At 46.3% G+C, this 71,699-nt stretch overlaps 2 protein-coding genes and 1 long non-coding RNA gene across 4 annotated transcripts; 2 read left to right on the forward strand and 1 right to left on the reverse strand.

Moving 5' to 3' along the window:
• Positions 1–2,423: 2,423 nt before the first annotated feature.
• LOC146187771 (uncharacterized) lies at positions 2,424–4,499 on the reverse strand. The gene is made up of 3 exons (XR_014707442.1): positions 4,355–4,499; positions 3,900–4,006; positions 2,424–2,834 (listed from the first exon to the last, which is right to left on the reverse strand). It is a non-coding gene; the product is annotated as an uncharacterized LOC146187771 (long non-coding RNA).
• Positions 4,500–9,972: 5,473 nt separating this feature from the next.
• Positions 9,973–44,233, forward strand: Fnta (farnesyl transferase alpha). Its single transcript, XM_084603529.1, has 3 exons — positions 9,973–10,504; positions 17,059–17,298; positions 43,628–44,233. Exons 1-3 carry the CDS (start codon positions 10,130–10,132, stop codon positions 44,000–44,002), a joined length of 990 nt encoding a protein of 329 aa, XP_084459655.1. The 5' UTR covers positions 9,973–10,129; the 3' UTR covers positions 44,003–44,233.
• Positions 44,234–59,777: 15,544 nt separating this feature from the next.
• On the forward strand, positions 59,778–65,452 carry LOC146187773 (uncharacterized). 2 transcript variants are annotated; one of them, XM_084603530.1, is made up of 3 exons: positions 59,778–60,332; positions 60,937–61,035; positions 63,595–65,452. In XM_084603530.1, the coding sequence occupies exons 1-3, from the start codon at positions 60,277–60,279 to the stop codon at positions 63,743–63,745; spliced, it is 306 nt and encodes a 101-aa protein (XP_084459656.1). In that variant the 5' UTR covers positions 59,778–60,276; the 3' UTR covers positions 63,746–65,452. The 2 variants fall into 2 exon arrangements, with proteins under 2 accessions (XP_084459656.1, XP_084459657.1); XM_084603531.1 differs by having other exon boundaries at positions 60,946–61,035.
• Positions 65,453–71,699: the final 6,247 nt, after the last annotated feature.

The raw sequence follows: 71,699 nt of genomic DNA on the forward strand, positions 1-71,699 counted from the left end.
ATACAACTGGAGGTGGAACATGTGAAATTTATTTCGAACATCAGAAGGTCGAGAAACGCACAGCAGCCTAGCTATTGAATTCCATAATGCCGCAGTGGAGCCCAAAACTGCCAAAATTAACATTTATGCATGCTGCAACATTGAAGTACTATAAAGTATGCATTGTGCATGAAATACATAACCTAATAATCGTCCACCTCTCCTTAATCAAAATATTGTGTCAAAGCCACCGCCAGTCCACAAGAAGTATAATTCACAAGCCGAAGATGTGCTCGCTCATCGGTTTTCTTTGCTTAAAACTTGCTTTCGGCATTTGCCATTTCGCCTTTTGGTCGGCGTTTCTTTTTGTATTTGTTTCTGTATTTGCTTTTTAATCAACATTTTGTCTTTGCACTGCGCTCGCTTCTGGACACAGGCTGATCGCAGTCACTGCTTCAAATTAAGCTCTTTCGTAGCTGCCCTCGCACGACACGAGCTGTGGATTTCGCAGAGAGTCAAACAATGTTTTTTGAGCCTTGCAAGCAACATAAAGTCCCATGATTAAGGTTGTCAAACCGTGCTAAATGAAAAAAAAAAAAAAAAAAAAAAAAAAGCATATTCTCTAGCTTTTTTTATTTAGCCTCTTCAATTTTATGACTCGCATTTTTGTGTGTGTGATAGCATGCCTAGCAGTACAAAAAGCTTATTTACAAAAATAAATAGTACAAGCAGCATCGGTGATAGGTGGCCTTTGCTAGACTTCCTTTGGATCACATTCATACAGTCCGATATTCATACCTCTTCATTCTTTTGTGCCGAAAGTAAAGTTTCTTCCCTGTTTAACAGCTCCAAAATTTGAATTAATTTTTTTTTCTCGTGAGCTGCTCCAAATATGAATTTTATTGCTCTAAAACGAAGATTTTGCTGCTCCAAAATTCGCTACAAATCTTATTTGAGCTCTTGCACCCCTGAGTACATCCTGTTAATTAACCACAGTGTGAGTAATCAGTAGTCTTTCTTGAATGGTTAGTAATTGGGCTGGCTCACTATTTCCTTATCTCAGCATCATTCCACAGTACAGCAATGTGGTGGGTTCGACTTCCACTTCCAATTTTCTCAAATGTGTACCAGCTATGGCCCAGCCTGGTGCTTGGCTTACCAGGGCTCATGGCTTAGGAAAGGAGGAAAAAGGAACTGCATGTGGGCTTCTGCTGCACGAAGCGGACTTAGGGTTGTCTAATGGTAAAACGAAGCGAGAATTTTGGTTCATGACCCTTTTCCTGAAGTGAACTAGAATACCTTTCCCAAGCATCTTATCCCAGAAGAGCCCAGAATCAGGCAGGGAGAAATCTTGTACCCACCAGCACCAGGATTGAAACCGGTACCTCCTGAATGTGAGGCAGATTCTGTCACAAGGCCATCATGTCTTGGTGGGGTAGTAGCCCTTGCTCGGGTTCTTGTTCTAATGGTGTTCAACGTGGCTTTGGAAGATCTTAAAAAAGCTTAATGATCGTTCATGAATTCAGAAAGGCCTTGGTCAAAGGTGCGCTGGTGTATGCAGTACATTTTCGTTTTTTTTTTTTTTTTTTTTTTACAGGTGTCATTCCGTGATGATTATGGTTAAAGGATAATACTAAGTTTGTTCTTGAAAGAACTGACCAAGCTAGAAAAAATTTCATTGTAAGAAGACATCAGTGTTCAGCATACTTACCAATGTTCTTAAAAAAAAAATAATAATATACACTGAGACGAGCTGTCTGAAAATTTTCAGGAACCTCATAACTGTGCTTTTTATTTCTTAAACTTAGCCATTGTCAAATATGTTAAACTAGCATGTAGAACAATGTTTCTTTAACACTGATAGTCTTTACCTAAACACACTCACACACACACACAAAAACTGGATTGGTGAAATTTTGTGTTTTGCTCTGCACAAATTTAGTTAGGCGGCAACAAATCTCATGGATATATATTTTATAGACAAACAATGCCATGAAAACTAAAAGAACAGTGGGCAATTAGATTATGTACTGACCAAAAATATTTTGTCATTTTTGTTTTCTTGGGGTATTGTACTAAACTTAAATCTAACATATTGGACCAGCCAAAGACACTGGAACACAAGAAAAAGAAATGCTGCGCATTCAGAAGGTACCAGGTTTGATTTCAGGTGCCGCCAGGTACTCAACAGTTTTCCAATTGGTACAGGATTTCCTCCGACCTGATGCTTGGCTCTTTTGGGGTGAAATGCTTTGGAAATGGGTCTCAGACCAAACAGTGTTGTCCCATGTACTTCTTTGTATTGAGTTCACATGTCCTTGGCTTCCCATGTCCATGTCCAGCAAGTTAGGTTTGCACCAACTGGTCTGCATGGCCACTATGTAAAAAAATATATATCAGGAAGCACTACAGATATGTCGCAATAATACTAGCTGTGCCCCCCCCCCCCCCCCCCCCCAACAGGGTAGGCACCTAAATTCACCCCTGCTACTGTGGTAAATATGCTCTCAATGACCTCATTGGATTTTCTCCCTGTCCATTGCCCGGACAGACTGTTTCCATATTGGGACATAGATACATGCTTTAGTGAAGGCCTCCAGAAATTTCAACAACCTTGTCTTTAAATGTGTGTCAACATCGCACAGTTCACGGCATTGCTTTTCGCCTCCATTGTAAAGGGACTGCCGCAACCAGGATTTCATCCCGTGTCCTTGGGTTTAACAATTGAGCACTCTAATCCTGTGCCACCGCAGTGGCTATTACCTATGTGGGGACGGAATCAAGATGATGAACAAAAGCTGCAAATCGCCTCCAAGGGATTCCTGTTTCAGCACACGCGCCAGACAGGGAAGGGCCTGGAAATCAGAAGATTGCAATAAATGCCGGCTCCTGGTAAAGGTAAGACATGAATGATCCCGCTGCAACACAGAAGGAAAGTATAATGCTAGTAGCTGTCGCATGGCACTCACATGGAAACATTTAATGTTCTATCAGTAAAATAAATTGGCCTCAACTAAAAAGAGCAAATAACATTTGCCCCTAGTGTCAGCAGTGCATTTGCTGTTTGCAAGATAACATATAGGAAAGCGTGAATATGATTTGGCAGTGTAAACCAAAGAAACACGCAGATGAAGAAATTATAAAACAAACTTATCATTTCCATGTGCATTCCTTTCGTCCTTGGCCTGTTCGCACAGCCAAACCACACTGCAGTGGTGTGCCAGCTAGCCCATCAAGACATGCTACTGGAAAGCTCTTCGAGCAATTATACAATTCTATTTCCTACCATGACAGGCCTACGTGGGCAATAGTATCTCCATATGGGACAGACTGGTTCAGCCTAGTCCCACCTTGTGCACCTGAATGCCCTCTCACTGTATTTGACAGCTACTGGAAAATATGCACCAGCATTCATTTTGTTAACGCGCTACAGCTGAAAGAAGCGATTTCACCAGCTCTAGTCAGGAATACAAAAAGGATCTATATAATAGCCACAGAAATAGCACTGTCACTGAGTAGATTTGCTGGTGAACATTGAAAAACGTATTTTTTTACCGTGCCCATGAACAGCAATTACCTTGTATGGTACACAAGACAATATACAGTCATAACTAGAAACAGAATTTGAATTCACCTGGAGTTGATGCAAAAATGTCAGCATTAATATTATCACGCTTAGCTAAAATGTTATACAACAATTGTAGTCGTATGACCGGGTTAGTCCTATCTAGTGGTTAGAACAATCCGGCAGATATGTACTGGCACCCCCACCCCCTTCCCCCTTTTCTACTGCTTTGGCTGTGACGGTGCTGACCGAAATGCATGCCCAGTGCCAGCTTCAGAAATAAGGTCACTTCGATGTCATATAGTAGCGCTCTTGTGGAGCAACCTGTTTTTGCCAGCACACACTTTGTACCCACCTTTCATGAGCCACAAGGCATTCATGGTGCAGGAGAGCCCATGAGCAGAAGCTGCGACGTAGCCAAGATCCCAAAAACGCTGTGCAGCAAGAGTATTTCGGCACACACTGAAACAAAAAATAGAAATGGTTGCTCTTGCTAAGACAGGGCTATTCGGGAGCAAAACGGAGGCGCACTCGAAAATGAGCCGCCGGCGACCGATCGAAGCACGGATATTGAAGGGACTGCTTCCTGGCGCACGCAAAAGAGCTTCGTAGATCCTCTACGAAGCCACCGACTCACAGCAAGATGCCGAAAAAAGAATTGAGATCACTTAGCAATAACGCATCGATGCAGCAAAACTTTCCAGACAAGCTGTAACGTAAGAAGAGCGGCGCCATGAGCTCTCCTAAGTTGGCGAGGAAAGTACGGGATGCCGCCGTAAGTGGTTTGCGCTGCATTTTCGCTGTACTTACGAAAGTCTGAAGAAACTTGCAAGGATGGGTGCCGCCCAGTCTATTTTGCAGAATACATTCCAGTCTGGTCAATCTGAAACAACGCGGCGCGAACAAGCCTCCCGCTTGCTTGTACCACTGCGCGCCAAAATTGAAAACGGGAAAAAAAAAAAAAAAAAAGAGCAACTGCGGCTGCGGAGGCGGCGATAAAAAAAAAACGTCTGGGTACGAGAGTACACGCAAGCAAAAAACAAAAATAAGCAATTTATTACGTCACATCCGCCAGATTATAAACAAATCCTCCTCGCCTACCTTCTTTCTTCTCGCGCATGCGCAGCTTACCAAGATCGCGCGGTGGCGACCGGCAGGTGTTGTGCCGTACTGCGAATCTGCGCCGCGCTGATCCGTTGGTGCCGTGACGAAGCTCGTGCACCACGTGCACTTTTTTTCGCTCGCGAGCCGGAATGCGCGCAAATTAGCTAGCATGTGTGCAAGTGTGCCTTTTTTATGGATATGTGATCGCGTCATGTCCAGAAAACGGGGTAAGCGTGATAGCACGTGTTTCTTGCCCGGGTGCAAGACCGGGTAGCGCTCGTGCAAGGTGAAATGTTCTCTCTTCAGGACACCGAAAGACGCAGGGAAGAGGCAACATCAAGCGCGGCTGCAAGGGCAATAACATTGTTTATTGTCTCAGCTAGGGCATAAAGGAATATGCAAAACGAAAATTAAACGGCGTAATAAATGAAAGAAAATAGACTGGCTGTGTTCTAATAAAATTCAAGAGAGAACGATGATAAGGCCCTTGCGTGCAAGCTATGTACGAAGATGGGTTGCTCGGTGAAAGGCCCACTGCCGTCAGGTGCCGATATTGTCGGCTTCAGTGGCGGGCAAACCCACAAGTGGTGAATATCTTCCTCATTATTTTGTGAGTTGCAGACAGGAAATCCTGGACGTTGATATAAATATCGGTATATATAAATATCGGATGATCCGGATCGGGGTTGCCCTCACATTACTGTAACACGAATAAGCTAGTGTCGACGCTTGTGAGCGACACTTCAAATCCTGCTTTATCGAGCGAAGTTTTAAGACAGGTAAAGGTAATTGAGATTCCACGGGATGTTACGCAACTCACGAAGGATGCCATCTCAACGCTGTTTCCTGACACTCCAAAATACTTGTTGAAACCCCTGCCTCTCAAGAGGAAGGAGCGCAACTTGTACGAGCAAAAACAGTCAGCAGGGAGACCTGCAGAGAAAGAAAAAAAGTGCACTGATCCTGAAGCATCAGTGGAGCCAGTTGAAGAATACAGCGGTGGTGGATCGTGTGACGTGAGCCTGCTCCAGGAATGCAGAAAGCTGCATGCCACCGCCACTGGGGACAAATGTCGATATTTCTGATGTTGAACAACGAACATTCGCATAGTGCCACTCAAGCGAGGACGAATCTCCGGAGGCAATTGGCATCGGCGAGTTCTGTTCCATCGCAGTGGTGAAGCTGCCATGAATGCTGCTGTGTGCATTCGAGGAAACAAAGTCAAGGAGATAGCTGTAAAGTCGACAGAAGAGGTAATTAATCTTATTCAGGACATTGCGAAACTCAGCTTGTGTCCTGGCAGCGGATTGAAGCTAGCTATTACCAAGACCTTTCCCACCTACAATGGGCGTTGCTTAATTTGCGACGAACTGTACCATTATTTCTGATGCAACATGCATATAGCCTGCAAGTACTTGCGAAAGTTAACTCAGAACACCCTGTCAAGAAGAAGAAAAAAATTAAGAAACAGACTTCTATGTCTCGAGCTGTTTGTCGTACGAAGGACAAGGTGGCAAAGCTGGTAAAAGCTCTCGGTGAAATGAAAAATGAAAATGAACACCTTCAAGGACAGAGTTTGAAAGAAGTGTTAGTGCCCTTCCTCTCAACTAACAGCTGGCTGTTAAAATATGTTTTAGAGGTTGCAAAACGGAAGTCAACAAAAGTGATGGCATATTCTGATGAGTGGTTACTAGGCTTCCTACGTACCAAAGAATGCCTATCAGCAGTTTGCCTGAAGCGCGGTGCGATTTGAAGGGCTCGGGTTCCCATCTTGCGTGCTTTAATTGTGCATGCATCGAAAGTTTCTAGTTCTACATACGTGTTATAACTTAGCTAAACGTCCGAAGAAGTTAAGATGAAACTATAGCATGAATGAAAACGCCGGCGACAGCGCTCTGTTGCTCGCACACATGGTCCTTGGAGCCTAGAATGTGCGTCTAGTATAGTTCTCCATGCAAGCGCAATTGTTTGCACAAAATCCTCAGAAGTCTTCATTACAATACGGCACGGCGGTAGCTTCAGCAGGATAATAGGGTATAAAAAGCAGCTTCGTTTCTACATCGGCTCAGGGGCATGCGCGCAAAACTTCGCTCACGAAAAAAAAAAAAAGTCGCATCCGTGGTTATGCCAACAATTCGGCTGCGAATTCAATATTACGACTAAACTGAAATCAAAGACTAAAGAGCGGCATCGCATGTACAAGGCACCTGACAATGAGCATGCAGCGAATGCATTTCGAAGCGCACGGGCGCGCGCGTCGTCTGCTCCGTCAACAGTGGCGCACTCCGGTTCACCGCAGCGCCATCGCGGCGATCATTCAGCGGCAGCCCCCGCCGCGGCCGGCGGACGACAGACTAGCAATATTTCTAGGGACCCTAGTGACGTGTGTGACGGCTGTGGCGAGGTAGAAACTCTCGAACATCTTCTACTGCGCTGCACCGCGCTAGCCGAACCACGACGTGAGTTGAGCGCAGGGGGTAATCCCGGACAGCGTAGCTGTGCTCCTGTGGCCGCCGGGCTGTGCGCGCGCCCGCGAGCGAGCTCACGTGAGCTTGTGTGAGTACATCGAACAGGCGGGCTTGATGACCCGCCTATTTCACCTCGCCAGATAGTGCGCGCTGGGACTGAACGCTCCACGTGTGCTATTTCCCACAATAACGGCTGATCGCCCACGACAGCCGTCAGTGTTTTGTACAGTGTGCAAGTGCGTGCGTAGTGAACAGTTGCCTGGACGTGGAGCTATTGCGGAGGCCCGCCCGACGTGCCGAGTACTCAGTGACCTAAGACGTTTGCGGGTGGGCCTCATGCAAACTACTGTATACTGTACCATAGTGTATATATTTCTTTTATTTTTACCTACTCTTTTCTTTCTCCCTATCACTCACCTCTTTGATTTCCTCTACCTTCTCCTCGCTATCCCTTTATTTCCACCGCCCCAGTTCAGGTGCTTCAGATATAAGATAGCAGATACCGGGGCTGGCAAACATCTTTTCTTTCCTTTTGTACATACAATAAATAACCACTACAACAACAACATCACATTGGTTAATCGAGCGTAAGTGTTCACCAAACCACCATCAGTAACTTTGCTTCCACTCCAAAATCATTCGTATTTGTCATCCAGGCAACAAGGATAGCTCCGGTTGAAATCAATTTTCACGGCTACGTCATTTTGACGTAACCGCTAAAAGTGCTTGCCTCAACTGATGATTTCGCGCCACAAGCAAGGTCAATGTACAACTGGTCGCGCAACTTGGAAGAAAACGCGTGCAGCTGCCTGCTGCCAGCGGCATCAACTCGATGATGAGGGCAATGAGGGCTCCTGCGAACTGTGAGGCAAATTACTAGCGCACAGAAAATAAGATCTGCCAGAACTCCAAAGAATTAGAAAGTAAACATAATATTCGCGCTCAGGAATGAATGCAGTTTTTGTTTCTTGCGTAAAAAAATACGTGTCACATTTTTAATAATTTTGTAACTTGTTTCTAACGGCCTCTCTCTCTCGGCCACTTATTATCCGCTGCGTAGTTGCCCAAAGCTCAGATATGGCGATATGGCTCAGACCAAAGCTTTTTTATCCGCGGAATGGTTGCGTCATCGGCCCCGGTTCAACGTTCATCGTTGCGTGCTGCGTACAGAGTGGGTTATCTGTAACAAACAGTCAGTATGTCATTCTGCTGGTTGTGGTAGAGCTTTACAGCAACGCGAAGACTGTCTGTGCTCGATGAGAAACTGATTGCTGCTGCATGTGCGCATTTCCGGACGATGGGATAATGCTGCATCACAGCTCGGCGGCTCGGCTCGGCCTCCCAGCCACGTCGCAAAAGTGGTGGCTTGTTTTACGGATACACGTCTGCATGAGCGGCGTATCGCTGTATGTTTTAATTGAGCGGTGAAGGTGAGATTTTATTGCCCCCAAGACGCGTGTCGCATTGCTCAAAGCCTTCCGTTCCGCACCCTTTGCTGCGTGTTTTGCTTACTGCGTCGTATTACCGCACCAACGTTCGCTGAACGTGCTTTAGCTGTTATCACAGTGATGTTCCTATTGTCAATGGGATCTTTCTCATGAACATGTTAAATGCTTAAGTTGTAAATTTGTAACCTCACATTGACTCCTTTCAGTGGCAAATGAAGTGCGAGTAAAATATGGGAATCGTGAACAGGGCGAGATTTATTGGAGCGAAGCTATATCGTAGATATTTTCACTTTTCAGACGCATTAACTTCTAAATACTAGCAATCCCAATTTGAATTGCTTACCTAAGCTCTTACAGGTTGGCGTTCTAGCGCTATCGTTAGTTATTCCGTTTGTTTTTGTTCTTTGACGCTGATATGTACTTTGTTAGCAAGATCTTTTACCCTTTTATCTCACCGCGTCTCGTTTGGAGACCTACGCTCAGGTCATTTTGTTATCACGAGGATTTCATGAAGACCGTGACGAATGAGCGGTGGTCGCTTTCCTACACTTAAAGATTTCATTGTCGTGAAGCGTCTATGTAAGTAATCGTGAATTAATAAAGCCTGGCTTTCTATGCAGCAGAGCTTCACTCATTTATGCCCTTAGTGAAATGCCTCAAGCCATGTGATTCTATCCATGTGCTTGCCGAATTCACTTGAAGGCCCTTGTTCACAAACGTGCCCGAAGAAATAAGCCCCAGAATTCGTTTACATGACGCGCGACGAAAGACTAGGCTAACGACGACGGAGGCAGAACGACGCTATGATAAGATGGTTAAAGATGCCGTAACATTTCAGTTAACGTAAAACTTGACAGTAGAAATCCATGTCAAGTAAAGTTGGCTGAACAGTTACGGTGTCCATTTTTCTGCCTTATCCGAGTATCGTTCTGCCTCCGTCGTTGTTGGCCTTGTTTTTCGTTAAGTAAAAGGACAATCAAATTCCCCGCCATGAGTACGTCACTGTGACGTCACAAGCAACGTCACGTGTTTGTTGTGCCTCACAGTTCGCAGGGGGCGCCGGGAAACTAAAGCCTCGCTCAGAGTCGACACGCAGGCTTCTATGGGAGTTACGCTACCATTTGTTCTTCTACCATGAGTGCGCGACCAACGCCATGACCAACGCGCCAACGCCGCCGATACCTACATAAGTCAAATTATTAAGAAAATGAACAATAACTTATTTTAAGCAACAATTTTAAGTTATAAATTAGTATTATAAATGTTTCACTTGCTGTTGCGCACATTTTTTTCTTTTGCTTAGTTTATGATGACGTAAGGTGACGTATTTTGTGCGTGGCAGCAGCGGTTTACTGTGCCACGATGCGTGTCACTAGTCTCCGCCTTTTATGTTTTGTTTGTAAAACATCTGCCGCTTCTCGTCGTCGTTTCTAGCGATCTATCTGCCTATCGCTGGAAACGGCGACGAGAAGTTGCAGACATTTTACAAACAAAACATACAAGTTTTACGTCACGTCCGGCAAGTTATTCCTCCTCACTTCTTTCATTTAGCGCATGCATGGCGCATGCGCAGAAGCGACGGAGCAAACAGCATGGCGGACGACGACAGCTGCGGCGAAGAGAAGTGGGTGTTCTACAGGGACCGGCCCGAGTGGAGAGACGTGGTGCCGGTTCCCCAGGACGACGGCGAGCACCCGGTGGTGCGCATCGCCTACTCAGAGCAGTTCCGCGATGTTTTCGACTATTTCCGCGCGGTGCTCAAGCGCGACGAGCGCAGCGAACGAGCGCTGGAGCTCGTCACCGACGCCGCCTCGGTGAACCCCTCGAACTACACGGTGTGGCACTACCGGCGCCTGCTGCTCAAGGAGCTGGGCACGGACCTGCGCCACGAGCTGGACTACATCCAGAGGGTGATCGAGGACAACCCCAAGAACTACCAGGTGCGATGCTTTCTCTGAGCGACCGAAGCTCCGCACTTCCCCTCTTTCACGCGTCTTTTAATCCGATTCGCCCTTTCAAGTGCATATACCTTGACACAGTATTGTAGAAACAAGTTGCGCACAGAAGGACACACACAGGAAAAATAAACACAAGTAGGCAGAAAGAGCGCAAACTATCAACTGGTTTATTACTCGTTTAGGTTTGGTTTGGTTTGTGGGGTTTAACGTCTCAAAGCAACTCAGGCTATGAGAGACGCCGTAGTGGAGGACTCCGGAAATTTCGACCACCTGGGGTTCTTTAACGTGCACTGACATCGCACAACACACGGGCGCCTTGCTTTTCGCCTCCATCGAAAAGCGGCCGCCGAGGCCGGGATTCGATCCCGCGTCTTTGGGAACAGCAGTCGAGCGCCGTAACCACTGCGCCACCCCGGCGGGGTATTACTCGTTTAACCCTGCATTTATAGGCAGTGTACACGCATGCCTACAAAAAGATAGGTGCGGAAAGAATGAGAGGGCAAATCACAACCTGTGCGACAATCACCCAAAGCCGCTAAAAAAATTCCTTTACAAATTGTACAGGGAAACAGAAGTGTCACTAACACAATTATCGCCTTTTTTCTTGATATGATACGCCTCTAGAATTTCACTGGCCACTTTATCATTGCTCCTGCCTAGAATTCTAATGCTTGTAAACACTGGTTCACAACCGACGCATGCAGTGCAATGAGCAGGCAAATTTGCTCCTTCCCTATTTCTAATTGAACGCTGGTGCTCCCCTGCGGTGCTCCCTTCAGTGGCTCAGGGGTCATGGCGTTTACTGGGATCAGTGCTTAGAAATTTTGATAATGCCCGTGTGCTGGGTAATGTTAGTGTTTGTAATACCTCGAGTCATCTTTTTCCTCCTGTGCATTGAGGACCCCACATGGCATTGAGGAGCTTGTGCCAATACATCATCCCCAATGTGACTACACCCTCTAGCATATCCTATCAATTAGCCCTTTCTAGTTTCATCCGCACTTGCCTTCTTTTTGCGATCCGCTGTTGTATAGCTTTTAGCTGTCAAATCTAGAACAATTGCAATTTATTTATTTACAATGTACCCTGCAGCGCCAAGGCATTAGAGCAGGTGGTGGCTTCACAGATAACATCAGGTTATGCAAAACAAAAAGTGCAAACAGATCTTGTGAACTGTTTAGGAACAAGTAGAGTGGAATTAGATCTCATTCAGATCTCTCGTTTGTTTGGTCTTGCTTGATGGTGTTTTCCACGTGGCTGATGAAGGAAAAGATTTCTCTTGAATTTGCCTGGTCAAGAGTTTCTTATCTTTGTAACATCATGTCACATATTTTTTGTATAAGAATCCGCTTTCTTCTTAATAAAAACTTAGTTGCGAGTCAGCGCTCATCTGTTGTGCTTCTCTTCTTGTGTGCTTCGTGTCTTCACGCTGTTCCACCCACTTACCAACTCGCCCAACTGTCCAGCCTACTTCCATGTAACACTAAGACCTCAGCAGCAACGACTTCACTTATGCATTACAGTTGCAATAGGCATTATAATAAATGGATGATCAAAATTACCTCCACGTCTCAGTGCCAGCTCAGGCACTGGTACTTTGCTGCGATATTTTACAGGTGCGAGCACTCATAGGTCAAGTCATTGTAGACTTGTGGCGGAAAAGTGCGGCAATCAGGTCTACCTGCGGTGGCACTTGACAAGCACTAGACAGCGTTGGATGGCAGCCATTGGTAGATGTGCGAATGTGTTAATTTTCCTTATCATTGCTTACAGTGAAGTATGTGGCTAGGTAAATTCATTGAAATACACGAGCAACACCCAAAGCTTACCAGAATCCCAGTCGTCGTGTGCACATTTCTTTCGGTAGCCCTCAGATCTAATTGCTGTTCACAGGTCATAAGTGTATTCTTGCAGTAAGCAAAGAAATGCGAGTCCATAAAATTATATTCAGTGCTATTTCACTCTATTAAGAATCATGTTATCTCAGCACGCCAAAAAGCCATTGAAGTAGGATGTTTTTATAGCCGATGAAGCACCGTGAATAATTATTGAAGCAAGGCACGCTGTCAGTCGTAGACATCATCAGCACCGAGAGCCGAAATGAACTTGGCGTCCTTTATGACTGATCGCAAAAGTGCAGGAGCACTAGTACTTTATTGTGGTCAACGTTCAGCGCAGCGAAGTCAGTGCTAAATAGACCTAGTTGGACAGTAGAGAGTGATTCATGCAAATTCAGCATAAACACTGCAAAAGTGCATTTTCAGCATGATTAAAACACGAAACAAGAAGCTGTGTTGCATATAAACACGTTTTACTTATCAACATGCAGGAACATTCTTATAGAAGAAAATGGACAAGGAAATGAGGAACAGGAGGAGGAGGTTTGCAAAAAAACTTCACCAGTTGTGAGTAGCAAGCAGAAGAGAATAAAAAAGTGTAGAAATAGCGAACGGAATAAATTAAAGATTTGGAACTCTGGGGCAAGAAATCTGGGAAAATTACCAGAACTATGCATACCGCACGACTCCCTAAGCACCACATTTAAGTTTCTAATAACGCTAGCATTGATAACAGCTCTCTTCCTATCAGGGAGGAGGCTGTACAGCGAGTCGGTAAGCTCAACATTGGCCCTCGGAGCTTTTCACCTCGCTTGCAAGTTTTCTGCTGACAATCAATGTAATTTTGAGACGCCAATGCAACTTTCACATTTCCCCACAGGTGTTCAATGATATTTAGGTCTGGGGATTGTGGAGGCCAGTTACAAATTAGCCCATGCTCTTGCAGTTATGGGGGTAACCCTCTTAAGGGGGGACATGGCTCTTAAAGTTGCTTTTCCAATTTTTGACCAAATTTGATAAAACCTGGTATTCTGATTCAGTTTCTTGCACTGATTTCAAATATGTAACTATTTTTTCAATTGGCCAATTAGTTCAAGATATTGTTACGGGGGTAGTTCAGCTTGAGGTTTCAGAGAGCGGAGACGGGAGACAAGGCTTTCACACAACAGGCCTTTCCTGCAGCACCAGCCGACACTGCTCGAACGTCGTCTTCGCCAAAACTACCCAGATTCTTCTTTTTCCTTCTACCAGAGCTGCTAACAAATAAATATGTGCTCTTGAACGCAACATCTTGCTGGTTTTCTTTGGACACATTGTTGAAAGCTGTAACCAAGTAGCCCAACTCCATGCATTGACATGGCGCCCACATTGCTCAGTCTATAAGTATTCATGATAATGTTACACTGCCGCTATTCATCCTGAAAAAAAAAAAGTCCGATGGCAGCCTATTTTACAGAGACTTGCAACAATAGTCATATACTGCATATTTTCTTGATACACTTTTTTTTGTTTGCCCACTCCTGCCATAGCCTCATTGAGGCTGCAGTATGTACAAATAAATAAAATAAATAAATAAATTGACGGGCCGGCAGACTCTCACTTTTGTTCCCATCTGGTAGAGAACGTGGACTCGTCAGTAAAGACCACAAATTTCCAATTGTCCGCTGTCCAGTCAGCATAGTCAGGCTGCCGAGGGGCGTCTTGAATCCTACGTTCATATCTATATGCCTGAATTATTCTGTTAACAGTAGAAAGGGGCCCATTTGTTAGTACCGAAATTTGTCGTTGAGAATATTCCTGTTGACACAATTCCACAATGAGCGGCCTTTCTTTGTCCGGCAACATTGGTGGCTTAGTCTAAAGCCCCAGAAGCAATGAAATCAAACAGCCGCACCTAAGGTGAACCGTGTCTCAGTGCTGACGAGGCAGCGTTTCCTCTCCGAACCGCTTGGAAGCGATCAAGCAGCTTCGAATTGCCAAATAACTTGGCACAAATAGCACTGGCTTAATTTTCTGTACTAGAATACACTTACTTATGACCTATGAACAGCAAGTGGATCCGAGGGTCATCGAAAGAAATGCGCACATGACGACTGGGGTTCTAGTAAGCTTTGGCCGTTGTTCACACATTTCAATGAATTTACATAGCCGCATACTTGGTTGTGTGCAGTGATGAGAAAAACTATATTATTTGCATATCTACCAATGACTGCCATACGAAGCAGTCTGGCGCTCGTCAAATGCCACCGCAGGTTGACCTGATTACCACACTCTTCTGCCACAGGCCTACAATGGCGGTTAAGCTATGAGTGCTTGCACCTGTAAAATATCGCAGCAAAGTAGCAGCGCCTGAGCTGGCACAGCTTTGACTGAAACCTGAAGGTAATTTTGATCATTTATTTATTATGATGCCTATTGCAACTGTAAGTCGTTGCTGCTGCGATCGTAGTTTTTCAAAAAGAACAGCACCGCCACTTGAGACAAACAGCACTACAGGGACTGCCCTTTAAATAATGATCCGAAATTCCCCGATAAGAAGCTATGCACACCTCTTTTTAACAACACTAATATAAACTAAAGGCTAACCAGGGAGTTAAGCATATCACATTCATAGAAAAGGGGATAGTTGCATGCCATCAGTGCTTGTGCATGATAGTGGAATTGTATATCTGGATTCACATGATTAGACTGCTGCTTGTTTGGGTGTGCAAGCGTCCTTGAGAAAAAAAACTGTATTTCTCAAATAAACTTCAGTTGTTGGTCAGCGCTTGTCCATTATTCTTTTCCTCTGTTTGCCTCAAGTAGCGGCGCTGTTTTTTGAATTTGCAATGCACCAACTAGCTCAGATTTCCGTTCTTCTTGAGTTTTTCAGTAGCTCTGTGTTGCATCGGTGGCTTGATAAAGCTCACTTCACGGCAAAGCAGGCGTGATTGGCTGCTGCCAGCGCGCTGTAGAAGACGACACGGAAGCCCCACCTCTGCGCTCACGGCGCCTGTGCGATAGTTTGCAAGGAGCCCGCGAGAGGGGCTCCGCGAATTTAAATTTAAATACCTATACCTAAAAAGGATTGACTCACAATGGAGGAAAAGAACTAGGAAACTAACCAGTAACTATACTGGTCACAAGGACGAAGAAATAAAAAGCGTTAAGCAACAGGTGAAAAACACAGAAGGTAAAAATCAGATAAATTCGATGGAAAAGAAACAGTGTGGCGAGCTATACCGAGAGTGCAAAAGGCAGATCAGGAAGGAAGCTTTCTTTGGTAACTCAAGATGCAGTCCCCTACTTTTTGAAGCAAGATCTAGGTGCCTTAGAACACGCAGCTACAAAAAGAAATTTAACCATGAAGATGACACATGTGCAGTACGTGGTAACTCCACTGAAACAGTTGACCATATTATACTCGAATGTAATGGTATCCATCCGAAAATCGATGCAGGCGCAGTCACTCTTCCCGAAGCTCTGGGGTTTAGAGATACTAGTGGCCGGGTGAATAAACCTGTGGTGGAAGCTAACAAAAAACCACTGGAAGATTGGTAGCTTAAAAGCAGAAAAGTGACATAATGTTAGTAATGCAGAAACAGAAATTCAATAAATAGAATGATGGTATAGTTAACCAATCTGAAACAATAATTAAGATATAGGGGGAAAAATGAGCATAATAGCAACTGCTACCACCCCGTTCCAAAGGGGATGCTCCTATATTCCATTCCATCCATCCATCGAGGCTCATTTTTAGACTCACTGTAGTGCTTTGCCTGTGAGGGTCCACTGGGCATCCAAGTGCAGCCTACCCGATCTTCATGTTTTCCCATACAGCCCTGCAGAGCACCCGCATGGTGGTGAATTAGCAGGTGCGCCCATTCCTGTTTGCTGCACCTTCTCCGTCTGGATCCCCGAGGCAACGCTGGCTAGCCTCCGTTTAGGACGGAGGCCACCTCTATTGTGACAGCCGCTGCTACTCAATCCTTTGGATGCCTTCATCAAACTCGACTGAGGGAAACAGAAAAACACGGTTTCACGATTGTGCTGCACGATTTCTGCTAGCACATTTTTTTTCCTTCTCTGGATGCATGCTGAGGAAATTCGAGTCAAGTATCAGCTTTTCGTGGCAAATTGGTCAATTTGGTCATGATTGAAAGAATGTTACTGCACCATAACAGGTGCTAACCAAAGCTTTTGGATCATACCAGTTGCGAAACTCCGCTTCAAAAAGTGACCGAATTTTGAGTGCATTTTTCGGGTGTCTATTAATTGTCGCATCATCTGGAAGCGCTAATACAAGCTTTTTGCTATTGCCGCCATTGCCTTTTAGAAATCAATTTTTTCTCTCCTCTTTTCCATCATGATTAACTATATGGCTGTTATCCTAATACTTTTTGCCACTGCAAGTCTTCAACTAATTTTATTTTCCATAATGGTTGTGCATTTATCAACAATCAGAAAGTTTGGAATTTGGACGCAGTTTCCTTTATTGGCCGCGGGTGCCGCGACTATTTGTAACACCCAAATTTTGACCAATCAAAACTGCTGTTTTTCTGATACATGGGCCCTATGGGAAGTTTCGTAACTGGTGGTATTGAGGAGCTGTGGTGCTAACAGCATAGGGGCATGCGTATGTCCTGTTCTGTACATGGTCTTTCTGTGTAGTGTTCTTTCTGGCCTACTTGTGTTGGAAAGCACAGTGTGTGGGGGCAGGTGTGGCACCATCGGCGGGTGGTGGTCGAGTGGCTCCAGGATGGCTCTGGGGAGAAGGCGTTCACCGAGTTGATCCTGGCCATGGACGCCAAGAACTACCATGCCTGGCAGCACCGGCAGTGGGCCCTGGCCGAGTTCGGCCTCTGGGACGGGGAGCTGGACTTCACCCAACGCCTGCTGACCGAGGACGTGCGCAACAACTCTGCCTGGAACCAGCGCTTCTTCGTCATCTCTCGCACAGTAAGTACACCTACAGCACCAGGGGAGAAAAGCAGACAGAAGCGCAGCAGCTCCCAGTCACAGATAGTAAAGCTGTGATCCTCTAACCATACCTTGCAAGCATCTAGGCATGTAAGTGGTAATGTTACGAATAGAGAAGGAAGAATTTTGTTGTAGATATTATGGCTACAGTGTTCTGTTTGGGGTTGATTGTCCACGAAGCACTATCTGCAGCAAATGTTTGTTTCTTGGGAAAAACATTTACTGCCGACCTGCGTCAAGATGTTATGGTGATACAATGAAGCAGGGGCTGAGCATTTGCCTTGCATACAATGCCCAGTGCATCCAGAAGGAAACCATTGGTTTCTACCTGCCTTTGCCTCTAACTTGCAGCACGTGAACCACCCTGGTACTCGTGCGTGGCACAGCATCTGGTCGCATCTCATTTCCTTTGGCCATGCGTCGATGCCGACATCCGTCGCTAGGCCTTCCTTCCGTGCCAGCGCATCAAATTCCATCGCACCTGCCTCTTCTTTTTGGCCTCTCAGTGCGAGGGTATCCCACATAGACTTTTGTGGCCCCTCCCGTCACCATATGTGGCCTTTCACCTGCTCACATCTGGGGATCACTGGGGAAACAGCTGTAGTGGCCAGCTGGGTGCCTTGCTTCAGCTCGGTTGTCGCCATCGACTGCAGCCACCAGTTTCAGTTGGTGCCCCTGTTCGCTGCCCATATCACAATACTGGTATCCACACGACTACCTACTGCCTTTTCTTTTTTTATTAATACTGTAAGCCTTCTCCAGGCTCATACAGGGGGGGTCAAGTCAATCGTACATAGCAACAGTACAAACAAAAAGGAACACAATGGAGCTGAAAATTCCCGACAGTCAAATAACATCATTTTCATTGGCGAAAAAGCGTTCAGTTTTTTTTGGAAAACGACATCAGGGTTAGTAATGTTAACAATTTCACTTGTTAGCGCATTCCACATTTCAAACCTTGGCAGAACAACTTCATCGATAATTGAAGGCTGCCCTTACCACTTATCAGCCAAGGGAACGCTGGTATGGCCACTTTCTTCCGCTCAGCACTGAAGGCTCACCTTGACAGCTCTTCTGTGGTCTACAATGTTTTCCTGCAACTTCCTAGAGAAATATACTCACCCTCTTTTCATCCTTGCACTTCTGGGACCTACGCAACACTTTTCAGCGCATTACTCCTGTCATTCCTGCTGACTGCCAGCCAGGATGTGGGTGGCTCCTGCCACTGTTTTCCACCCCCCAACGCTGGCCTACGATGGACCATTCTGCATGCTCATTCGTGATGTGACAGACTCTTACCCACCTGTGTTGCCACTCTTGCTCCCGTGGTCCTTCCGCTGACTCTCGCTTCAGCCCAGCTAACCTTCTGTGCATCACAACTTGTCTCCAGGGTGGCTCCACTGCATGGGGGGGAGCCCTGTAGCGCCCCTTGTGTCACACTCTCGTGGCGCTAGTCGTCGAGGAACAAGTTGGTACTAAGCCTAATAGAATGCTCAATTCAAAGCCGACTGCTGTTAGAAATAGTTAAACACGGATATATGCAACCCGGATAATTTGAATTTTGGTTATATCGAACTCACGGAATATCCCCTTCAAAATCCCATGTAGAAGTATAGGAAAGATGCGTCGTATATCAAGCTCAGTTTCACCGGTCGTTCAATATATCGAACTCCACACCACAGACTGTACGGTGCGCCTTCCCCAAAGACGATTGCATCACCCTCGGCTGTTTGCCGCGTGATGTTTTCAAGTCATGTGCAAAAGGAATGAGAACAGATCGGCACCACGCCCTTTCCCTAAAGGCGTGCGCGTTTGCGGTGATCGTTTGGCGCGCGCCAGCACGTGACATTTGCAAACCATGTGCGTGAAGGAACGAGAGGGAACTGGACTGACAGCGGCTGCTACGGAGAAGACGCAGCCAATGCAGTCGTGGTGTTCGAGAGAGGGAAACAACGCAGTAGAGAAAAGCACAAGTGTGTGCCCATTCTTTCTTTTTCTCTTTCTTCTCTTTTTTCCAGTCTTCATTTGCAGTAGCAAGCACTACGCATGTGCTGACAAGCCAGCTCAGCCCGTGGCAGACAGAATGTCGGACACTTTCTCCAGTGTGTCTTGTGACATGCGATGCGCATATTGTGTTGTCATGCTGAATGTACGGCGTAGCGTGGTCATTGTTTATAGATCCTCGTTGATCGTGGCAGCTGCGGAAGTTAAGAAGCGGCAGATTTGATTGCTCTTTTTTTTTTTTCTCTTCTTTTTTTTTTTCTTTTTTTGCAAGAGTCGTCTATCCTTGTCGTCGTGCTGAACGTGTGGCCTAGGGTAAGCTAGGCAGCTGCGGATGTTACGAAGCAGCAGATATTTTTTTTTTTCAAAAGTCGTCCATCTTTTCCTGTATGAATCAACAAAAGCACGCGGTCAGCTGCGATCATGACACCGACTTTAGCTTTGTTCGCTTCAAATGGCATTTGCAGCTATCACGCTTTCCAATGATTTTGTGGCAGTGGACTGCACCTCCCCTAAACGCGGCGGGTTAAATCGAACCAGGCTTGTGGAATCAAGCCATCACGGGCACTTTACCAAGTTCGCTCCCTGCCACCACAGTATCAATCAAAAGTATAGTCAAAAAATAAACATGTGACGTTATCGCTGCACACTACCTTGTCGCGCTGCCAATAAATGCCAAAACAAGGACGCGCCATCTGCTAATGCTTTCTTTCTTCCTTTTTTTTTTTTTGAAATTCTCAGCGGTGACAATGGAAGATGGGTTCATTATGCGAGTGGGTTGATTACGCAACAAATACGGTATCACTTTTCACGAAATCATCACGAAGCGCCGGTACAACCCCGGTACGCCGAGCAATGCTGCAAGCCATCGGCTGCAGCCTTCTAAAATTTTAGTGAATGAATATTCTCATTAAGCATAATTTTGGCTACAGTGAGCTGTCATGCTGTCCGTGCATTAGAACTGTTTGAACGCTACGGGTGCAAAAGAACAGCCGAAACGAGGTGAACAGCAGGATTGTCTCTTACGTCAGAAAACTGTGCAATGACACCACAAATACTTGACTATGGTTTTTTCAGTGAACCTACGTCACATTCAATGTGCTAAAGATAGGTCCCGAATGCAAGAGCGAACATTTCCACAAACTTTAAAAAGTAATTAAAATATTTTCTATGCTTCCCTTGAGTCTAACACTTGACTGTGATGGTCCTCAAACACAAGGAAAGCATGTGACAAGCGTTGCACAACCTTGTAATATGGTGTCTCTACCTCTTTAATAAACACCTTTCGTCTCCTTAGATAGTTTACTGGTATCGTCGGTGACTTACCTCCTATTTCTGTCGTGCACTCTGTAATGGTATCTCTGAAGGTATCATTGTTCGTTTCTACGCTAGGGTTAAAGCTTAGTTCTATCCTCGGTTACAGCTGAATGTCTATTCTGTCGCGAGGTCCTGAATTCTTTTAATTTCCCCCTCACTGCTAATTGATTGATGTACTACTTCTACTAATCTGTTGCGTTCCCTTTTCAAAGCTAGACTAATTCGAGACCTTACCATCCTGGGATGACTTTATAGCACCTTTCCGATTGCCTCTACATTCTGCATAATGCCAGGGTTAGAACACAGTATGAAGTCAATTTCATTTTTGGTTTCCCGTGAGGACTTTTCCGCGCCCACTTCCGGTTCTTCGGTTTGCTGAAGAAGGTATTCATGATTTTTACGTTATTGCGCTCTGCAAACTCAACTAGTAACTCCCCCCTGCTATTCCTAGAACCAATGCCATAGCCACCCTCTGCCTGGTCTCCTGCCTGCTTTTTCTTTACCTTGGCATTGGAGTTGCCCATTAGTACAGTATACTGCGTCTTTACTTTTCGCATTGCCGGTTCTACATCTTTGTAAAAGCTTTCGACTATCTGGTCATTATGACTACATGTAGGTACATATGCCCATGCAACCTTCAGTTTATACCTCTTGTTAAGCTTAATCAAGATGCCGGCTGCCCACTCATTAATGCTATATAATTTATCTACATTACCAGCTACATGCTTATTGACAAAGAACCCGTAATCCTAATTCTGATCCCTCCAGTAAACCTCGATAACATTACATATGCCCGCCCTTCAGTATAGTGTCATGGAGGAACGAAGACGAAGTAGTGGAAGGACAGAGGTATGCGTGGTGAAATAAGTGGAAGTGCTGTGCTCAACAGGACCAAGATCTATCTGCCTTCCAACTTCTGGCACGACCCCGTCCTGTGGGAAGGCTTACAGGACATCAGAACTCCATCAGTGGCAAAAAAAAAAAAAGAAAAGGAACAAGGAAAAAAAAAGAAACATTAGGCACAACACACTATAAAAATGCACTGATAGCATCAGTACATATTATAGGTTCTCTAACGCTTGAACACAAACTCTCAGTGTTTTGCGGGAGGGTCAAAGAAAATACATGGTCCGGTAGTTCGTTGAAGATAGCTGGAACATAATGGTGCCTTGTATATGCATCATTTGCATATATCCCTCATTCGGCCTCTTCACCTCACTAAGTCCTATCACATCCCATTTGAGGCCCTGTAACTCCTCTAACAGTACTGCTAAACTACCCGCACTAGCTAGGCTTTTAACGTTGAACATTGCCAGCGTCATTTTCCAATGGCGGCCTGTCCGAATCAAGAGGTTCTTAGCACCCTCCGCTGTGTTACAAATCTGGCCACGGCAGTGGTGAGTTGCTTTGCAGCCAGTGGGGACTGAGGGCCAGGTTTTTATAGGACTAGTCATGGGAGGTTGTGGCCAATTACTGCACCGTGCATACAGACGGCATAGTAGGCATAGAGTGGTCTGTTCAAACTGCATTCTGCTATATAAAGCAGTCTGCGGTGGCATATGTTTTAGTAGCTGCGGTATTCCAAACAGAAACGGGAATATGCGATTTCTGAGCGTTTGCATTAACTTTTATTGACGGCAGCGACCTGTTTTGCTTTGACACGGCGCTAACGACAGTACCACTTCGTTTGAGACATTGCATGTCAAAGGATCTCAAGCGCCGAAGACCGCAATGGATGATGTCCTTATCCAAGCATGACATGCTCGATACGGATAAGTATATTTTTTTTAATGATGTCCTTATATAACCAAGCATGACATGCTCAATACGGACAAGTATATTTTTTTTAATGAAGCGTGGGGTTATAGACTGTTCATATTTATTTTGCAAGAGGCTTATAGGTAAGCAAAAGCTCACAGGAACTGCGAAACAAACAAACACTCCTGTACACGCCGCATGCACGCGCGTAAATCACTGCGGGCTGGCACGCGACGCGAAAACGCGACCACACTGAGTAGGTTTCGCCACTGAGCCGCAAGGTGGCGACTCTGCTCGATCTCGAGGCCAATAGGACCAGGTGAACATGAAGACACCCACAAAAAATTGATCGAAAAACTGACAATCACAAAAAAAAAAAACAGACAGACTAAAAAGAAAAATACTTCAAGCATCTTAGCAACAAATATAGTGGTTTTCAACTCATCAGGCATGCACATCGTTTTGCGGTTCTAAATTCATGCACAAAATTGAACTACGCCGTTCTAAAAAAGAGAACTCACTCTGATACAGCACTTTGGACAGTTCGCTAACGCAATCTAGACCTTTACTTTTTATGAAGAAGGCTTCCTTCAGCTTGCGAGCTACATTGTCTCGACTTCTATCCAGTGCCATAGTTTCTTTTAGGCGAGGCATGCATTCACACTTTTTGCAGTGAATTGACAGATTGGATCCAGTGCCTTTCTCAAGCGATCGCTCGTGCTCTCTCAAACGCTCCTTCAAACATCTTCCAGTCTGGCCGACGTATACTTTACCGCATGTGATCAGGATCTGATATACGCCTTCCATGCACCCGACATGCGGTTCTGAATGGCGCGTTCCACACATTTCCTTTCCTGGTTTCTGGTTATTTATCCGGGGGCACAAGGAAGCCAGTTTGCAAGGGGCAGAAATACTACGGGAACTTTGAACTTATTTTCGACCTTCTTCAAGTTCTGCGCCATGCGCTGACAATAGGGCACAACTACAGTTTTAACCCTCCCAGAATCCACTTGAGTGCCTCTACCTCTTGTACCTTTTATTTTTTGAATCAAGGACTCAACTACTGCAGACATAGATATAGAAATACTGCGATGTTCAGCCTCGAAGCTGCGAATGCGGCCCAGGAACTTCTCTCATTGAATAGGTGTGTTGCGGGGAAGGCGTCACCCAAAGATCGCAAGAGATTCCTGCTGTCAAGAACAGTTCCGAAGAGAGCCCCAGGCGGCCAGTCTAAGATCAACGCCGTCGTCACTTTTTTCAAGGAAAGCGGTCTGTGGCTAATGAAAGTTGATAAGGAAGGGGGCTTCGTGGTGGTCCTGCTAGGAATCTACAAAGAAAATTCCTGCCGTGCTGTAGAAAAGAATTTCGCTCCAACAAATCTCAAGCCAGCTAAAGTCAAGTCTCAGGCAGTCTCCCTCTGTACAAACCTAGAACCGGAAAAGATAGCGAATGCTATAAGCAAGTGCAAGGAAAGGACACTAAGCATGTTTTTCACAGCCAAGATTCGCAAAGAAGAAGTTCCGTTTCGTTGCATTGCTAGTGAGCACGAGTCTTGGCAACGACATACTATAAGCCAGTTTCTGAACTCGCTTGAAGTAGAGGATCCATTTGCTACAACAAACTCCACTGATGTAATGGGTCTCTTACAGTCCTGTGGAACTGTAGGCACGTTTTTTTTTTTCAGTAGATGTTAAAGATCTTTTTTATTCTATTCCACACAAAGAGCTGTTTTCTAGCGGTTAAGTCCTGTATTGAAAAGAAAGGTGTTGTACATATCCACAATGCAGTGGGCATGTCAATAGATGGGTTCTTTACCTTGTTGGAATTCTATCTTAGCGCCACGATGGTTTAATTTGAGGATCACGTTTGCATACAGAAAAAGGACATTTGCTAAAGTTCTTGTGTTGCTCCTGTTTTAAAGGGACACTAAAGAGAAAAATGAAGTGGGCTTGCATCGATAGAATGCCAGTTTCTGATTACAAGAAAGCCACTCTTACTGAAAACAGAGCTATTATAAGGTAGTGAAGAGGAAGAACAGGAATACAGGTATCGCCACCGCAGCCGAAATGGCCGAGACTCGCAACTACAAATCACGTGACGCGCAAGGGATCCCAGAGGCGAGTTACGTTGCCCGTTTGAATGCGGTTGTCTGTTTTGTCTCGAATATGATAACATGCTTTTATCACACGTAAACAATGATGAAAAGACGACGTAAATGTTGCAAGGCAAATAAAAAAATATACTTGGCGGCGCCACAGGTGTCCACTTCAGTTTCGGTTATGTTCCGGCTCAGGCACTTCGTGCATGCTCGGATAGTTTAGTTTTGGATCTGTGGTGCCTGAAATGCAAGCTTGGAGCGGCAGATGCACCTACCCTAAGTGCGTATCGAATGAAGATCATGACCCGGCACGCACCTGCGAAGTATTCTCCGCTCCTCGCGCGCCAGCAATCACGGAGTCTCCTCTTCCGTCATAGTGTCCGTCATCCAAACCTACTACGTAGTAGGAGAAAACAGTTTGAATTCGACCGGCGGGAACAATAAAAACCTCAACTTCTTATTGCAATACTTCAGCAATAATTCGATTTTTCGCTGCCCGATATGCGGCGACAGTGTCACCAAATGCCGCTTATTAGATTTTGATAGCATATTTGGGTGTGTTTAGTGTCCCTTTAAGTAACATTTTTCTCTCCGCCATTAACACAGTTCTTGACAGTAACTTTTGACTAAGGGAAGATTATAATGGTGTCCAGGTATGTAGGTGATATTCTAATAGTGTTAAACAGACGGGACCCATTGACTTACCAAGGCACTATAAATGAAATTCTAGATGTATTTAGAGAGTGTAGCCATGGCTTGGAGTGCACTTTTGAACGGCCAGAAAGCAATAAGCTGCAGTTTTTGGATCTAGAACTCTCCTTTGCACAAGGAGGAGTTGGCTGGATGTACCACCCCCGAGCACAAAAATCGCTTTTATATTATGAGTCGGCCCCCTTCGAGACAGTGAAAAGATCCATAGCCACATCAGTCTTGAAATCCTCTTTAAAGAAATCGTGTGAGCATTGCATGCTAATTAGCTTTGAACTCCAGATTTAAAGGCTACATAAGGCAGCCTTCCCACAGACCGTTATATCTGCAGTAGTTGTGTCCTTGATTAAAAAAAAAATAAAAGTCACAAGAGGTAGAGGCACTCAAGTGGATTCTGGGAGGGTTAAACCTGTAGTTGTGCCCTATTGTCATCACATGACGCACAACTTGAAGAAGGTCGCAAATAAATTCAAATTTTCGGTAGTATTTTCTGCAACTTGCAAGCTGGCTTCCTTGGGTCCCCGGGCTAATAACCAGAAACCAGGAAACGAATGCGTAGAACGTGCCATGCCCAACTGTACGTCGGGTGCAAGGAATGTGTTGTCTCTATCAGATCCTGATCACATGCAGAAAAGTATACATCGGCCAGACTGGAAGATGTTTGAAGGAGCGTTTGAGAGAGCACGAGCGATCGCTTGAGAAGGGCACTGAATCCAATCTGTCGATTCACTACAAGAAGTGTGAATGCATGCCTCGACTAAAAGAGACTACTGTACTGGACAGGAGTCGAGACAATGTAGCTCGTGAGTTAAAAAAAGCCTTCTTCATAAAAAGGGAAGGTCTAGATTGCGTTAGTGAACCGTCCAAAGTGCTATATCAGAGTTCTCTTTTCTACAAGGGCGCAGTTGAATTTTGTGCATGAATTTAGATCTGCAAAAAGATGCGCATATCTAAGGAATTGAAAAACCACTATCTCTTTTTTGCTAAGATGCTTGAAGTATTTTTCTTTTTAGTCAAAGCAGAAAGCTGGGCTAGTTGGTGTGTCATCATAAATAAAAAGACTAGCGCAAGTAACATAGACTCCTGTCTACTCCTATGTCTGTGTCTGTTATTTGCGCTAGTCTTTTTATTTATGATTTTCTTTTTAGTCATTTGTCTTATAGGTTTCTTTTTGTGATTGTTAGTTTTTTGATAATTTTTTTGTGATTGTCTTCATGTTCGTCTGGTCCTATACACCACGTGCCATAGATCAGTTTCTTTTCCGAACCATTGTTTTTAGCCTACTCATCCAATCATTATTATTTTTTTTTTAATCAGTTTTATGGCTGTTTTCTTTTATCGGTTTTATGGCTGTTTTCTTTTATCGGTTTTATGGTCTTTTCACGTTGTGACGTTTGCTGCCAACATATATTATGTGTTTCCGTTCTATAAAGGCTTAATTGTCAGTGAGCACTTGCCCCCTTTCTTGTGAATGCCTTGTTAGCGCGTCGTCCATTTTTGAAGGCATTATTGTCTCCATCGCTCAGCACCGATGTAAAACTGTAAAAGGAGTAATATCCAGAATAGACTTGACAGCTCTGACCGAAGATGAAGTAGCAGAAGGATTAGCAGACCAAAATGTCATAAGTGTTCACCAAAAAAAAAAGATCTCAAAGGATGAAAAGGAGACAAAGAGAACAGCAGCCCCCTTTCAGAATGAGTTGAAGTGGGATATATTAAAATAAACGTCCGACTGTGCATACCAAATTCGAGGAGATGCTAAGCACAGCGCAAGTACGAAGAAAGCAGCGGCAGATTCGGTGCTTGAATATTTTACTGCTAGCACGAACTTGTGACCCATCGATACTCCATCGCGGTCATCTGACGTCGACAGTGCGTACAAGGTCAATGAACTGGTGACAGGTGCGGAAATTTTGTGGATGCTCATCCCACTGCTCCTGAAGGTCTTCGTCCGAAACAGGCGAGGTGTTGAAGCGCATATTTTCCTAATAGTGAGATTGCTCAAGGCTTTTCATGCAGTGAAAAGAAATGTGCATATGTGACTTGTCACGGCCTCCGACCCTATTTTCTTTCATCGCTGCAGTGAGATATAGACCAGTGCGAAAGCTGCGTCATACTTTTTGATGATCCTGTGTAAGAGTCCCTGCAAGAAAAACAAATCAGCATCATCATCATCATCCTGACTATACCCACTGAAGGGCGAAGGCCTCACGCATATTCCTCCAATTAACCCGGTCCTGTGCGAGCTGCATCCACTTGACCCCTGCGAAGTTCTTAACCTCATCCGCCCACCTAATTTTCTGCTGCCCCATGCTACGCTTTCCTTCCCTTGGAATCCAGTTTGTCGCCCTAAGTGACCATCGGTTATCCTTTCTTCGCACTATATGTCCTGCCCATGTCCATTTCTTCTTCTTAATTTCTACTAGAATGTCGGTAACTTGAGTTATTTCTCTGACCCACTCTGCACGCTTCCTATCTCTTAATGTTACCCCTACCATTTTTTGTTCCATAGCCCTCTGGGTTGTCCTCAACTTAAGTAGAACTCTCTTGGCTAGCCTCCCTGTTTCAGCCCCATAGGTGAGTACAGGCAAGATGCAACTGTTGTATACTTTCCTCTTGAGCAATACCGGTAAGCTGCTAGTCATAATCTGCGAGTGCTTGCCAAATGCGCTCCATCCCCTCTTTCATGGATGGATGGATGGGTGGGCTCATAATATTTTGGGACTTGTGAAAAAAAGTGGTCACGGGATACTACACATCTGCGTTCACGGGGCAGACGACGTCTGAAACTGTTGAGTGCATTGGAACTTTTGCTACTGGCGAGGATGCTTTTTCAAATCTCAGTGGATGGAGCCAGTGTGAACATGAAGTTCTTGAATATCCTCCAATGCCACCTACAGGAAAACTACCATGTCCAGTGCCTCGACTTAGGGCTCTTGTGGCTTCCACACAATACACATTGCCTACAAAGCAGCCATTGCAGCAGGTACCGTATTTACTCGCATAATGCTTGCACTTTTTTTTTGCGAAAAATTGATGCCAAGTTTGATACTAAGTTGGGGGTGCGATAATTTTGCGGGAAAAATTTCGAGCAAATGTTTTAAATAGGTGCGAATCGGGTTTCTTAGGTCAACTATTGTAAATATAACCATAACATTACTTTCAAGCGGAACTTACCCTTGTTTTAAAAGTACAGGGTCGCCAAAAGCACAAATTGCTGAAGCACTTTATTTATCGCACGCAGCCTCATCATCTCTCCCCGCGTTCCGTGGTATAATGCTCACAGCTGACCATACAGTTCTACTCTCGATCAGAGACTTGGTCCGAGTCCGTATCGACACTGCAATCGCTGTCTCTAGTAGCGCATTGCGCAGAACTTGTCGACGCCGAAGTGTCTGCTAGCAGCGCGGTTGCTATGCTGTAGCCCGTACTTGAAAGCTTTCAGCTTAAAAGCAGCTGCATAGCTTGCGTACCGCCCCACCGCGATGCGGCACCAAGAACACGGTAGACGGAACAAAGCAAGTAACACGGATGGAATGAAGGAACAATGACAACGAGACGCGGAGACACCTCGCAAAATATTGACGATGAGCATCGTGGAGGTAAAAAAAAAAAATAAAATAAAAAGGCAAGCATAACCGATGATGATGATCTACCCAAGCACGCTATCGCCGCCTTGTAGCGCGTGCACACAACGAGGCCAGCTAAGTTCAGTAGCGCTCCAAAGATGGCGCTTGTTACTACTAGCAGAATGGGGTTTAGAGATACCAGTGGCCGGGTGAATAAGCCGGCAGTGGAAACTAGCAAAAGACGACTGGAAGATTGGTGGCTTAAAAGCAGAGAAGGGACATAATGTTAGTAATGTAGAAACAAAAATTTAATAAATAGAATGATGGTTTAGTTAACCAATCTAAATCAATAATTAAGATATAGGGAGGAAAATGAGCATGATAGCTACTGCTACCAGCCCGTTTCAAAGGGGACGATCCTATATTCCATCCATCCATCCATCCATCCATCCAGACGACTCTCGCGGTGGTAATATTGGTGGTGCGTCGATTATGCGAGGAAAAAAAATTACGATTCCTGGCGCCCAATATTGGGGGTGCGAGCATTATGCGAGTAAATACAGTAATTGGGGACTTGACACCTTTTTGTCTAGTCTATGTGCACTGTTTGAGGATGCCCCAGCTAGGAGACAAGATGTTCAACCGTCACTGGTTAGGCAAAGTTTCCCCTAAAAATGTTGCGCATAGCTTGGCTGAGAATGTGTCTGTTATTGAAAGAGCTCTGTAACTTTGGAATGATCTGCAAGGAAGAAGCAAGTGAGCCTGGCAAAGTGTGTGTCTTTTCAGAAAATTGTTCAATTCAGCCGGGATGCATTAGTAGTGCAAAGCTGGACTTTTTCATAGTGTCCCTGCTATACTAAAGCATTTCTTGAAAGATTGAGTACCAAACAGACAAGCCCATGTCGCTTCTTCTGTCAAGAGACTTAGAAACGATCATCAGGAAGTTGACGGCAAAGTTTATCAAATGTTCGACGTTCTCTTCAGCTACAGGGATTACTGGCTTGCTGCAAATTGATGTACTGGACCTCAGTTGCACAGTCAAACGAATTGTGAAGAAGTGCAAAGCAAGTGCAAAAGATATATTTTAGTGTAGGGTGGAGTGCAAGCACTTCCTAGTCGCAGTAACGAAGAAAGTCCTTGAGGTAGGTTCCAAGCGGATCGAGGGCTTTCCTCTTGACCCTCAGCAAATGTGCCGAGCCAGTACTTGCAGAGTACACTGAGCTGTTGCAAGAACATAAACATCAACTGCGACTTTTCAAGGAAGTCACCAGTCTAGACACATTTTTTTAGTGAGCTCTCGCAGTTCGGTGCTTATGCAGAACTTTGGAAGGTTGTAAAAAATTATTGCTTGTGGTCAGGCAACAGTCGAGAGAGGCTTCAGCATCAATCGACAGATCTGTGTAGAAAGCTTGGAAGGTTTGTCTTACATCTTGCAATGAATTGTGTGCGATGCAGTAGGAAAAGCTGGCGGTATTTTTAACATTGACATTATAAAGGGTGTGTGGAAGGCCGTATTAGCTGCAAGACATCGTTATAGTGCTTACCGTATTTTCTGGTGTATCAGACGCACCCCCCATATGTGTAGGCTTTCAATGAAAAAGTTGGTATATAAGACGCACCTTAATTTACCTATTTAGGGCAACGGGACTAGACTGTACATGCTTGCGCGACCATCGCTAAATGCTCTGTGCCTGTGCGAGCACTCCTTACACGGCGCGAAAAGATAGAAAAAAAGTCAATACTCACGCACCCCCCCCCCCCCTCCCCCCCCCCAAAAAAAATGCATCGGTACAGCAGCAACATTTTATTTTCATTCAAAGCCTTCAAAGGCTTCGTCTTCAGAGGCGCTATCAAAAACTTCGCCGATTTCTGGCAGCAGCATTGCAGGGGCATCTTCCTCGGAATCGATGCTCTTATAGTCGTCTTCCTCAGGTGCCGATGAAGCTAGCAGGCCAGCCTTTCGGAAGCCTGCAGTTACTGTTTCCATTGTAACTGTACTCCAGGCCTCCTGGACCCACTTCGCTAAATGAAGCGCGCCTCGTGCGTCCAGTTGCGGTGTAACTATGCTCACCCTCGGTCATCCACGCTTCCCAAATGCGCCTCAAAACAGCTTTAAAGCTGCGGTTCACAGCAATATCCAGAGGCTGCAGAATCTTGGTCATGCCGCCAGGTATTATTGTTGGGTGCAGTTCTTCGCCTTGATCCGTTTTAGGGTTAGATCTGTCAAGTGCGCCCGCATGCTGTCCATGACCAGAAAGCCCTTTCGGGCGTGAAAAAATCCATCCGTGCACTTAGAAAAGCACTTCTCAAGCCAGACTTCCATTATCTCTTCATCAATCCGGCCCTTCTCATTAGTTACGACAAGAACGCCAGACGGAAAACTTTCTTTTGGCATTGTTTTTCTTTTGAAAATGATCATTGGCGGCAGCTTTGTACCATCGACAGAGCACGCAAGTACAACAGTTAAGTGCGACTTTTCGTGCCCAGTGGTTCTGATTGTCACTGTCCTATCGCCTTTCTGTGTGACACTCTTTGACTAGGAATGTCGAACATTAAAGGCACTTCATCCATGTTAACAATGTTAACAGTGATGTTATTGTTGTCAACTTCATTCTTCACGAATTCTTGAAACTTCTCCACTTTTTCTGTGAAGTCGTCTGTCAGCTGTTGGCACATCGTCATTCGCGCTCTGACTGACAACGCTTTGCGGCGCATAAACCTGTAGCACCATGAAGGCCCACTAACAAAGCCAGTGGCACCCATTTCATTGGCCAGTGCGTGGGCTTTTAAGCGCAACTGCACGGTCGACAATGCCCTACTTTCAGCTCGTTGTTCAAGAGCCCACTTTAGGAGCCGGTCCTCAAGTTCAGGCCATCACGCCTTCTTTCCACGGTCTGCCCCTTTTCCCGCTTTTCATCGCCTGTAGCTTCCTAGACGACTGCCGCCACGTGCGAATCATTTTCTTGGGGACTTCGAAACGACGTCCTGCAGCCCGGTTCCAGTGTTCGAGAGCGTACGCGACAGCGCATAACGTAAACTTCGCTGCGTAGCTCTTGCGCAACTTCGGTGGCATGCTGTAGCGGAGACAGGTGCAGTACACGCAGGAAGTCGAAAACACACACGCAGTAACAAAGTTGCAAATGGCGACTGTGGAAATGGAAATGTGGCTGATGTGGCTATGGAAAAGTGAGTCGGCTTGTTCTGGCTTGTCTTGGCAGTGTGAGTGGACGAGAAGTACGGATGTTGACATCTTCTGGCATTTAAAACGGAAAAAAAAAGCGCATATAAGACGCACTAGCAAAATGTTTTTTAAACAGTTTCGTCTTATACACCGGAAAATACGGTACTTGGAAGCCCAGAAGAGGCAGGAATAAGAAAGTGTTAAAGCAGTCGAAAAAGCGCTGTGCTGAGGACCAGCTTGACAGCCTGAACAAACAAAGGAAGATCCTCGAAGCAGCAATGAGTGACGACTGCATCAGCAGATGAGTGTAAAGCTTCAGGAAGTCCCTTGAACTTTTCTTGGCATGTCTTGGCCATCGAGTGAAATAAATAAGATGTTGTGTCTGAAAATTAATTGGGCTGCATTGTAGGTCCTTGAAAAACCTCCAGAAGGGCCTTCAAAGTTCTTGAATATTGTTACTTAGCTGTATTCGCTGTCCGTGATGAGGATGAAGTGCAACAGACTCCGAGAAGACGACGACGCTGAGTGTTGTGAAATCGGTGCCCTCATCAGCGTTAGTTGTGCGGACAGCTTTGGGACTGTAAATCTTCCACGTAACACCTCTTGATGGAGGTGAATCTATTCGATCCCCTGTCACAAGCTGGATCTCCGCAGCGGCCGCCACATCGGAACCACCACAATGACTACAGACTCCTCTACCTCTACAGCCGCCGCACCTGCTGTTGTAATGGCCCACCCCCGTGACCCCGGAACCTGCTGCGGGACCGACGACATCGATGTAGACGACTGGCTAGCCCTATACGAGCGCGTGAGCAAGCACCACAGGTGGGATGCCACTCTCATGCTCGCGAATGTAATATTTTACTTGGCTGGGACCGCGCGGGTGCGGTTTGAAACCCACGAAGACGAGCTAACATCTTGGGATATTTGCAAACAGAAGCTGCACGACCTATTCGGAAAGCCTATTGGCCGCCACATTGCCGCCAAAAAAGCGCTCGCCTCTCGCACCCAAACATCTACGGAGTCTTACCTCACTTACATCCAAGATGTCCTGTCTCTATGCCGCAAAGTCAACCAAGGCATGCCTGAGGAGGATAAAGTCGGCCATATAGTAAAAGGCATTGCCGACGATGCCTTCAACCTCCTGTTGTGCAGGGATTGCTCCACCGTGGACTCTGCTGCAGGTGTGCCGACGTTTCGAGCAGGCGAAACAGAGGCACATATCTCACCGTTTCAACCGGCTGCCGAACACAGCTGCTAGCTCCTCTTGTATCGATATCCCGACTCCTTGACCGCCTGCTAACGACAGCACTTTGACACGCATTGTCCGCCAAGAGCTTGAGGCAATGACTCCCGCGGCCTCGCTGTCGCATACACCCGACAACACCCTGGCTACTATATCACTTATTAAGGCTGTTGTTCGCCAAGAGGTTGCGAATATGGCCTCCCTTCTACCAGCACCACCGACACCATGGATTCAGGACCTGCCCCTCCAGTAATTGCTGCCGCCTCAACCAACGCCGGTTTCTCGCCCCGATATCGTTACCACAACCCAAATGAATGGCATACCCACGACAATCGCCCCATCTGTTTTACTTGTTCTCGCTTTGGCCACATTTCCCGCCACTGCCGTAGTCGCTGATACACGCCATCTCGTCAGTACACCTACGTCGACCGCCGCGGAGACTATGCCCCTCGCTATTCCCCACCTCGCCCCGACCAGATCCGTGCTGACCCCGTTCCACTGTCCATGCTGCCAACCGTTCACCATCCCCGCAAGCACAATGTTCGCGTTCTCTTCCACGCCGCAGTTCGCCACCGTCCTATTCTGGCCGCGTACCGGAAAACTAGCCAATGCAGCTCCCGGAGGTGACGCTGCATTTATGACCCGGACCGAAAAACTTCTGTTGACCCCTGCCCTACAAAATAACCGTATCGACGTCCTTGTGGATGGAGTTCCCGTTTCTGCTCTAATTGATAAAAGCGCCCAACTGTCCGTTCTCAGCTCCTCATTTCGCCGTCGCCTCAAGAAAGTCCTTACGCCAGCCATCTCGTCCACAGTTCGCGTCGCCAATGGCAGCCCTGCTGCCGTGGTTGACATGTGTACGGCGCGAGTTACAATTGCTGACCGTCATGCCCCAGTGTTGTTCACCGTCCTACAAGAATGCCCCCACGACGTTATCCTTGACATTGACTTCTTAACAGCCCACTCTGCCCTTATTGACTGCTCTAGCGGCCTACTTCGCTTGGACCTTCCGCTCTGCTCTGAAGACCCCTCCTACCCTGCCTTCGATCAGCACAGTTTAGCCGCCTTCCTCCTGAAACTGCCGTTTACATTCCTATGTCGCCATTTCCACCCGTCCCAGATGGCGATTATCTCGCTTGTCCCATTACTGATGTCATGCTGCAGCGGCACATCACCCTTCCTCATCTAATTGTGCACATCTCCCAGAACCGCACCACTCTCCCTGTCCTTAAAGGGGGCATGGAACGGCTAGAAAGGTCACTGACAAACGTTTTCAATGTGTAGAATAAATGCTTCCGAGCAATCTTCCAAAGTAAAACTCTTCGGAAAAAATCCAGCGATTTATTATTCATTTTTAAAAACAGCGTTTTTTGAAATTCGCGGGCTGCGCCATTTCCGCGTGGCGGCGAGATTCAGGACTATTCTGTCGTGATTACCTACGTCACAAGTCACAGAGTGACAGGCCACGACAGGCTGCCATTGGCTGCAGCCGCGACGGCCACTACGTCACGGACACACTTTCGGTAGCTGCGAAAGTCGTCTGCTCGAGTGCTGCAATGACATGTGCAATGCATGCGTGAATCCAAGCTTGGCGCTTCGGTTAACCGAAAAGGTGGTGGCGTCCTCCGACTGAAAGTGCGTGCGCTGCAGGAGTGCGAAACGAACCCCAGCTGGTCCGATTTAACACCTTACCGAATTAATAGGCAGCATCAAGCTTCATGTACCGACCGATGGCGCAGCAGCGTACTGTAGTCCCGTGTCCCGTCTCGTCTTTGCCGCATCGACCATTTGTGCGGCATGTTGATAATTGAATGGAACGAGCGTCAAAAAAAAAAGGTCTACCCTCAGCTTCATCGCAAAAGTACACAAATTCGCACTGCGTAAGCAGCGCAAGTGCAGCACCCGATGCCGCCAGGTGTGGGTGCTGCGGCCGACGGCACTTCGGTCGTGCGCTGCTCCCTGCTCGTCGCTAGGCCTTGTTTCTTTTGCATCGCAGCCACGGCGGACGGCGTTTTGGAATCGCCCGCTTCGCTGCATCTCTAGCGTAGCCGCTCGCATGCTCATGTGCGTGATTCTTGCGTGTTGCTGCGAAAATCAGTGACAACCTGCGCTGTCGAACTGAATATGCCGAGCTGCTTGCTGTTTTGTGCCGTCGATTCTGGCTCGGACGATGCGTATACATGAGATAAACACGCATGCACGCTACGCATTGGCACTTCCTAAACGATGTGCGAAAGGACGTCCAAAAAAAAAGAAAAAACAACACGCTATTATTTTTGTTAATCTCAAGTTTAAGATTCGCGGATGAATAATTCGTGCTCACCTAGTCATCCGATATCCAAACTCTGTAGCGATCATCAGTCCGTGCTCTCGTCGGTGATACGTACGCGTATACATTCCATTCGTTATGCACAAGAAATGCCTCTCGCCGACCATAATGAAAGCAGCTCCGGACTAAAAGCGACGACGACATATGTTTGCACGCGGGCAACTCGCACCCTCGATCGTCTGCTAGCATCCATGCAGAGTCGATGCTATCGCGTCAACTCCGCGAGTGGTCACCGGCCGCCGTTGGTCAAACCGCAGAAGACAGTATCGAAGAGACTGACCCAGGCAGCACGAGAGAAGAAAGCGGTCTTGTAGAAAGCCGTGCTCGGCAAGAGTGCACGCTAATTTGCGCTGGATGGGACAGGGATATGAAGGAAAGTGCTCCCTCGGCGGCGGCCGCCGGTATGTGTGGACAGCTTCCCACCTGCAGGTATGCGCTCGCGAACGACCCGAGTCGTTTGGGCTGCTGTCGCACACAATTCAGAGAGGTCAAGAAACTGAAGAAACCGGCGGTCAAGGAAGACAGCAGACAAGGTTGAAAGCCATGCAAACGCAGACGGGACAGGAAAGGCAGAGACCATGGGCGAAGCTCGGGGAAAGCAGGTGCGATGACCGGAAGTCTGAGAACCGAGCGTCACCCGATGACGCTTCGTGGGCAGGGCTAGCGGGGCGGAGTTCCCGAGCTGTTTTCTTCGTTTTTTTCTGGTGTCTTCGAGTGTTGAGTTGAGGGAAGCGAGGAGGAGCGCCATTTTTAATAGCCGATATTTCTGCTGGTAATGAAGCTAGCTAAAAAATTCTTGCGGTGAATTGACCTGTGAGGGAGTAAATATCTCTCGACCGATTTGCTTTACCCCATTGTAGGCATTGCATGACCCCTTTAACTTCAGCTTTTCAACTCAAGTTCTGCCCGAGGGAATTTCATTAGCTGCGCTGTCCCCGATTACCGATTGTGCCATTTCAGCTCTGTCTGCAGATCATACAACTGCCGTCCCTGCCAACAACCCCTCGTCGTCCACATCGCGCCCTGATCCGCTTAACAGCATGATTGCAGCTGATCTGCAACCTGAATTCGCCGCTGAGTTACACAAGCTTTTGTTTACCTACAGTGACCTTTTCGACTTCGGTACCCGCCCATTGGGTCAAACGACAGTTGTCACCCACCGCATTGACACCGGTGACGCCAGTTTTATTCACAGGCGGCCCTATCGTGTTTCGCTTGCCGAGCGACGCGTCATTCTAAAGGAGGTCGAAAAGATAGCGAACGACATAATCAAGCCTTCAAGTAGCCCCTGGGCATCCCCTGTCGTGTTGGTCAAGAAGAAGGATAACAGTTGGAGATTCTGCGTTGACTACCGTCATTTGAATAAGATAACCAAAAAAGATGTATATCCTCTTCCGCGTCTCGACGACGCGCTTGGTAGTTTGCATGGAGCCAGCTACTTTTCATCCATCGACCTTCGTTCCGGCTACTGGCAGATTTCTGTCGACGAGAGAGACGCGTGAAAAAACAGCGTTCATCACCCCTGACGGCCTTTATCAATTCAAAGTCATGCCTTTTGGCCTATGTAACGCCCCTGCAACTTTCGAACGGATGATGGACTCATTGCTGTGCAGCTTCAAGTGGACGACTTGTCCTTGTTACTTAGACGACGTCATTGTTTTCTCGTCCACTTTTGACCGCCACCTCTCTCGCCTTTCTACCATTCTCGAGCTATTCCGCCGCGCCGGCCTTCAACTGAACTCAAAGAAACGCAGTTTCGGCCATCGGGAAATCAAAGTGCTTGGTCACTTGGTTAATGCTTCCGGTGTTCAGCCTGACCCTGACAAGATACGTGCCATCAGAGATTTTCCCACTCCGCGTTCATCCAGCGATGTCCAAAGTTTTATTGGCCTATGTTCCTATTTCCGACGATTCGTCCCGAACTTCGCAGTCCTTGCTCGTCCGCTCACCCAACTCCTCAAGAAAGACTTCATTCTATTGGGAGCCTGAACAAGTTGCAGCTTTTTCAGAGCTTATTGCTGCTCTAACTACTCCACCAGTCTTGGCCCACTTCAACCCTTCCGCCAATACTGAACTCCGTACCGACGCAAGTGGCCATGGAATAGGAGCTATACTCGCTCAGCGACAACACGGTCGTACAAGGGTGATTGCGTATGCCAGCTGCCTCCTCTCAACACCCGAACAAAATTATTCTATTACAGAGCGAGAGTGCCTGGCGCTTGTCTGGGCTATTACGAAATTCCGCCCTTATTTGTTTGGCCACCATTTTACTGTGATAACAGACCATCATGCCTTGTGCTGGCTTTCCTCTCTCAAAGATCCTACTGGCCGTTTGGGGCGCTGGGCGCTACGATTACAAGAATACACCTTTTCCGTCGTCTACAAGTCCGGCCGGCTTCACCAAGATGCAGACTGTCACGTCATCCCGTCGACTCCCCTAGTCCTACACACTCTGACGATGCTGCATGTGTCTTGTCTGTCTCCGCCTTTGCTAACATTGCCAAGGAACAGCACTTAGATCTTTGTCTGCATTCCATTATCCTCCGTCTTACCTCCGACCGCCCTGACCCATCTCTCACCTTATTTGTGCTCCACGAGAACACCCTATACTGACGTAATATGCGACCAGATGGCACAGACCTATTGCTCGTCGTTCTCCAACACCTGCGTTCCACCATCCTTAAACAGTTCCATGATGCGCCCACGGCTGGCCACATGGGTGTCTCTCGCACATACGACAGCCTGCGCTGACGTTTCTACTGGCCGGAGCTCTACCGCTCTGTCCAGCAGTATATTGCCGCATGTGAACTGTGTCAGCGTCGGAAGAAGCCCACAATTTTGCCTTCAGGTCATATGCAGCCGATACCCATACCAACTGACCCGTTTTCCCGTATAGGCGTTGACCTCCTTGGCACCTTTCCAGTTTCCACCACGGGGAACAAATGGATCGCCGTCGCCACCGATTACGCTACTTGGTACGCTATTACCCGAGCCATCCCGACCAGCTGCGCCACAGACGTCGCTGACTTCCTTCTAGAAAACGTAATTCTTCATCATGGTGCTCCTCGTGAACTACTAACGGAGCGTGGCCGCTGTTTCCTGTCGCGAGTGGTTGACGAAATTTTCCGTTCGTGCTCTGTCCGCCACAAATTCACCACCGCATATCACCCCCAGACCAACGGCCTCACGGAACGTCTAAACCGTACCCTCACAGACATGCTGGCCATGTATGTGTCTGACGACCATCGAGATTGGGACGTTCATCTCCCCTTTGTCATATTCGCCTACAATTCATCTGTCCATTCTACCGCTGGATACTCCGCATTTTATTTATTATTTGGCCGACACCCGTTACTACCCTTCGACACTTCTCTACCCGCGGCAGACGCCACCAGTACTTACACCAGTGATGCCGTCACCTGCGCTCATGATGCCCGCCGGATAGCTCATGCCAGGCTCCTTGCATCCCAAGATCCGGTACGACAGCCGCCACCGTGATGTCCACTACACTCCTGGGTCTCTCGTTTTGCTGTGGCTCCCGTGCCGTCGAGTGGGCTTGTGTGAAAAACTTTTGCCCCGTTACACTGGTCTTACTGTGTTTTGCGCCCCATGACCGACGTCACCTACGAAGTTGAATCTGTGGCTCCGAAGTCCCCATCCACAGCTTTAACCTCCGAAATAGTGCATGTGTCCCGTATAAAGCCCTATTATCAACATTCTATCGCTAACATAGACCGCACCGGTACTGTGCTTTTCCCCGCGGGGGGGGGGGGGGTTAGTGTTACATAGCTGTATTCGCTGTCCGTGATAAGGATGAAGTGCAACAGACTCCGAGAAGACGACGACGCTGAGTGTTGTGAAATCGGTGCCCTCATCAACGGTAGTTGTGCGGACAGCTTTGGGACTGTAAATCTTCCACGTAACAATATCTTTGAATTTTTTTCTTTGTAGCCTGTACGAACCCTGCACAAGCAATTTTCATTGATGTTGTATTTCTGGATTTTAAAAAAGCCTTTGATTCTGTACCTCATGTGCTATTATTACATAAGTTATGTTGTCTTGGTCTGCATCCCAATGTCATCGACTAGCTTCATTCATATCTCCAGAACCGCATGCAGCGTGTCGTAATTAATGGTTGTCACTCCGATTCCGTAAATGTCTCCTCAGGTGTGCCCCAGGGGTCTGTCCGTGGACCCCTTCTTTTTCTCATTTTTATTAATGATATTGTTCTTGACCTCACCTGCCAAGTTCAGCTATATGCTGACGACTGTGTGCTTTGCCATGTTGTGGAAAGTTCTTCTGACGCATTAAAACTTCAGCGAGACTTAAATTTTATCCAGTACTGGTGCTCAAAATGGCAAATGTCTTTGAACATTTCAAAATGCAAACTTGTCTCGTTCACTCGTAACCTCTACAGACCTGTTACTCAATAAATAATGTTCCCCTGCAAAAAGTTTCTGAATATAAGTAGTATCTCGGCGTATATTTCACATCTAACCTTACGTGGACGAGACAAGTTGAGCATACTACATCGACAGCCTGCAGAATGTTTAATTTTTTAAAGCGTAATTTCAACAAAGCGCAGTCAAATGTCAAGCCGCTCCTGTATTTCACTTGCATAAGGCTAATTCTTGAATATGCATGCCCTGTATGGGATCCCTAGTTTATTTACTTATCTGACATGCTCGAACGCGTCCAAAATAATGCTGCCAGATTTGTGTCTAACAATTATAACTTTTCATCTAGTGTCATGTCTGTTAAACATCATCTTGGTTGGGAATCATTAGCTCACCGCAGAAAACATTTCAGACTGCAGATCATGTATCGCATTTATTTTGAAAAGCTCAGCATTGATAAAGATCGGTACCTACTTCAACCTCACTTTTTATCTAGACTTGATCACCAGTGGAAAATCCGAGAAATAAAATGCCGGACAGATGTGTATAAAACCTCGTTCTTTCCACTGACGATCAATGAGTGGAACAGACTGCCAGCTGGCATCACTGAGTGTTGCACTGAAAATTTATTTCGGGTTTTTTTATCGGATGTGTGACATGGCGCCCAGTTCTCTTGCGTGTGTTTCCTTCATCACTTTGTTTTTGAGTGTTTTCATCACTTTGTACGTCGTGCAGTTGCCCCCTTTAGATGCATGTTTCTCATTCTACATTATCACTTGTGTCGTGTTATTTTCTTCATTTTTATGTATTTTATTGTACCACTGGCTTTCCCAGCAAGATTATTTGTCATCTCCCCCCCTGCAATAATGCCTTCGGGTGCTGCAGGAACCTATAATAAATAAATAAATAAAATAAACCACAGTCAGTGAAGCCACTGATATTTGATTCGAAGATATATGCCGTTAACTTCATATTCTGGACACTTTGCCTGATATTGTGCAAAACATCAGCCTCCTGCCCCAACCTTATCATTTATTTCCCAACTATATTATTTATTTATTTATTTCAGAATCCTGTCAATTCCGATTGGGATTATTACAAGAGTGGGAACATGGTAGTCTTTAGGAACAGGTAGGAACAGATTACAATGCAGGCAGGATAATATACAGAAACCAAACATACATAAAACACAGGCGGTTTCACTCTAACACAATTAAACAAAAGAGCGTACAATACAGGAGTACTGCACACTAAATAAATATACAGTAATTGTACACAATTTTATACAGGCAGTTCTAAAACTTATACTTATGCTGGCTGCGTAGCTGAACTGGTAAAAAGTAGTTAGGCTTCCTCTGTGTGCACCAGTGTTTATAGCAGAATGTTGTGCTGTTCCAATAGCTGTAGAAAAAATAATAAATGAAAGGATTGAAAACAGTGTTATCTATACGGATTCACTGAGCATACTCATAGTTCAAATTTCAAAAATGGTTTCATGCCATTATTTGGTAACTTAGTACACAATATAGAAAAAGCCACAACATATATTATTCTGTAAGGGCCCAAGTCGCATAGGCATTGACGGCATTGAGAGAGCAGACACGTGCACTACCCAAGCTTGCACCAAAATGATTGAGAAAGTAAACATGTCACATAAAGACTGCATGATGTCAATACAGAAGGGTAAATGGTGGTATGGTATATGAGATGGAATAACCATGAAAATAATGAATTACATTTCATAAAAGCTATAGGAAGAGAATGAGAATTGAACGCACATGAGCAACGTTTTATGCGAGTGACAGTATGCTGACTTTGCATTGAGACACACACGATTGTTTACTGATCAAACGTAAACTCTCATATGAAGAATGCAAGAGATGCTGAAAATCTACCACATTACATTACACATTAATTACATGCCCAAAACTCAAGATGCTGCGGAGAAAGCATTTTACTGATTTTTTCCAATCATGCCATCCCTTTCCACCCCAAATTACTTTTACGAGGAAGGGCAATCATAGACCTAACGTATGTTTTTAGTTTCCTAAAGGAAGGAAAGTTTTCGAACAATGTATATAGATCTTCTATTTTCTCTTTTGCATCAGTTGCTTGTGTGCCATAAAATACAACACAACACACATTCTGGCACAGTTATGTCTTGTACTCACCTATGGGCCTGAAATGTGGAGTCTAACCAAGAGGGTTCTACTTAAGTTGAGGACAACACAGAGGGCTATGGAACGAAAAATGGTAGTGGTGATATTAAGAGATAGGAAGTGTGCAGAGCGGGTCAGAGAAATAACTCAAGTTACTGACACTCTAGTGGAAATCAAGAAGAAGAAATGGGCATGGGCATCACATGCAGTGCGGAGAGAGGATAACCGATGGTCGCTTAGGGTAACAAACTGGAGTCCAAGGGGAGGAAAGTGTAGCATGGGGCGGCAGAAAGTTAGGTGGGCGGATGAGGTTAAGAAGTTTGCTGGGGTCAAGTGGATGCAGCTCGCACAGGACCGGGTTAATTGGGGGAATATGGAAGAGGTCTTTGCCTTGCAGTGAGTATAGTCAGACTGATGATGATGATGTCATCCACACAAGCCACATGGAAAAAAAGGCTTTCAAACAGAATGGCAGCTGACATTCCGTGGTATTTATTTATTGCATTTCATGTAGCTAAGCACTGGAAGACAGTACACGTCTTTCTGCATAATGCATAATGCTTCAGGGAATTAATAGTCCTTTCTTCCAGCAAGTAGGCAGTATGGTACTGCCAGACAAATTATGTTATAAAATGCTAGCCCATCTTTGCAAACCTATAGGTGTGCCACCCTTGAAATATTTGAGAAAAACATGGGCATTAGGGGAAATACCATAGGCATTCTTGAAACCTGGAAAGCCACTAATTTGTACGAACAAAGAGGACACTCCCCGACACCGCAGCATGCTGCGGGCAAAAAATAGGCTTGGTATGCAATACATGGAAGCAAATGTTCTCAAAGCAGTTTTCCGATTTCACAGGGTGCCTATGTGGCCTGGTGCAGAACAATGGTGAACCTCATAGAACTCATTGCAAAAGTTTGTAAGGTCATTTTAAAGGGCGAGTATATATAAAACACCGCAAAACACGTGTGGTTATGAGTTGGGACCATGGCTTGCAGGGGTATGGCATGCATACATACCCATAAAGATTGCAGCGCCTGTTTGCTGTGCATGGTGCATTGCTAAAGGTCCTTAAAGGAGAAGGTGTAGTCCTCACAGAAAGTTCCTAGGAACAAGTGTAGCCAGCTTTATGCCTTCCTTGGTCCCTTGGAGATGGCTGCGTGTGCTGATCATTCTTGCTGATCATGTAAGCCATTGTGAATTTTTCTTTCAGTCCTTCAAAGTTGATTAGTAATGGCAGTCTGTTTATCCATTGGATTCCGCTCTGTCAGAGTTCTGAGAACGTCTTCACAGAGCAGACGGGTGGATGAGCTTAAGGGGTTTGGGAGGATTTGGCTAGATTGAAGAAATATAGTTTGGGTCATTCGGGGCATGGTTACTGGCCAAAAGGGTTGCATTCACAATGGAAAGACTACAACACTGGAGTTGTACAGGCGTTGGTTATAGTTACTGCGGGATTGGGTTTAGTGCTGGTCACCATAGAGATTATTGTCCTGCTGTGGACATAGCTGGTGTGATGATGATGATCGTATATCTCTCTCCAGGTGGGCTTCACGGAGGACATGGTGCAGCGAGAGTGTGCCTACACCATGGAGTGCATCCGCCGTGCCCCACACAACGAGAGCCCCTGGAACTACCTGCGTGGTGTGATTGACGCAGCAGGCGGTGGTGAACGGCCTGAGGTTCGGGACTTCTGCGAGGCCCTGTATGCGGAGAACTGCCGTGTGGCCTACCTGCTGGCTTTCCTGGTCGACTCGCTGGCTGAACAGCTCGGGGCCGAGCCCAAGCTACTGGAGCGTGCAGTGGAGCTGTGCCAGACGCTGGCACGAGAGCAGGATGTGATCCGGCATGAGTACTGGAACTTTGTGGCACGCAGCTTGGAGGCAGAGCATGGGAGCAAGGAGAGCCCCACTGCATGAGCTGTACATTTCTTGTGCTGCATGTGAACATGGAGAGATCTAAAAAGGAAACCATCTTTGTGAATGTTGTGCTACCTTGGGAATCTATTAATACAGGAGCCCATCACAAAGCAGAGGGTGCGACTGCAGTGTACACTGATTTAAGATGCTAACATTAGGCATGTGCAGGTGTGACCAAATAAAAAAATTGCAAGGCTTCAATGCTGCTGAACCAAATATTGAACGAAAGCATTAGCTGCGTGTGGCCGAGCGTTCTTCTTCTTCTCTTTTTCTTCTTCCTCAGCCCACATATAAAGCTCCGCTTTAACCATGAACGTGCCTTAGTGGCCTATAAGGGTAACGTGAGTGCCAGGGTCCTAGCAGGCCGATTCTGACATAACCGTCCCATGTGAAACGAGAGACCGAAGTTGGCAGCTCATGCCAGCCCGTGTGTTACGTGGGGTGTGACGTCACATCATCACATGGGTAAGACGTAACTGTAGCCGGGTCACGCGAAGGCTTGAAAGTGCAAGTAGTATTGCTTTCGCAATAAAAAGACAAACTTGGATTACGACATCGGAACAGTCAAGGACATTTTGCACTCAAAAGGTTCTGGGGACATCCTGTTTGGCATGAGGACATTTGTGTCTTTTGCTAATGTGGTTGAAGGCTCTATGTTTGGTCAAACACTGGCCACACTTTGCATATTGTGATGCGATGATGTGATGCCGTGATGTGACGTTAGTAAAATGCTGTCTCTGTACTTTGGGTGGTCTGGGACTACGGTGCCACTGATTCACTCTAGTTTTTTAATTGCACTCATAGCACGTTGCATTGGACTTATCGATAGAGATAGCTCTTCATCAGCCCTGCATTTGGGGGGGGGGGGGGGCATGCAAGGCATACTTTCATCTCCTCGTTTCCTTGTCAGCCTACCCGGTATATAGCCATCACAATAAAAATAAAGGGAACATGCACCAACTTTGACTTTTTTCATCATGAACTTGAACCAACTGTGCCAACTATCGGTAATGTGTCCAACCTTGGCCACCACACCCAGACACGTTGGAAGCTTTATAGGACCATAAAGGCATCAACGAAGAGACTTTACTAATCACTGAACTGCATCAAGAGGTCTACAACCTGTGCCAGTCAAAATTGGCATGACTGAACTGTGGGCGATCTACAGTGACGTGATTACGGTTAGTTAAACTCCAACCAATGGGCGCTGAAGTGTATTAAAATGAAGGGCCCATTGTGACATACGTAAGAAGAAAGCCAAGCCAGTGAAACCAAGGAAAGCAAGTGGAACGCTTGTTTTTTCATTTCTGTTGTTCTTGAGTAATCAATCTTTTTAAGGCTGGAAACTATAAACAACCACGTGCCACTCGTGAGACTCGAACCTCTAAATTTTGCACAAGTTCTACCAACTGAGCTGCCTCATCCAGTCTTCCACTTCCACCTTCATGGGTTGTGTGTGATCTAACTTTGAGCATACACTTGCACGTCCACTTACACTGGCTAGCACTCGGACGAGAGCATATAATCGGCATAGGCCAAGTATAAGTCTAATTGCGGACTTCACATTGACCATCGGCCCTGTTAGGATATTAATACTTGTGCATGCAGTGCACATATCCTTTTGATAATACCCATTGATGTACGAGCAGCATAAGAAGCTGATTGGCTCATTCAAGTCAAGGGTCACAGGGGTTCAGTGTCATTGTCGCACTCTGCGGGTACTCGTGTCGTGCATGGCAGTGAGTGTGTATGTCGTATGACTGAATATGATGTGATGCCTGGTTATGTGACCGATTGGTTTGGTGGGGATTACTAGGTCTCGAAACCATCTATACTAGTGGAGAGCTTTTCGTGGCTGTGCTGCAAAAACTACAGAGCTGAAAATCATCCCTTGCGGCACAGCAGAATATACAGGGTCTTGAATATTTGAGGCCCGAGTTTAAAAAAAATCCTATGCAAAATCTACTGCACTATTCGAGCTGAAATAACGTTCACGAAGTAGAAAAATATGGTCTACGTTATTTAATAAGTGATTCAACATCGATACTTGCCTAGATTTTCTGTAATCGAGGAAAAACTGCTCTCAGCGGCGTGGACAATGTTCGCAGAAGAGAGAGAACTGTAATACAAATCGAAACCCAAACTTCCTCTTTTGCACCCAGGCACAAATTCCTCCTCTACTCCCAAGTACATCACACTCACTTACCTCTTCTTTCCCAAGCAGATATGTCTAGCCAGCAAGGTATGTCTGGCCAGCTTAGCAACCTCCTCGCATCCTAAATTCAGAGAATGTTACATTTGTGTTGTATAGAAGTTTTATATGTATTGTTTAAATGTTTGCTGTAGCGTAATATGGTAACCTCTAAATGTAACATCGCTAGAGCATTAGAACAGAAGGACATTACTAACGTCAAAATGTAACATTGTAACAAATGTAACAAAACTGTAACATTGCTCTAACGTTTCAGTGCTGCCTTGGTTCATCAAACACTAGGTGGAATCCCTAGTATGGGATTATGGAAAAACTGAACTGCTCCAAAAGGATGGGACAAGCGAAGACGAATGCAGACTAACAACTGGTTTATTGCACCGACCAACAACTGGTTTATTGCATCAGCTGGAAGGGAACGGGCCCTGCTGGTTTCAGGTCACTCAAGAATTCCAGATCCTAGCCGAGGCAAGCGCCGAGTTCCTCTGGAACATGCGGTGACAGCCTTCCCAAGGTGCCAGAAAAGAAGGTTGGTACTGCCCCGGTTGTTTTCCTTGGAGGAGCGGCTGTTCCACACAATGTTGACAGAGTACTCAACAGAGGCCCGAAGTTCAGCCTGGAAGTGCCCTTGAGAAAGCACGAGGCTTTGGCTGCTACCCATAGAATTGCTGATCAAGTGGAATGTGAAGAGAAAGAATGTTGCCATTTAAAAGGTGTTGAAGCTGTCTGTAGAACTTTAAAAGACCAGAAGAATGGAGTTTCAATGGTGAGAAGAGTTGCAAGATATTTTAAAAACTCATCAGCATCATCAGCCTGACTATACCCTCTGCAGGGCGAAGGCCTCTCCCATATTTCTCCACTTAACCCGGTTCTGTGCTAGCTGCATCCACTTGACCCCTGCAAACTTCTTAATCTCATCCGCCCACCTAACTTTCTGCCGCCCCCTGTTATGCTTTCCTTCCCTTGGAATCCAGTTTGTTAACCTAAGCGACCATCGGTTATCCTCTCTTCGCACATGTCCTGCCCATGTCCATTTCTTCTTAATGTCCACTAGAATGTCGGTAACTTGAGTTATTTCTCTGACCCACTCTGCACGCTTCCTATCTCTTAATGTTACCCCTACCATTTTTCGTTCCATAGCTCTCTGGGTTGTCCTTAACTTAAGTAGAACTCTCTTGGTTAGCCTCCACGTTTCAGCGCCATAGGTAAGTACAGGTAAGATGCAACTGTTATATACTTTCCTCTTTAGCGATACCGGTAAGCTGCTAGTCAATCTGCGAGTGCTTGCCAAATGCGCTCCATCTCAATCTTATTCTTATTTCCTTTTCATGGTCCGGATCTGCGGTTACTACCTGTCCTAAGTAGACATATTCGCCTACTACTTCCAGTACCTCGCTACCTAATGTAAACTGCTGTTCCTTCCCGAGGCTGTTGAACATTACCTTAGTCTTCTGCATATTGATTTTCAAGCCTACCTTTCTACTTTTCCTGTCTAGGTCATCATTATTTGCAGTTCATCCCCCGAGTTGCTTAGCAAGGCAATGTCATCAGCAAATCGCAGATTACTGAGGTATTCTCCATCTACCCTTATCCCTAACTGCTCCCATTCCAAGTCTCTGAATACTTCCTCTAAGCAAGCTGTGAATAGTACTGGGGAGATTGTGTCTCCTTGCCTAAAACCTTTCTTTATGGGGATTTTGTTATACTCTTTATGCAGAACTTTGGTTGCTGTGCAGGCACTATATATATCTTCCAGCACTTTCACGTACGGCTCGTCTACCCCGTGATTTCACAATGCCTGCATCACCGCCGAGCTTTCAACTGAGTCAAATGCTTTTTCGTAATCAATGAATACTATGTATGAGGGATGGTTATATTCCGAGCATTTTTCTATCACATGATGTTTCTATCACCCATAGATATGATCGGTAGTAGAGTACCGTTTCCGAAAACCTGCTTGGTCCTTTGCTTGATTGCAGTCTAAGGTTGTCCTGATTCTATTAGCGATTACCTTAGTAAATACCTTGTATTCGTAACAGACAGTAAGCTGATTGGTCTGTAATTTTTAAGGTCCTTAGGGTCCACTTTCTTATGAATGAAGATAATGTTTGCATTCTTCCATGGTTCCGGTACCGTGGATGGCACCAGGCACTGCGTATACAGGGTGGCCAGTTTTTCTAGCACGATATCCCCCTGTCCTTTAGCATATCTGTAGTTATCTGATCCTCTCCAACTGATTTTCCCCTTTTCATAGTTTCTAATGCTTTCTGCATCGGAATGCATCGGTCAGTAATGATGGTCAACGGTACACCGTGTCTAAGCATAATGTCGTTAATAAAGACGCTTGAGCAACTTCGCCGGCAGTACCTTGGGGCAAGGGCCTTCGTTTCAGCGTAGCGTGTCAGGTAGTCTGTGGCGACTACGATCCATTTGTGTCCGTTCGAGGATAAAGGAAATGAACTTAAAAGGTCCATACCCACTTGCTCGAATGGTGTGAGGGGTGGCTCAATAGATTGAAGCCCGGGTTTTTTTCGCCGCTGGCGTTGTCGACAATTCTGGACATAACGTTTAACGCTCGGAGTAAAATGTGGCCAGTGTGAAGAGGAAGAAGTACACGAGGAACATTCTAGGCAGAGGCATCGTGATCGCTGCGCGTGTTGGACCTGACGGTGTTCGCTGTTGCTGTGCTCGCCGCTGATCTGCCCAGTCCTGCATGCTGATCGAGTCCTGCTGATCTGATCAATAAACCCCCATTTTACATTTGGTGGAGGTGCGGGGTACGATCTATCCTCTCGCCCTGGAACTCCGCAGCCGCACATTACCACCTCCTGCGATGCCTGAGGACGTTAACCACCAAGCCGTACAAGTTGGCTCGGCCATTATCTGCCCCGGCTCCCTCCGCCAGCGAGACCCCGCCATCTTCAGCGGCACTGACGACCATGACGTCGAGGCCTGGCTCACATCCTATGAGCGAGTGAGCGCTTATAACAAATTGGACGCGGAAAAGAAGTTAAGCAACGTGATATTCTATCTTACCAGCGTAGCAAATCTGTGGTTTGAAGTTTGAAGTTTGAAGTTTATTGTATTTCAAAGGTTAACAAAACATGAATACAGAAGGAGGTCCCAAAGTCAAGGACTGCGGAACGGGACCTCCTATGATGATTATTGAAAAGAAATACATATTGAGCAGTTGCAGAAATTATACAATATTTCGCATCAGTGGGTTGGGGCGAATGAAACATGAATTAGTACAGACGTTATTGATGTAATAACAAAGAATAAACACCTAATCACATAAAGAAAACATAGGAAACAATTCATAAAAAAGATATAAAGGATAACACATGAACAGATTACCTTGAAAATTACAATAAGTGGGATAACAAAAACTGACGAAGAGCGGATTTAAAGGCAAAAATAGTTAATGATTGTTTGATAGTTGTAGGTAATGAATTCCAAAGAGTGGTAGCAGAGAATCGGACTGATTGTTTCCCATAATTAGTGTTTGGTTTAGGCAGCAAGAAGTTGTTGTTGATGGCGAAACGTGTGTCCGTACGACGCGGAATTTGATCATTGGTGGTTAGTGAGAATGGAAGTAGCTCTCTAACAGATTTGTACATTAGGATACATAAACTGTAGTCTATTATTTTCTTCACAGAAAGAATATTGTGTGATTGGAGCAAACGAAGGGCGGTGACTGCAAGTAATAATGCGTATAGCTTGATTTTGGATAATTTGCAGGGAAGATAAGTGCCAAGATGAAATGCAGTACTGAATGTGAGTGTGGATGAACGAGTAATATAGAGAAATGAGCGTGGGAATATCAAAATACGGCCGAACTTTAATTAGCACTCTAATGCCATAAGCCATTTTACAAGAAATAGATGTGATGTGAGTCCGAAATTTTAGATGTTTATCAAGTTCCACACCTAAAAATGACACATGATCAGAAGCAAAGATAGAGTTAGAGCCGATGTTAACAAACGGGGTTTCGCAGGTAATTTTATGAGATGAGCTGAAAACTATAAAACTAGATTTGGATGCATTAATGGACAGCATATTATCCCGGCACCAGCTTAATACAGTGTCTGCATCAGCATTCAGTTTTTCAACCACAGTGTTTATGTGTGAACCCGATGTTAAGATGGTGGTGTCATCTGCATAAAGAAAACAGTTAGAATTATTAAGGCGCACAGGGAGGTCATTAATGTACAATAAAAATAAGAGAGGACCAAGAAGTGAACCTTGCGGAACTCCAATGTTTGTGGTCTTGTATTTTGAATATGTCTCTGATATGAATACCGCTTGTTTTCTTTCGAATAAATAGCTTTTGATTAGAGTAAGGGCAGGCCCAGTTATTCCGATAGCGTCAAGCTTATTGAATAAAATAGTATGGTTAAGGGAATCAAATGCTTTGGAGAGATCGATGAATAATGCACCAGCGATGTTACCCGCATCAATGACGGATTTAATTTGATCAGTGAGAGCGATCACAGCTAATTCAGTAGAGAATCCTAATCTAAAACCAAATTGGTTAGGCGAGAGAATGTCAAATTTAGATAAATAGCTATTTAGTCGGCCAACAATGGCTTTTTCGATGATTTTACTGAAAAATGACAGAATAGCTATAGGGCGGTAATTTGAAATGTTATGCTTATCTCCCTTTTTGAAGATAGGAATGAGCTTAGTCTTTTTCAGCACAGTAGGAAAAATTCCGGATTTGAACACCAGGTTAATAATGTGAGCGAGGACATCGCAAATGAGATGAGCAATCGTCTTTATGTGAGAAGAATGTATATTATCCAGACCTGGACTGGTGTCCTTCAGATTGTGTATTATTTTGCAGATCTCGTCAGGTGACACAGGGAAAAGGAAAATGCTATGGGGAGATCGTTGTAATGTATAACTTGTAGCAATGTTAGAATTACCTGATGGTAAATCAAATGAGTCACTAAACGCTTCAGCAATGTCTACCGGGTTGCTAAATGTTTTCTTGCCTGAAGAAATTGCAGATATGGGAACTTTTGTGGTGGTTCTATTTAGGAATGCTTTAATAATTTTCCACTTCTTGTTAACGTCATTTCCGGCTAGATTTAACTCTCTTTCATAGTATTTTTTCTTAGCTGTTGTGAGGAGCATGCTTAATATATTAGAATAATTCTTATAGCGTGCTAGAAGTCTCAAGTTGAATGGTTGTTTTTTGCTCTTTTTGTAGAGGTTATCTTTTTTCCTTAAACTGTTTAATAGGCTGGAAGACATCCAGGGATTAATCGGAGCTGAATATTTTTTATTGCGCGTAGATACAGTGGAGCTTTGATTAACAGCATTAGAGATAATAAGAAAGAACTGGTTAAATGCATTGTCAGCGTCTTCAATGGCCTTGATTACTGACCAGTCAACATTGGCAATCCGTTCAAGGAATAATGCAGCACTCAGTGTTTTTTTAATGCGGAGTGTATGCCTAGCCTGGTTAACATAGTTATCCAGCTGAATGAAAATAGGGCAGTGATCAGTTAAATCAGCCTCTATGACACCTGCGTCGGGGGCGGTTATTAGGTTGGATAAGGCGTGATCTATAAGTGAGCTTGAACCACTCGCCGAAACGCGTGTCGGAATGGTAATAAGATTTTCAAAACCATGAATGTTTAAAACATCCAAGTAATCTTTATGTGAAGGGCAGTTGGGGTCTAATGTGTTAATGTTGATGTCACCCATTATAATTACATTTTTGCGTTCCATAGATAACGCGCTTAAGACTGAGTGTAAAGCTGAACAGAAATCTTTGACAAACCATGAAGCGGACATTGCATCATGGTCCGTGTTCAAAGCTAGCTTCGCTGAATTTTTCGGCCGTCCGGCCGTGAGGAAACTTGCGTGCGCGGTCTCAGCAGGTTGGTGAGAATTTCACAAGTTATATCGAGGACGTCGTCGATTTGTGCAAGCGCGTGAACGCACAGATGTCAGAGGCCGACAAGATTAAGTACATTCTGCAAGGCATTGATGACGACGCCTTCCAGATGCTGAATGCTCGAGATATCCGCACCGTCGCAGAAGTGGTCACACTGCGTCAAAGTTATCATGAACTGCGCGAACAAAGGGCCATAACTCGCGCGAACACCATGCACTCTGAGTCGCTTGCTGGCCTGACAGATGCAGCTGAACATTCTGCGCTGCTTGCACAAATCAAGAGCTTCATTCGGGAAGAAGTTGCTCGACAGCTCTCCCTTGTGTCCTGCCATGAAGAACCTAATTCCTCACACCTAGCTCCAAGTTTGCGCCAGATTATTCAGGAACAAGTAGCTGAATCTCTTCCTCCAGCCCCTTAATCTATGCCTGTCGCAGCCCCGTTGACATATGCGGCTGTTGCTGCCCGACCACCACCCACGTATGCTCCGCCGCAACCTGCCTACGTTCAGCCGCCTCCTGGTCCTTCTCGAGGACCTGCGCATTTTATTCGACCGGCCCCAAGACCGCGCAATCCCTGGCGCACGACACATAATCGCCCAATTTGTTATACTTGCGGACTGGCTGGACATATTTCTCGTTATTGTCGAAACCATCTCTCAGTGTCGGCACTATATACCTACTCATGGTTGTGGGTACTGGCCTTCGACGCCTCAGTATTCCGCACCTACTGAGCCTCCAGCCGGCCGTCATTTCTCCCCAGACCGCTCAGCTATGACCGACCGCCGTTCACCGTCGCCTCTGTCTCTCCGATATGACGTCGACAGAACGCTTCATGTGAGGAAAACTAGAGGCCGCAGTTCCTGAGGCGAGAACTGCGACCCCGTCGAACTTTCAAAGTCATCATCTGTCGCCGGCCAACCTTATCCGAGGGCATTGCTGTCAGGGCTCTAATTGACACTGCATGGTGCCGCGATTTCGGTTATGGACGCAAAACATTGTAGCTCTTTGAAGAAAGTGAAGACGCCAGTTGCGGGACTTTCGCTGCGAACGGCCAGCGCTCAGCATATCAAGACCTTAGCAGCGTGCACCGCTCGAGTAGTTATCCAGAATTTCCTTTATGCCATTGAGTTCGTCGTGCTGCCAAGTTGCTCACACGCTGTTATTTTAGGCTGGGATTTCCTGTCGCGTCACACTGCTATTATCGATTGTGCGAGCTGAAGTGGGATTCTCGACTTTGCTCGATGCCTTAACAGACGCTGATCCACGAAATTCCTGTGCTAAAGCCCTCGTCGCCGAAGATATCGACCTTCCTCCCTGCTCTTCTGTGCTTGTTCGTGTCGCTTGTACCTCTGTTAACGATGAGACCGTTCTCTTCACACCAGCCCATACTTTCCTGCGCCGCAATTCTTCCATTGCCCTACGCTCTGCTCGCTATTTCCGCTGGCCTTTCCATGTTATGGGTCTCTAACCCATTTAACTTCCCTACTGCTTTGCGCCATGGTGAATGCCTCGGCAGTATCCAGCCAATCGCATCTCTTCTGATCCCCGAGGAACCTGACGACGCGTCGCACTCTGCCGTGACTGCGTTCAGCCCCCCTTCACCTGCGCCCGCTCCTCCCTCTACACTTGTTCCTCCGCTCCATCGACGCCGATCTTCCTCCCGCGCAGCGCACTCAGCTTTTGAACCTACTACATCAATTTCGCTCCTCCTTCGACTCTCATCAAAGTTGTTTGGGTCAAGCTGCTACAGTCACTCATCGCATCGACACCGGCACCCACGCACCACTGCGACAGCGCCCCTATCGTGTGTCTGCAACCGAACGCCAGGCTATCGAAGAGCAAGTCGACCTAATGATTCAGAATGGCGTGAGTCAGCCCTCAAGCAGCCCTTGGGCGTCACCTGTTGTCCTCGTAAAAAAGAAAGATGGTTCTATCCGCTTTTGTGTCGATTATCGCCGCCTGAATAAGATTACCCGAAAGGACGTCTACCCTCTCCCACGCATCGACGACGCTCTCTATTGTTTGCAAGGCGCCGAGCTCTTTTCTTCCCTAGATTTACGTTCCGGCTACTGGCAAGTTCCCCTGGACGCGGCTGATCGCCCAAAACTGTCTTTGTAACTCCCGACGGCTTGTACGAATTTACAGTTATGCCGTTTGGCTTTTGTAATGCTCCGGCAACATTTGAGCGGGTTGATGGACACTATTTTGCGTGGCCTAAAGTGGAAGACGTGCCTCTGCTACCTCGACGACATTGTCGTCTTTTCTCCTGACTTCTACACACACCTCTACAGTCTGAAGCACGTTTTGACCTGCCTATCTGATACCGGACTGCAGCTGAATTTGAAAAAAAAATGTCGTTTTGCCGCCCGCCAGCTCACCATTCTTGGACACGTTGTCTCCAAAGAAGGTGTATCTCCAGATCCTGCCAAACTTCATGCCGTAGCAGCCTTTCCCAAACCGACATCCATCAAAGATCTACGCCTCGGGCTGTGCTCTTACTTTCGCCGCTTTATCAGAAATTTTGCTTCAATTGCTGCTCCCTTGACAGACCTTCTGTCCGGCCGTTCCGACCTTTCGTCGTGGTCGCCTACGTACGACGATGCCTTCAATACTTTACGCCGGATCCTCACGGCACCGCCTTTCCTACGTCACTTCGATCCCACAGCGCCTACTGAGGTCCCCACGGACGCCAGTGGTATTGGTCTCGGCGCTGTGCTCGCTCAGCAACACGTGGTCGCCTATGATAGCCGAACACTCACGAAGGCCGAATCCAATTATTTGTCACGGAAAAAGAGTGCTTAGCGATTATTTGGGCTCTTACTAAATTCCGCCCTTACCTCCATGGCCGCCCTTTTGACATAGTGACGGACCACCATGCGCTTTGCTGGCTTTCCTCACTGAAAGACCCGTCCGGCAGACTGGCAAGATGGGCTCTTCGCCTTCGGGAATATGATGTCCGCGTTGTTTACCGCTCCGGCCGCAAGCATCACGACGCCGATGCACTTTCCCGCTGCCCCCTTACAGCTGAGGTCGCGAGCCTTGCCTCTTCCGACGTTTCCCCGCCATCGCTTCACATCAATGACATGCCGTCAGCGCAGCGTCAAGATTCTTGGATAAATTCTCTCCTAGATTTCATCTCCAAACCCACAGCTGCTTCTCCATCGCGTGCTCTCCGCCGCCATGCTTCCCACTTCACCATTTGTGATAACCTCCTCTACCGCCGCAACTACTGCACAGATGGCCGCAAGTGGTTGCTAGTTATTTCCTGGCAGCTACGTTCGCAAATCTGTGACTATTTCCACGCTGACCCACAATCCGGTCACGCGGGTGTTATTACTGGCGGGGCATGTACACCTTCGTACTCAAGTACGTTCGCTCATGCCTCACCTGTCAACGTCGCAAGCCATCTCCTCAACTGGAGAGTTGCTACCGTTACCCAACCCACCACGCCCTTTCGACCGCGTCGGCATCGATTTGTATGGGCCGCTTCCCTATACTGCAGCCGGCAACCGCTGGGCTATTGTAGCCGTTGATCATATGACGAGGTATGCAGAAACCGCCGCACTTCCATCTGCCACAACGTCAGAAGTAGCTTCCTTCATTTTGCAGCGATTTGTTCTTTGCCACGGCGCACCTCGAGAGTTGCTCAGCGACAGAGGACGCGTTTTCTTGAGTGACGTTGTGAAAGCCTTGCTCACCAAGTGCAACATTATTCATAGAACAACCTCCGCCTATAATCTCCAGACTAATGGCCTCACTGAGCGTTTCAATCGTACCCTTGGCGACATGCTCTCTATGTACGTCTCCTCCAACCACTCAAATTGGGACCTCGTCCTTCCGTATGTCACTTACGCTTACAATACCGCAACGCAGACTACTTCTGGCTTCTCTCCTTTTTTTCTCCTCTACGGCCGTCACCCCTCTGCTACAATCGACACCATACTCCCGTATCAGCTAGACATATCAGAGTATACTCCTGCGTCTCAAGCAGCCCAGCATGCGGAAGACTCGACAAATTGCCCGCGCATTCACGGCTAACACCCAATACCGCCATAAATCCAACCATGACAACCAACACTCGACACCGGACTTCTCGTCTGGCGCTCTTGTGTGGCTGTGGATACCTTCCAATGCTCCTGGACTGTCTTCAAAATTTCTTGCTAAATACCATGGCCCATACCGAGTTCTGGAGCGCACCTTTCCGGTTAATTATGTGGTGGAACCTCTTACGCCGTCTCATGATCTAAGCCGGCGCGGACGCGAGATTGTTCACGTCCAGCGCCTTAAACCTTACTACGACCCTGCCGTCTTGCTCACGCCGTAAGTCGCCAGGATGTCTCCTCTTCGTCCCGCGGATAATTGTGAAGAGGAAGAAGTACACGAGGAACATTCTAGGCAGTGGAATCGTGATCGCTGCGCGTGTTGGACCTGACGGTGTTCGCTGTTGCTGTGCTCACCGCTGATCTGCCCAGACCTGTCGATCGAGTCCTGCTGATTTGATCAATAAACCCCCATCTTACACCAGTAATAATTCTGCCGGACTCGGTTTAGGGTTCGTGTTAGGCCAAGATAAGCGGAACTTTGTTCGTTCTGGCAGGCCAGGAGGATTTCGTGCCTTAGATCAGCCGGTATGACTAGCAGGTATGTTTTTGCACTAGAAGTAGAATTCTTCTTATAAAGCACCCCATTGCGGAGGAAGAATGATGACAGCCCCTGAGCAAGGTACCGGGGTATATAGAGTGCCCACCTTTAAGATGGGCGATGATCAGTCGCACCTCGGCGTCGGCACGCTTTCTGGAAACGAGGTCGGGCGTACTGACGGCTCCGAGGAAGCTATCGTCGTCGGTGGGGTGTGACGGAGGAGGGTTGGCGGGAGCGCAGGACAGGCTATCAGCATCAGTGTGCTTTCGGTCGGACTTATAAATAACGACGAAATCGAAATCCTGCAAGCGCAATGCCCAATGTACTAAGCGGCCGCAAGGGTACTTTTTCAGCCAACACAACGAGTGACGGTCAGGGATGACACGAAACGGTCGGCCATAAAGGTACGGGCGGGAACTTCGCAGCGGCTCATACTGCCGCCAAACATTCTTTTTCAGTGGTGGAAAAGTTGGACTCAGCACGGGAAAGGGCACGGCTGGCGTAGGCTGCAATTACTTTGTCGACCCCGTCTTGGTGCTGAACTGGAACGGCACCAAGGCCGACGATGCTCGCATCCGTGTGTAGCTCTGTGTCGGCATTGTCGTCGAAATGTGCCAGGATCGTGAGTGACTGAAGCCGGTGTCGTAACTCATCGAAAGGAATCTGCTGCTCGGCTTTGCACAGATGGTCAGAGGGCTGGCCATCTGTGCAAATTTTTAATAAATCGGCGATAATAAGAGCACAGCCCCAACAACCGTCGAACTGCTTTTTTTGTGGGCGAGGACCGGAAAGGCAGCAATAACGGCAGCAAGTTTCTCAGGGTCAGCTCGGATGCCGTCAGCCCTCACGATTGTGGTAGTTATGAGGGGACGGTATTCCGCCCCGTAGCCACTCCGCGGATGCAGCGGCCTCGCTAGCGACCCGCGGAGGGGAACAAAGGGGCAAAGGACGGGGACGACACATAGCTAATACTCCAATGCTATTTATTGCACTTGCAAATAATAAGAGCATGCCGGTTAGCTATACATTGTGGGGATTCATAATCCCCTGCCCCCATTATAAAGGGCCGCGCGTAGTTAACACGCGTGATTACGTGCGCTCTTGGGGAGGACCGTGAGGAGAGGGCACACTGGCCACCCTCCCATCCTCCCAGGCTCCCGCGGCGACACCGCACGGGTTTCCTTCTTTCCTACTGGCATACCCGGGAAACCTCCTCTCCCCGAGCCGAGGTGAGATGCGCGTCTGTCGCAGCTCCCTCGGTGTCTTTTGACGGTTGGGCGTGCACGCGCACGGATCAGCATTCCCGTCGGGAGACCGCCGCCTTCACCCTCTGCTCCCGGTCCAGCGCGCACTGACTGCCGCGGGCCGTGAGCACAAAGCCGCACGCAGGTGAGCAGACTACCTCTCACTCCTCGTGCGTGCTTCTCCCTTGCCGTTGTCAGATAGGAAGGGGACTTGGCACCCGAGGGTGCCGCGTCCCAGGATCGCACATAATCCATCAGCCCATCATCATTCATCCGACGCCCCCGGCAAGGCCCCCTCCCCCTCCAAGAATGGGGGGGAGAGTTTTTTTGTTTTGGGGCGAAGGTCCTACCCGGACAAGGGCCGCAACGCGCCAGGAAGGCGGTTACGGTCGCGGGGCATCTGCCCCCTCCTCTGACGAGGAGCTCAGTTCCACACAGTCGCATTGGCCTGGAAAGGCCCCACCACATAACACACATGGCGCAACAATCACGCCTTCGGTCGCGTACAGCGGCGACGGAGATCGTTCATTGCGCCGCTTCGCCTGAGTGGCAGCTCCCGATGTAACCGAGCTGCTTGCGGAAGGGGTTCGGTGTCGAATGCGCGGCAGCGGTCTGCCTCGTTTCCTCCGGGTGACGGGAGTAAACTCTTCGTCATCGGACTGGACGAGGCTGCCGCTTGTCTGGCTCTCCAGTTGGTCGCCTGCCTGCTGCGTAACCGCCACGTGCTCCGGACTCTCGGCCAATGGTGGCGCTTGCTGTTCGATGGGATCAGCAGGGCCGCTGTGAGCGTGGTCGCTCCGAGGAGCGAGGCGGTTCTGCACGGCCTGCGAGGACAGTTCGGACGCGGTAAGAGAAACGTCACTCACCGCGACTGGGGTGTCAGTTGTCTCCTCGTAGTCCTCGGTGCCTTCCGGCGGTTGTTCCGAAGACAACGCGTCGGTCGGCTCTCTGGCAGCAGGCTGGGTGGGTTGTGGCACAGCTGCGGCTGCAGCGGCCACTACCATGGCGTGTTTGGCCACGGACGCGAACGTCCTAGCACCACACTTGATCAGCGCGTGATCCGCGCCGCACTGGGGGCAGGGGAGGGTGCACGAAGCGTGGCCGAAGGCCCCGCAGCGCGCGCACAAGGGGACATCGCACGCAGCGCGCACGTGGCCACTAGCGCCGCAGCGCCGGCAAACACGTGCGACCCCCTCGTACTCGCACTGCAGGGTGAATTCGGCCACCTGCAGGAAGTTCGGCAGCGGTCGTCGTAAGTCCATCCTCACGCGGCGGTTGCCGCTCGGTACCCCTCGAACTCCGGCACGAACTCGGTGGTGATGGACTCCACGGGTCCGTACCGCTCCAAGGCCTCTCGCAGCTCTCTCACGTCGAGGTCGTTTGGAAAGCCAAACACGCGCACAGTCGTGCTTAGTTTCCCGCGGTACGCGAAGCGTACGGCGGTGCCCTTCACCGTGATGACTGGGTCGGCAAGGAAGGTTTGAACAACCCTCTTGTTTTTGAGGCAAATCTCAAAACGTCCAGCCTGAAAGTCCTGCACACCTCCGATCTCAGTTCTAGTAAATCGCTTTACCAACTCTTTGCAGATGTCGGTGCTGTTCACCCCCTTCGGCACGCGGCCGAAGAAGGTAAACGGACGCAACCTAGGCTGCGGCGGCGCCATCGCAACGACTTAGCTAGACAGCTAGCGCAACGCCTAACCGCTCCTAAGCCTTCACGGCTTTTCCGGACGGCTGAGGCGGCATGATGCGTTCTACGAGACCAGGCCGCTGTACGGTTGCTTTTTTGACCCGCTCCGCACGCATGCGGCCCGCACGTTTTGTGCCTCAAGCGGACGGGGTGCGGAAAGGGTGTTGTACGATCGTTTTGCTGACTGCCGGTCAGCCGGACGGTTCCAGCGTCCCGATTGGCGCGTTCGGGCGTCGCCTTCTGTCCAATACTATCATTCTCCAACTGCTGCGTGACCACCGCGGAGCTCTTTCGCGTCTTCCTTTCTAGCGCGCTGCATCTCGGCTGCGTCGGAATCGCCATAGCGTGGTTTTTGTCGAGGCTTTTGGTGTGGTCGATGGCTCTCGTCAGCTACCACATGAGTAGCAGTTCAGCAGAGCGCCTGACTACCTACATGGCCGCCACTAGCGATGTCAATTGGTCTTTAGTTGGTCAGTTTCGCCGCCGACGTAATCCACCAGCAGCAACGTAAAAGGCGTAAGCCTACAAAACGTCTTTTGAGAGATCGGCGTCGACTCTGCGAGTATTTTACGTTGGTGCGGGACATGAGGAGCGGAGACGGCACAGACTTCTTCCAGTACTTCCGCATGTCTGTGGAAAGGTAAGTAGTACATGTTCATATCATCCTTGCCTGTATTTCGTGAATTTCTTGAGTGCAGTACGCCGGAGCAGGTAGTGTGCTCGCGTCAGGGATGCACGAGATGGAAGTGCGTTTTCATCCGTCAGAGCATAGAGCGTGTGAAAACTTTATTACTAAGTTTGTTTTACTCATAACTATGAAAGAGACTGGGAATGCAAACGCGGTTACATTTGTGCATTATTAACCTCAATGAAGCCTTTCAACGAAGCGAGCCAAAGGCGCGGAAGTGCTCGTCAATGAAAAAAATAAAGTATGGACATCAATTTCTTGCCTAGTTGGTTCCATTATTATTGTTTTTTTGTGTGTGTTTTTTTACCTCAGCTTCGCGGTAATTACCTAGGCTCACCCGATACGAAGGAGTACGGCCAACATCACGTTCATGAATTTCTCAGTCAGTAAAAAGCATGAACTAATTTTAATTTTACCCGTGGCCGCTGTAGCATATCGCCCTTGTTACTCAGCATACATGCATCTGCCGTGCTTTTTTGCGTACAGGAAACGTGGGGTTGTCTAACTCATTTTATTCAATAGACAAGTGTCTCATTATGCTGTTGTTATTGTGCAGGTTTGACAGTCTCCTAGAGTTGGTTAGACCTCTGATTGAGCCATTCAAAGCCTCAGTGGTCAGTTTGTCAGCTGGGGAGAAGCTGGCATTCACATTAAGGTAAGCGCGTGTGTGTGTGTGTGTGTGTGTGTGTGTGTGTGTGTGTGTGTGTGTGTGTGTGTGTGTGTGTGTGTGTGTGTGTGTGTGTGTGTGTGTGTGTGTGTGTGTTTTTCAATCCAGTGACGTGTAAGTAGCATATACCATGTGCAGGTGTATACAATGCTGTCATCTGTTTAAGGTGCATCTACATTTTAAGCTCTTTAGTTATTGTACCGCATGTATGAAAAAAAAAAATGTATTGTTTACTTGTAATTCACAGTGCCCAGCGCCTCATGGGCTTTCTTGTTCTACTTATGTGCGTAGTCACAGCTGTACTAGTAAGCTTTTTAAGTGCTTATGGTTAGATCCTGCATGTAATCATCCTTTCAGCATTTCAACATCTGCTCGGTCAAGAAGGCAATAATGTCATTTTGGATTATACTAACTTTTTATTGTGGCTGTAAGCATTCCTTTACATTTGTGGTCAATTCTATATTGTCAAGTATTGCCATGTCTTGTACACCATGTGCTTTTCGTGAGATCTCCCAGTTTGTTTCTTGATTGCACATACCTTATTTTACAAACAATGCAAGACATCCATCGACCAGTGCTAAGTAGAAATGTGAAAATATGTTAGAATATTGTGAATATTTGCTTCACTGTTTAGCTTGCTGTTAGTATTTTGTAGTCAAGCGGTTCCAAAGCTGCTGAAGAGGAAATGCTGAACGCTGACAAAATTTCACAGCAGAATAATGCTGCAGCAATTATAGTAATCAGCAAACACAGAAAAGTAGTCAACTCCCCTGATTTATCTTATTGTCTTAGGCTAAAAAAAGGTATAAAAATTCCAGGCCACCATATCATGCTGAACTAATATTTAAGCATACTTCTAGCAGAATGTTGACCATGGCCTATTGACACAAAGGGCTCCCAGCTGCAAAGAAAACATGTAGACTTGCTTGAATTTTGATTTAGGTGTGATGATCCTAAGTAAATTACATCTCCATAGCTTGATTGCATGCCTTGAATGTCAGGGTCTATTGATGACTTTTTTTGCAAACATACTGCAATTTTTTATGCATGGCTCGTTCAACATCGAATATGTAGATACTGAATACAAGGAAAACAAAAGGCTATATATTTACATAGCATGTAAAGGGACTGTGTAAGTCTAAAAAACAGTCCGATAATAAAATATCTCATGACAGTGCATTGCAAATTTGCGTTGTCGTAAGGGAGCAACAGGTCTTGATACTGTTATTTCAATTTAAGGTGGTGGAAAACTAATATTTATGGATTTTGAGTCCTCTTTTGGGGACTTGCATGCATCCAGCACATTTACGTTACTTCCTTTTATAAGGTTTCACACTCAAATGTCCGTACATTAATTTCCTTTGGATCCTCGTTGATCAGATATTTAGATGCCCAACCATATAGTGAGAACCTGCACTTTTATATTTACCAAGTGTAAAGCTGTATACATTTTGCTGGCTTTTTACAAGGCACATGATTCCATTTCTCGTGTATTAATATTGGCAGAGCATATCACATATACTGGGCCTAGCTCACATTCTCAAGCTTATGGATGGGTGAGATAATGTTCGTATTTGCATCAACCAAGATTCAGTGAAGAACTGAAAGCTAGAATACATGTCATAATCTTTTGACTTCTATAATCTGAGTCGTTTTGGGACGTTTAAACCCTACAAACCGAAACCAAACAGTACAAGTGAACAAGAGCTCAGTGGCCTGGCTCGGTACTGAGGAAACTCATTGCCAAAGTGCCTCTGACTTCAGGCATTGCAGCAAGTGTGTTCCGAGATTTGTTTGCATGTTCCCTTGTTTAGTTAACAGAAACATTAGTGGTGTGAATGCCAGTGGCACTGCACTTTGTGTTCAAAGTAGGCACAACCTATACGAAAGAAAAATACCACTGCCAAGCCTTGCATAGTCTCGTTCTTCGACTACTGCTCCTTGCCCTCAAGGACTTTTATGACATCAGATCAGCTCTGAGATATGAAGCAAAGGGGGCAGGTGTAGTAAGACGCCGACTACGCCGATTCTTTTATTACAGCTAATGATTGGTTGCAGATGTAGTGATCTGCTGACTAATAGAATAATAATTCCAAAATTCTTCGTGCTTGTACTAAGTACTTCATTCTTAATCAAAGAGTGGTTCCATGCCTATGTATTGCCTGTTTGAGATTGTGCTTTCATTTCATGCTTTTCAACAATATGAACTAGTATCTCACCACATCAGCTCGGTGATGGACACTTACTCCTGAACTCAAGGATTTGTATTTGATCCAGGCTGTGGTGCCTACTTTTCAATTGAGGCAAAAAGCAAGGCGCCTGTGTACATTGCAATGTTAGCGCACTTTAACGAGCCCCAGGTAGTCAAAATTTTCGGACCCTCCTAACCTAACAGCATCCCTCATAACCTTGGTTCACTTTGCAACGTTAAATCCGTAAACCAAATTATAAACTGCTTCACTGAATGACATCTGTGCCTAAAAGTTTGTTCCATGTACAAATAGTGCTTTGCATTGGTCCTACTCACTGGGTTTCCTATTTTTGCAGGTACCTGGCACACGGTTCCACGTTGAAGATTATAGCAAAGTCGTACAGGATCTCCGACTCTATAGCAGGCCGTATTGTGAGGCAAACATGCATTGCCTTGCGGCAAGTTCTTCAGCCCTTGTATCTCCCAGAGCCAACCACAGCTGACTAGAGACGAATAGCTTTTGAATTTGAAGACCTTTGTAATTTTCCAAATTGTATTGGGGCAATTGATGGGAAGCACATTAAAATAGAGGCGCCTGCTAACTCTGGAACAATGTTCCACAACTACATGGGTGGCTTCAGCACAGTTGTACTTGCTGTGTGTGATGCCAGATATCGATTCATTAAAGTAGACATTGGGGAATGCGGTTCTCGTGGGGATGCTGGCCTCTTCAACAGCTGTGAACTGGGGAAGGAATTCAGAGCAGGCTCTTGGTCCATACCAGAACCAAGACTGCTCCCAGGCACCTCTGTAGAACTTCCTTATGTCATAGTTGGGGATAAGGCCTTCCCACTGTCTTCATATCTCATGAGACCCTTCCCAGGAGCATGCCTGAACTCAGAAAGGAGGATTTTTAACTATAGGCTATGTCGAGCAAGGCGTATCGTAGAGAATGCCTTTGGTATTTTGGTTAACCGGTGGAGGATCCTTCGTCAGGAAATCAGGGCCTCTACAAAAACGGTGGATGCAATAGTATGGGCCACTGTGCTTTTGCATAACTACCTGAGGACACTTGATGACGAAGAGGACACCATTTTTCAGTATTGTTCCCCAGCAGATGTTGACAGGGTGGGAGAGGATGGGCGAGTAATTGATGGTGAATGGAGAGCTGATGAGCGCACAGGTCCTGGCTTTACACCTGTTCGCAGGTGCAGCAGCAACAACTATGGAGCTCAGGCAAAGGCAGTGCGAGAAAAGCTCGTGCAGTACTTTCTCTCTGAAGCTGGACGTGTGTCATGGCAGGACAAAGTACTTGATGCTGGCATTGTACTTCCAAAATAGCAAGTTACATTTACCTTGAACGTGAACATGGTGTAGCCATTGTCGAATTCCAGCCTACATTTTATTCAATAGGCATTTTCAGGTTTGCTCGGTTAGCTCACGTTAAAGCTAGACAAAAGAATTGAGACCTGGCCCACAGCTTGCACTGCAGTGAGTGGTTTCCTGAAACTGGTTCATGTGCTGCATTTAGGAATTCAAGCAATTTCCAGTTTGCAGTGGCAGCCCAGCACTAGGACGCGACATGTGTTGACCATTTGTATGCGGGGTGAAAATCTCTTGAATGCCTAACAGTGCTGCTGTTCTGCTGCCGCTGCCAGGTTCTGGTCTGCATCTGGTTCAGCGGGCCCTCTCATAGCGGTCTGTTTGATCCAGGCCCAGACCAGCCAGTGACGTTTTATGTACTGGCTTCGCTTCAGAGCTCTCACCGTGCAGCGCTCGTGTAAATGTGTGGCCTTTGTCCATTTATAGCAGCTTCACTTATTTTTCTTTCATTCCTTTGCCTGTTTGTGCTTGTGGTTTTCTGTTTTTGTTCTATGTTTCTTTTCAGGTGACTTCAGACTTGTCCAAAAGGCAGCTGTGAAGTTTACAGGGGCGTTGCAGCCTGCAGTGCAGTCATGTGCATATCCTAACCGGATATATATATATCCTGTTAGTGAACATATATACCCAAGCAAGCGGAGGGGAGGACAGCCGTCGATGGAGCTTAGTTGGAAGAGCACTGAACGCACCATTCGGAGGTCGTGGGTTCGACTCCCATCATCGGCGCGTTGTTTTTCCTTCCGCTTTGCATTTAATGCTCTTTATTCCAGTAATCAACACACGACAACATTCCCGTAAATGTCAACAGTATGAATAATAAAAAAAAAAAGTTTGCCTTGCACTCTGAGACTGTTCGCTCCTTTAAATGCTATATATATATATGGTGATAAAGGAAGTTGTCAAGCAAATCGAGGACTGATATAGGTATATCTATATATATGTAATATTGCATGCAAGCTAGACCATAAGCATTCATACAGCATATGTACACACATATACCGATTTTTATGTGGCGGTATATATAGTTACTGGCAAATAAGGAAATTATGTGCAGTTCACTACACACTGCGTGCTTCCTGCAGGATATGTTCTAGCTGCTGACCCAAATTTGCTCCACGGGGCTCATTGTGCTGCTGTATGAAAATGCTGGTGCGATTTACTGTCAGTCGAGAAGCATATATCTTTTATCACTTCCCACAGATAACAATATTAAAACATCTCGTGTAATGTGTCTAACAGAAGCTAGAATGTTCTCTTAATGTTAACTAATGTACTTCAAAAAGAAGGTCTTAAAAATACTGTCATGTACCCCCCCTCTCTCTCTCTCTCACCATCTAGCCTATTAATTTTTATTTTTCTCCAGATAGCCCCCTTCTTACCCCAGATGGCTTCAATGCAAAGTCGCGCAGAGCAGCGGGAGAGTTGTCCAGCGGAAGCGCGTTTTCTTCTCGGCGTGGAAAGGGCAGGGGACGAAAAAACCTTATGTGGTGACATGTTCAGCCTATCATACAGAAGTTGTGCTCAGTCGTCTATCAAAGAAATATTTTTTTAGGCATATAGATGCGTATATCCAGCAGGCAATAAAAACAAAGCAACAGAAAGGTATTTCTTGAAGTGACAGCTGAAGAAGGATACTGTGAAAGTTCAAGATGTAAACGAAAGGGCAACAAAAACAATGTAATCTAGCCCGAACTGGCCCAGATACAGCCGGGAAAGGTAGCAAGATATGGAGAGGGATCTACAGGTGAATAGCCTCAAGTGTGAACAAGTGCACTCTTTTTGTCCACGCCCCCCCCCCCCCCCCCTCCCCCCTTTCCATGAGGACAAAAAGTACAATATGGAACAGAGGTGTGAAAAGGAAATTGGCAGACCCAAGGACACTACCTGAAGAGCTAGCACGCATGGGCAAACAGCTTATTCTCAACTGACTGATTACTTGGGTGCAGTTCATTTATGATACGTGCAAGCTAAAGCATCAGAATTTCAGCAATATGTATAGCAATTCCTATGTGGGAATAGAGGCTGGATAGTCGCCAAGGCTGGCAATTAAGGTATATTTACATCACCTGCAGTTTGCCCCTGTTGTTGCTGCATATTTGTTCCACAGGGCATTTGTGCTGCTTTATGAAAGCACTAGTTGTTGGGTAAATGCTTTATTTTCTGCTGAGAAATTACTGTGCAGCTAAACACATTATTTTAATTCAAGAATTGCAGAAACAAAATCAAAGCATATTGTGTAATGTGTTTAAAACATAAGCTGGCATGACATTAACAGAACTAAAGGAGAGCCTTGGAGTGTTTTATACACCAGTTGTCCTAGCTTTCAAAAAAAGCTTGTGTGCCTATAGCTAGCCCACTAGCTAGGCGCACCAGCTGTGGCTGTTGAGGGTTACCTGGCTCGAGTTTCATTATGCAGCATTCATTATGAACCCTTTAATGATTAAGACTATACAATTACCATTTCAACCATTGGCTTCAAGAAAAACTAGCATCAATAGAAAAGCAGTAAACTAAATTTAAAAAAAAAAAAAAAAAAAAAAGCTGCCAGAAATGTGTGCACCCAGGTGCTATTTATTTTGCACTTTTTTCCTGAAATCAATACTTAGCATATTGTGTGATGTACTTAAAACAGAAGGTGACTGTGACATTAAAACAACTAAAAGAGAAAAAAAAAAAAGACCATGCAGTGTGTTATATACCAGGTGTCCTAGCTTTCAGAAAATCGATGTGCCCTAGCTCAGTGAAATAATCCAGCTGTGGGCTGTTGAAAGTTGCCTGGCCTAGGCTGGTGTTTCATTATTTAACCTTAAAATGATTAAGGCTATATAGTTAACATTTAAATTATTGGTTTCAAGAACAATTAGTATCAATAAGCAAGTAGAAAACTGTTTTCCAAAACAGCTGACAGAAATGTTTGCACCAAGGTGCCTTCTATTTTGCATAACTTTTTTTCTCTGTCTTGAACGGCAACAAACCCAATAAATAAAGTGTCTGCATGACAGCAATTCCTCTTCAATGTCCCAAAACGTGGCTCGGACAACAAAATTGGCTTTTGTCAGAAGTGCTCTCCATGGTGTGGCTTTGCATGATGTGGGTGAGAGATATGTGTGAGCAGCTAGTCATATGAAAGCTCGATGTGGAAGCCAGCTATGGAAATCATGCCATGAAGCAAACATTGCGGGCAGCTGCTTTTTAGCACTATCTGCAACTTTAGAGCTGATGCTTTGCTCCTGGGGCCAATAAATAAGTCACTAATTAGTTTTTACTACCTGCAGAAAAACCATGGCAAATGGAAAGCCACTGGAGACTAGGGCAATCAACTCTGAATAGTTCTCGGTTGGTTTCACTAGCCTAGACCAGTCTACCTAATTTAAGGTTTGATGAAATTTAGCCGGGATACTTGGTATGCATGGTTTGCTAACATCTCTTGGGGTCAGCTTCAAGTGAAACGGTGATGACGCAGCTGTGGTCTTAACTGATATGGTGGAAGCTGTCCTGTAGTCTCTTATCAGATGCTTCGTATTGGAAGGGGGTGCATGCTTCTGGGATCATGATGAGAATAAGCAACATTTTGAGGTCAATGGTTTGGTTTGTGGGGTTTAACGTCCCAAAGCAACTCGGACTATGAGAGACACCGTAAAGGAGGACTCCAGAAATTTCGACCACCTGGGGTTCTTTAATGTGCACTGATATCGCACAGCACACGGGTGCCTTGTTTTTCGCCTCCATCCAAAAGTGACCGCCAAGGCCAGGATTTGATCCCATATCCTTGGGAACAGCGGTCGAGCGCGCCACCTCAGCGGGGACTTTGAGGCCAATGAGATGAGATGGCTAACTATAATGTGCATTACAAGTACACATACACACTGCTTCCTGTACTTTCTCCTGTCGTGACTCAGTAAATTCTAAAGGGCTTGATCCCAGTGCACTGTGGGGATAGCTCGTGGGAAAAGAAAAGAGGAAACTGCATGAAGAAACAAGGAGAACAAGAATTGCTACATAGTACAATTGCATTTATTCTTTCCTACTGTCCTTGTCCTTTAGCAGTGTTTTTGCCAGCTCCACAAGACCCATATTAATGCTTTGTGTAAAAGTTTTAAAAACAAGTTAAGCCGACATATTTCCACTGAACAAATTTTTGTTCCATGAAACACAGTGTTGTAATTAACTTGCACACTTTCCAAAGAGAAATGCCCTTCTTGAGTCCCACAGCCTGGCTGTTTGTGTCATTACCATAACTAGAAAAATAAGTTCACATATACAGCTCGTTAAAATGTATTTTTGTGACCCATGTAATTTTCATTAATAAGCACAGCAATACTTGCAAACAAAACTATCACTGTGGTACTGAGGTTTTTATTATAGTGTGTGAGGGCTTTTAAGGCTATTTGTATTTGCGTAGGAAAGTAAGACATACTGAATTGCATGGCTGTTACTCTGTGAAAAACTGGCATCATAATACCGTTCATTGCACTGTGTACAATGTTTTTGTGAATTCATGAATTGTGAGGCACACTGAGACCTTCAGCTCACACACTCTGCTTCCCAAATCACTTTTTCTTATGTTAAAATAGTTAGCAGTAAAGTCACCACTGCAAGGCTTGCCAGCTCATTTGCTAGTCATTGCACAAAATGAATTAGGCTGCCCGCTTAGATTGTAACCATTCTGTTATAACCTTATCCTGCAAAGCTAAGGTAACACTCTGCATAGGTGCAAAGCAGAGTAGTGAATCTGTGAATGCAAACAGCAAATCCAATCTAAGCAAAAAAGGAATGAATTCAGATTAAGTTACATGTGACCTTAGTGTCAACAAGTCAGGTGTTACATCCATGCCTCACAGCTTTCATAGTGGATCAACATCACCATTATAGAACCAATACCTATGTGATAATGCTCAACACACGATGAAAAGATAAAGTAATGAATCTTTGCAAATGTGGTATGAGACCATGCACAGTGGTGGCCATACAGCAAATGTAAACTGATATGTGAGAAAACTCAGTTGATCACTTTGCAAGGTGCAAAAAATTTAGGCGAGCAGCAAATGCAACAAAGACTAAAAAAATCAGTATTGCATTCTACATTGTTGTAAGATTTGCACACGTACATCATCAATATCACTCAGTAGGCAAGTAATCATGGGCGTCACAGCAAAATGGAAGCAGCAAATAGGCACGGACATGAGCATCGACATCTGATTTTGATGGCATCGAAAATATCTCAATTGGTACTCCTCAGCAAAGAAATGCAGCTGAACAGCTACTCAATACCAATGAAACTGAGTTGGCATGCAGTCTGGCGAGAGTAGAGCTGTCAAAGCAACAAGTATGGGATGTAATGTGTGCAACTCCATAACAGATAACAGCATCACGTCAGTATAAAGCCTATATACATCATTTGTCTAAGCAGTTGTCCAATGAACTTAACTCATCCAAGTTATGCAGGAAGAAAGCAGATTGTAACCACAATAATTTCTTCAATTGTTTTCTTTCTTTTTAACCAAATATGTTTTCATGCTCAACATGCCTTAGGTACACCAAAGTGTCCATATCATGAGGCACAGTTGCATATGGTGTGCTTCTTTTCATTAGCATATCCTCCCGCCATACTGTACTTTTTTTTTTTTTGGCATCGCGTCTAAATTTTTTTTTTTTTTTAAGACCTGAAGTGGTAATAAAGTTTTTAGCCCATCACATACAGTAGTGTTCAGTCGACCGATTCATCGCACAGATACTTATTGCAGACATAGGGGCACCATAGCTAGCAGGAAATAAAAATAAACAGGAAGGTGCTCTCAAAGTGACAGCTGCCGTGAAAGTACACGATATTTTCACAGTTTGCACAGTGCCGTCGAGCACCCATATCAGCACAAAGCGCAAACCGCGGAATAGTGGCATATTAGTAGCCCGAAAGCCGCGCGGCTACCGTCGTCGTCGAAGGGCTCGGCGCTCGCACGGGAAGGGCTCGGCAAGCACAGCACATACACGGACCGCGATCAAGGCAGGCGATCGACACATCGCGGAAACAAAGTCGTGTGCTCGTTTCTGTTGCGGTCACTGCGACCAGTGGAACGGGTGCCAGACTAGCTGTCACCAAGTTAATTTCATCATTAGGAAAACACAGTGTGTGACGAACTTTGCAAACATGGACAGTCCTCTTCTAGGTGGCAGTCGCTCAAGTCGTAAACACTTTCGCAACACATGCACGGGCACTTTTCGATGCGCTGAGGAGCCGATTCGTGCGCATGAAAATCACCGTGAAACTGTTGCTGGCTGTCGGCCGTGAAGATCCTCGCGGCTAGCGATAATCACAAACACATCGTGACACCGGTGCGACCTAGTACACTTCGCCGGTTGGAAAATCACTGTCTTCAGCTCAGCGCAGATAACAGTAGCGCATATGATCCGACTTGAGGGGAAATCACAGTCGATAGGAACACTAGTAAGCAATGCGCGCAAAGTATATTGGTTTTTGCGGCAGAGCAACAACTACCATCTACGCTTCGCTCGTCGCTTCGCTATCACCGCTGGCGGCCATATTGCCTGGCAAGATCGGGGAGGAGGAGCCAGAGACGTCGCCTACAGCGCAACCAATAGCTGCAATCCGGTCGCCTTGCTGATCAGGACGTGCGGGCAAAAAGTTGAGATTAGACAGTTTTAGTTTCACGTGCGTACAGAGTTACGTACGCAAACGTGAGAAGTCTACGTGCGCTGCGCGCATTTCGCCAGGACTACTTTTAGTTTCACGTACGTGGTGTACGTGAAGCAAAATGTATGGACCTTTCATACAAGCCTCGAAAAACTGTGCGTACGTGTTATGCCGCGCCATCTAGTACAGATGAACCAAACTAATTTTGTTCAGTCGAGCTGCCTTGAGCCGAGCCATGCTGCGGCCGTAGCCAAGAGTCGGTCGAATTGGAAATTGCTGTTCTCAACGTCGTTGCTCTACAGTGAACAATTAGCAAGACGCATACCTATATGCGTCCACCGAACAGCGTGTCGCATGCAGTCTTCGAATGGATTGCATTCTCTCACGTCGCGAAGCATATCCAGATCGTCGCTTTTGGAAAAGCGAATTCGT

The sequence above is a fragment of the Amblyomma maculatum genome, chromosome 5 (assembly GCF_055883805.1).
Source record: "Amblyomma maculatum isolate TAMU_Amacu chromosome 5, ASM5588380v1, whole genome shotgun sequence".
Lineage (NCBI taxonomy): Eukaryota > Metazoa > Arthropoda > Arachnida > Ixodida > Ixodidae > Amblyomma > Amblyomma maculatum.

Bases quoted from the DNA above. Each gene is read 5' to 3' on its own strand.
- LOC146187773 (XM_084603530.1), top strand. From the start codon at position 60,277: ATGAGGAGCGGAGACGGCACAGACTTCTTCCAGTACTTCCGCATGTCT. The intron at 60,333-60,936 runs GTAAGTAGTACA...GTTATTGTGCAG, and splicing joins TTCCGCATGTCTGTGGAAAG to GTTTGACAGTCTCCTAGAGT. The intron at 61,036-63,594 runs GTAAGCGCGTGT...CTATTTTTGCAG, and splicing joins AAGCTGGCATTCACATTAAG to GTACCTGGCACACGGTTCCA.
- Fnta (XM_084603529.1), top strand. From the start codon at position 10,130: ATGCGCAGAAGCGACGGAGCAAACAGCATGGCGGACGACGACAGCTGC. The intron at 10,505-17,058 runs GTGCGATGCTTT...GTGTGGGGGCAG, and splicing joins ACAACCCCAAGAACTACCAG to GTGTGGCACCATCGGCGGGT. The intron at 17,299-43,627 runs GTAAGTACACCT...ATCTCTCTCCAG, and splicing joins TCTTCGTCATCTCTCGCACA to GTGGGCTTCACGGAGGACAT.